The sequence below is a fragment of the Apium graveolens genome, chromosome 10, assembly GCF_009905375.1.
Source record: "Apium graveolens cultivar Ventura chromosome 10, ASM990537v1, whole genome shotgun sequence".
NCBI lineage: Eukaryota > Viridiplantae > Streptophyta > Magnoliopsida > Apiales > Apiaceae > Apium > Apium graveolens.
This window is the reverse complement of record NC_133656.1, coordinates 117,312,869-117,384,957: the sequence shown is the minus strand read 5'-3', so window position 1 is coordinate 117,384,957 and position 72,089 is coordinate 117,312,869. Positions and strand designations below refer to the sequence as shown.

General features: G+C 35.9%; 3 protein-coding genes and 1 pseudogene across 3 annotated transcripts; 2 read left to right on the top strand and 2 right to left on the bottom strand.

Annotated features, from left to right (window-relative positions):
* The first annotated feature begins 11,607 nt into the window (after positions 1-11,607).
* On the top strand, positions 11,608-13,038 carry LOC141690889 (uncharacterized). The gene is made up of 2 exons (XM_074495643.1): positions 11,608-11,704; positions 12,178-13,038. The coding sequence occupies exons 1-2, from the start codon at positions 11,621-11,623 to the stop codon at positions 13,036-13,038; spliced, it is 945 nt and encodes a 314-aa protein (XP_074351744.1). The 5' UTR covers positions 11,608-11,620.
* Positions 13,039-28,241: 15,203 nt separating this feature from the next.
* LOC141690887 (uncharacterized) lies at positions 28,242-32,550 on the top strand (annotated as a pseudogene).
* A 12,484-nt stretch (positions 32,551-45,034) lies between these two features.
* Positions 45,035-45,634, bottom strand: LOC141690886 (uncharacterized). Its single transcript, XM_074495642.1, has one exon. The coding sequence runs from the start codon at positions 45,632-45,634 to the stop codon at positions 45,035-45,037; it is 600 nt and encodes a 199-aa protein (XP_074351743.1).
* Positions 45,635-46,215: 581 nt separating this feature from the next.
* Positions 46,216-47,372, bottom strand: LOC141690885 (uncharacterized). Its single transcript, XM_074495641.1, has 2 exons — positions 47,268-47,372; positions 46,216-46,638 (listed from the first exon to the last, which is right to left on the bottom strand). Exons 1-2 carry the CDS (start codon positions 47,370-47,372, stop codon positions 46,216-46,218), a joined length of 528 nt encoding a protein of 175 aa, XP_074351742.1.
* Between the last annotated feature and the right edge of the window lie 24,717 nt (positions 47,373-72,089).

The window sequence follows — 72,089 nt, the reverse complement described above, 5'->3', positions numbered from 1 at the left end:
AGTCTTCAATAAACAAATGATTCCATGGAAGAAGTAATTATTTCAGTGGAAATCTTATGACACTAGCAAATTCTGATAACTGAGCTTAGTTAAGTTCACTTTGTATATCTTATTACTAAGTCATAAATTAGATTAATGCTACTCATCTGTTAAGTTCTGATACTAGTAAAACTGCTGAATGTACTAAGTGCTGATAGACCTCTCTTATCAAAAGAAAAAGCAAAAAGATCAAAGATTAAAATCAGGTACTCCTTTGAGATCTAGAGTAAAAATGTGGAAGGGACGACCCAAGTGCATTGCTGGTATTAAGTAAATATGCATCAGAAAAGCAAAATATTTTCTTGGTGACTTTTCACACTCTATGATTACTGGAGAAATACTCTGAAAATAGCATAAATTCTGATAAACAGTCGTGACTCACTTACACTGAGAAGCCACTGTAAAATAGAATTTCAAAAGATGCATAAAATTAGCACAAAACAGTTGAGGTGGACTCAAGCATAAACTCATTCTTCAGTAGGTTTCAGGACAATGACAGATCTTTAGCAAAATTTTAGTTATGCCTTATTTCTAAGATATACTAAAGTGAATCAGACTTTACTCTTTCTCTGTTTTTAGCTTAATGCACACACTAATCACTCCATCTGAATGATGAAAATTTCTGTGGTGGTCTATGTTATTTTAGATAAACAGTCATTGTGTCATTATTGCACAAATTCTGAGGACAAGTTCTAAGTTACACGTTCTGATGATTAAGTTCTGACGTCCATAACTCAGAACTTGTATGAGTATTTACTAAGATGGGCATTCCTTTTTCGAGTGAAGAAATTATGTTCTGATGACTGTTAAGTTCTGGTATAGGTCTAAGTTCTGATTTCTCAGTCTAATCCTTTACTTGGCTTATCTGTGAATAAAATTTGATAACAGTCTCAGTTTGAACTCGAATATGTTGAAGTGGAAGATTAATAGTCACTATGATTAAGATTAATGGTATTTGTACTTGAACAGTCCACTGTTTCTTGTGTCTTGTGCGGTATAGACCATGATTCCTCTTTCCAATGACCGTTATTCTTTTTCAAAGTCTAAGGAGACGAGGTAGAATTAATTCTACCTGTCAGCATTAAATATCTTTGCGTCTCTTGGCATTCTCTTGCCTATATAAGCAACCACTTCACATCAGTCTTTCCATCACATTCTTCTCACACACTTATCCCCCTTCTTCTATCAAAAACACAATGGTTCGATACAACATGTTTTTAAACAACCAAACCTTCACAATGGAGCTAAGTTGTGCCGACTGGCAGCAGGAGTGGCATGTAACAGCCATTCCTGAGGAGATCTGGGATTCTGTCCCACAGGAGGTGCTAACTCACCTCCTATTCTTCTATATGGATTACCATCGCCATCTGGAGCGATTGGAGGAGGAAAGGCGGGAAGCTATCCGTCAGCAAGAGCGAATCATACGACTCGCCATCTTGTTCGTCGAAGATAGGAAGAGGAAGATGACTTAATCTCGTCTTCTTCCTGTTCTTCTTCATCATCAGCTTTGTCAGTCTTCTTAGCTAGGACTAAAGCTGTTGACGTTAGGATTAGAAGCTTAGGGAAAATTGTATAAGTATTGATGTAATTTCCATTTCATAAACGTATTGACTTGATATATTAATGAAAATTGTTTTTACTTCAAGATTTTGTCTCTGAGTTATTTTATCTTCTGTTGATAAATCCTGATTGATATTCTGATGACCATTTAAATTTTATTTTTATTTAAGTTCTGATTCTCTGTCAGCACTTATTCATCGAAATTATCTCGGTCATTTTTAACATGATTTATATTCGGAATATTAATGTTGCAGTGAAAAATAATTCAATCAGTGCTAACGGTTTAAATTTTGAATTAAAACTGTTTCCCTTGATTAATGGAATGGTTTTTCCTTGAAACAAGGCAACTGGGTAAGTAATCATTCCTGTTTTCTCGAGCCCAGTAACTATCCGTTATTACTGCATGTCTGACAGGTGTCCAACGGTAATATTTTTTTGTATAAGTACAGCAGAGAGAAGATTTCTGTAATCTTTTTAATTTCTTCATCTTTTATCTCTCTTCTTACTTTTACTCTCCTTCACTTTACTTTTTCCGTTGTTTTCATACAGACATTATATCAAACACCTATCAGGCATACTTAATTCTCAATTTTTTTCACATGGCACCAAAGGATTTAATCATTGATGGAGCAAAGTTTGTTCCAAACAACTATGTTGCAATTCTTGATCATGCTGAAGCTCCATCTGAATTGCACTTTGTGCAAGATCTTCTTGCACATAGTGAGGTTGGGTACGCCTTAACTCAGCCTGAATTATTTTCAAGTCAACAAGTTATGAGGTTCTGGAGGACTGGCGTTTTTGATGATGGTGGTAACCGTGGAACTCCCAGTATTATCTTACAAGTGGGTGATTCATCTTTTGTAGTCACTCCTGGTACAGTACGCAGGGCTTTACATCTTCCAGAGGATTGTACTTTCTCAGTTCCAGAGGACTCAGCCCTTCGGGAGTTAATGGCTGAATTGGGATATGAAAAGAGTCTAACGAAACTTGGACAGTTGAAACGGGCTAATATCAGAAGAGAATGGAGTTTCTTCTTTGATTGCATCACCAAAGATTTTGGGAACAAATGTTCAAATTTTGATGTTATCCCAATTCTGAGTCAGCACATAGGGTATGCTATTATCCATCAAACTCATTTTGATTTTGCAACTGGAATAATTGGTTTTATTGGGGATAGGATGACAGAGGATCGAGATGTTGTTTATTTTGCTAGATTCTGTCAACTTATTTACACTTACTGTACTGATGAACCTCATTTAGTCAGCACTCAAACCCCACCTTTTAAGGTTGCAAAACGATACTTTAATGACATGGTAAATGCTGATACTAAGAAGCAAGTGGTTAGACCATTACAGATTCCTAAGTCTGTAAAACAGATCCTGGTAAATGCTGATCCTGATACTTATAGATCTGTTTACTCTGATGTCCAACCACCTCCCACCATCCAAAATCCATCAACCTCAGTACCTACCTCTCATTCTACTCAACCTACCCTCAGAACTTATCTCAAATCCTATCTCTCCACTTCACAGACTGCTCAACCTTCTTCTTCAGCACCTACTGTGAAGCCTACATCCTCTAAGCCAAAGAGAACAAAGACTGTTCCTCAAACACCTCAAAAGAGGATATCAGTACTTATATTATCAGGAGATAATCATCAGAAGATAGATATCAGAACTTAAGTGCTGAAGGACAATAAGATAAGGACAGTAGCTGATTAAAGGAAAGAAGATCAAGATAAACATAAGAAGAGATATGCATGAAGAAGGAATTCCGTGAAGAATGGAATACTTGGAAGAAAAGATATCTGGTTGATATATTTTAGGAAGCAGAATTATATTCCATATCAATTAGCGATTATCTTGTAACTGTGTAGTATATAAACACAGACATAGGGTTTACACTATAAGTGTTATCATTATTAGAAAAGATTATTCATTGTAACCCTAGCAGCTCTCGTGGTATTTATTCATCACTGAGAGGTAACAGTTCCATACTGTAACAGAGTTTATTGTTTCAATAAAGTTTGTTTTCTGTTACTTAAGATCTTAAAGTTCGATTTGAGTGTACTATACACTGTATTCACCCCCTCTACAGTGTGTGTGTGACCTAACAATTGGTATCAGAGCCTATCTGTTAACTTACATACAGTTAAAGATCCAAACACAATCATGTCGGACACAGAAACTCCAACTAAGCCTACCACAACTGAGGAACCACCAAAGACACAAATTCAGAGTCGGTATGAGACCATCAGAGTCCCCATACTGAGACCATCTGAATATCCCATATGGAAGGTAAGGATGACCATGTTCCTGGAAGCAACAGATCCAGAATACCTGGATAAAATCAAGGAAGGTCCTCACAAACCAACCAAACTCGCTGTTGCAGTTGCAGGTGAAGCAGCAATGACCGTACCAAAGGAGAAGAGTGATTATACTGCTGAGGACATAGCATCAATTGCTAAGGATGCTAAGGTACGACACTTACTGCATAGTGCCATTGATAATGTAATGTCAAACAGGGTAATCAACTGCAAGACTGTTAAGGAGATATGGGATGCTCTGGAAACAAGGTGTCAGGGAACTGATACAATTAAGAAGAACAGGAAGACAATACTCACTCAAGAGTATGAACACTTTGACTCAAAGACTAATGAGTCATTGAATGATTTATATGATAGATTTGTCAAACTTTTGAATGATTTGTCATTGGTTGATAAAGAGTATGATCTTGAAGATTCAAACCTTAAGTTCCTGTTAGCTCTTCCTGAATGCTGGGATTTGAAGGCAATGACAATAAGAGACAACTACAATCTTGATGAAACAACTCTTGACGAAATCTATGGAATGCTCAGGACTCATGAGCTGGAGATGGAACAAAGAAGCAAGAGGAAAGGAGGAAAGTCAAGGACAGTTTCTCTTAAGGCTGAAGAAGAATTCCCCAAAGCAGCTTCCTCAAAGAAAGACAAGGGTAAAGCTCTTTTCATAAAGTCTGATACTGAGTCATCAAGTTCTGAGAGTGATGATGACTCAGATTCTGAAAGCTTGCCTGAGACTGATGCTGATGAGGAGATGATGAAGCTGTGTGCTCTTATGGTGAAAGGAATCACCAAGATTGCATATAGGAAGTTCAGGAAGGGAAAGAAGTTTTCCAGAAAAAGCATAAGTTCTGATAAGAAGAATTTCAGAAGATCTGAAGGCAGAGGAGGAAAGTCTAACAAAGGAGATTACACCAATGTTAAATGCTATAACTGTGGTGAGAAAGGCCACATATCTCCTGACTGCAAGAAGGTAAAGGGTGACAGAGGCAAGGCTCTTGTCACAAAGCAGAAAAGCTGGACAGACACTTCAGACTTTGAAAGTGAGGAGAACTATGCATTGATGGCAAATGCTGATAAAGAAAGTGCTGATAGCAGTTCTGAAGCTGCTGAAACAAAGGTACCTCAGAGTACTTATGCTTTTCATACTGATGATATTAATGAGTTGAGAAGATATCTTAAAACCATGTTTGTTAGTTATAGAGATTAAACCTTAACATGTGAAAGATTAACTTCTGAAAATCTTGCATTTAAGAAAAGGAATGATTTCTTAGAAAAAGAGTTAGTCATGTTCCATCAAACTCAGAAGGATAGAGATGATGCTTTTTATGTTAGGGATGAAGTGCTAAAAATGAATGAATCTCTAAAAACTGAGTTAGAAAAGGAAAGAGAGATAATCAGGACTTGGACTAACTCTGGCAAAACAACTCAAAATTTGCTAAGTAGTGAAAATTGGAAAGAGGGCTTAGGTTATGGAGAGAATAAGAATGATAAAGGAACTGAAGAAATTAAGCCTGTTGTTAAGCAAAAGCCAAAGTTAAAACCTGTTAAGTTTGTAACTATAAAGTCTGATAATGAGAAATCAGAAGTTAAAGAGGAATTAACTTCTGACAAACTAAAACAGGAAAAGACAGCTGAAGTAAACATAGGCTTAATGACAAAGAAGCAGCTTAAGCATAAGCTGAAAGATGTCAAGAATGCAAACAAGGTAAAATCACCTAGGAAAAATAGGAATGGAAAGGAAGGTGTGAATAAAAGCAATGATTATAAACCTGTTCCTGATGCTCCTAGGAAAATATGTCATAACTGTGGAAGTTCTAACCATCTGGCTTCTTTTTGCAGGAAAAATAAGAATATTAACTCCTTACCTTCAAAATCAGGAGTTAAGAGTCAGTCTGTTAGATACAAACCACAAAATCCTTGTTTTCATTGTGGTAGTTTATGGCATTCCATTTATACTTGTAAGAAATATCATAGTTTGTACTATGATTATTATCAAATAAAACTTTCTTTGAAGAAAGTTTCCATTGTTCCTTCTAGTGTAAATTCTGATTCAAAGTCTGATGGTGTAAATTCTGATAAGAAAAATGTTAACATAAACTCTGATGCTAAATCCGCTGCAAATGTTAACAAACTTAATAAGGCCAAAGGATCCAAGCAAGTCTGGGTCCTTCAAACTAATAATTAGTGGTCTTTGTGATTGCAGGGCAACAGGAAAAATATTCTAGTTCTGGACAGTGGATGTTCAGGACATATGACTGGAAATAAGGCCCTGCTATCACACTTTGTGGAGAAAGCTGGCCCAAGTGTTTCTTATGGAGATGGCAACATTGGAAAAACATTGGGATATGGCAATATCAATCTTGGAAATGTCATAATTAAACAAGTAGCTCTGGTCTCAGGACTTAAACACAACCTACTGAGTATAAGTCAAATCTGTGACAGAGGTTATCATGTTGATTTCTTTGAAGAACACTGTGAAATTGTGAGTAAATGTAAAGGCAAAGTTGTTCTGAAAGGATACAGACGTGGTAACATTTATGAAGCTAAGCTTTCAACAAGTACTGATGGCTCTGTAATCTGTCTGTTAAGTAGAGCATCAATTGAAGAAAGCGGGAATTGGCATAAGAAACTCTCTCATTTAAATTTCAATAATATAAATGAACTGGTCAAGAAAGATCTTGTGAGAGGATTGCCAAACACAGTATTTGCTCCTGATGGTCTTTGTGATTCATGTCAGAAAGCCAAACAAAGAACATCTTCATTCAAGAGCAAGACTGATTCATCAATTCTTGAGCCTTATCATCTTATACATGTTGATCTATTTGGTCCAGTAAATGTCATGTCTATTGCAAAGAAGAAGTATGCGTTGGTCATAGTGGATGAGTTCACCAGATACACATGGGTGTATTTCTTGCACACAAAAAGTGAAACTGCATCTATCTTGATTGATCATGTCAAACAGCTGGATAAAATGGTCAAAGATTCTGTGAAAATTTTAAGGAGTGATAATGGCACTGAGTTCAAGAATTTGATAATGGAAGAGTTCTGCAAAAGCCATGGAATAAAGCAGGAATTGTCTGCTCCTGGAACTCCACAGCAAAATGGAGTTGTTGAAAGGAAGAATAGAACTCTCATTGAAGCTGCACGTACAATGCTTGAAGAAGCAAAGCTTCCAACCTATTTCTGGGCTGAAGTTGTGCAGACTGTTTGTTTTACTCAAAATGCAACACTCATTAACAAGCATGGAAAAACACCATATGAGATGGTGAAGAAAAAGAAGCCAAATCTGAAATATTTTCATGTATTTGGATGCAAGTGTTTTGTTCTTAAGACTCATCCTGAACAGCTATCAAAGTTTGATCTAAAAGCTGATGAAGGAATCTTTGTTGGATATCTACTTTCCACAAAAGCCTTCAGAGTCTATAATTTGAGAACAAAAGTGGTCATGGAATCTATCAATGTCTCTTTTGATGACAAGAAGATCACTGGTCTTAAAGATTTCATTGACCATGATCAGCTGAGATTTGAAAATGAAGACTCATATTCTGATACTGAAAATCCTGACAGTCTAAGTCCTGATACTGCAAACTCTGATGGATTAAACTCTGATGTTATTGAAACTGTGGTGACTACGTTAAAGGAAGATGCACCCATGCAGGGGGAGCATACTCAAGATCCTACCCATCTCAAGAAACATCCGAACATGCATCTGGCTCTTCAAGTTCTGATTCGTCAAGTTCTGATAAGCCAAGTTCTGATAGTGCTGAAAATCTAAATACTGAAGAATCCAACTCAGAGAGCATAGTTTCAGGGGGAGCATCAGAAAATGAAAATGAAGATAGCATGGATCATGGGGGAGCATCCAGTTCTAGAGAAAACCTTCCATCTGCAAGGAAGTGGACAAAATCACATACACCTGATTTGATAATTGGAAATCCTGATGCAGGTGTCAGAACTAGAACAGGTACTTCAAATGAGTGTCTTTACAATTCTTTTCTCTCTCAGACTGAGCCAAAGAAAGTGGAAGAAGCTCTTCAATATGCTGATTGGGTGCAAGCAATGCAGGAAGAGTTGAATGAATTTGAAAGAAACAAAGTCTGGACCCTAGTACCAAGACCAAATAATAGATCTGTTGTTGGTACAAAGTGGGTATTCAGAAACAAAACTGACAGTGATGGCATAATTACAAGGAATAAGGCAAGGCTGGTTGCAAAAGGATATTCTCAATAGAAGAGAATTGATTATGATGAAACATTTGCACCAGTTGCTAGGTTAGAAGCCATAAGGATATTTTTGGCTTATGCTGCTCACAAAAAGTTTACTGTCTTTCAAATGAATGTGAAAAGTGCTTTTCTCAATGGAGAATTGGAGGAAGAGGTATATGTTGTAAGAACCCTGATTTTTTGTAATATTTTAAAACTTCTGTGAATAGTAACTTGAGCTGATTAAGTAATACGTATGGGGATCATCATAAAATGAATAGTGGAATTTTGAGAATCCGAGATCATATTCTTGTTTATCGAGGAAAATAAGTGAATGTAAAAGCCGACGAAATTCGAAGATTTACGATTATACTACGTTTTTTTCGTATCCGTAAAGAATGGCGTAGAACCGGGAATACTACATGAAATAAATAATATATCAAGGTGTTTCTATGATCAAGAGAAGGAATGGAATTGGTTATAGTATTATAAGCGATAAAAGAAATCGCTACGAAACAAGTCGTTATACGTGGAATCTATCGGAATGGAACGACGATTGCGTTTACGATAAATAAAGGAATGAGAAATTAAATCCCATGCAAGTTGGCCATGCATAACCAAGTCCTAACTAGTAGTTAGGAGTGTAACTAGATGATTAGAAGTTAACTAGAATAGTTAGTGGAATAGTGTTGAATAGTGATGGGAGACAAACAAGTACACAAGCCATACTTCTCCCTTTTCTCACTTCATCACACAATCAAACCAACCTATACCTTTGCCAAATTATTGTCAAATCTGCTGCATACATCCCATATATTCATTATACACTCCCACACTTCATCCACAAAAGAAAACAACCCTCTTTTCCCTCACTTAAAGCTCTCCCATTTTACATTCCAGCAGTTCAGATTTTCTGAGCAAGGGAGAAAGAAAAATTCATAACTCAAAATGTACGCATTCAAATGTCATGAAATTTTTACCATAGCTTCTATATATCTTGGGTAAGATTCGTACCAAATTTCAGCCTCAAATTAGTTTTTTTCAATTTTATAAAAATGTTTGAATGAGGTGCTGAAAAGTAACTCCAAAATTCTAACTTGTTTCTTGGTTTTGTTTCTTAAGGATCTAGCCCTTCTAAGTGTTTTTCAAGCAAACCAAGCCCTAATCACCTTAGTACTAACCCTCCTAGTGCTCAATAAGGTATAACTTCCAACTCTTTAGAGTTTTAAGGGTGGGTTTAAGAGTTATTTATGATGTAGTGTCAAGATCCAAGAGTTTGTGTATGTGTAAGGTTGTTTTACTCATATTCTTGCTAAGTACTTGAGTTTTTGAGTTATGATTCTTGTATTTGATGATAGATAAAGTATATAAGGTGTATGTGGGTGGATCTTGAGAAGTAAGAAGTGTTGTGTTGGTCATAAGTAGTGATTGTGTCAAGAACAAGTAGTAGAAATGGAATATGGAGCCTATTGCACTTGGTCTGCCTTCTGCAGTGTATTCGGCCATGTAAATGTTTGAAATTTGTGAGTCACTGGCCATGACTGGGTAGATCTTGATTTGTAGTTTCTGTACATGTGTGGATCATCACGAGGGGATTTACGGTTTAAAAGTTATGATCGTTTTAGTGTAGAGCGTTCATACGAAAAGCCAACTGCGCATAGGCCACTTGCTTAATAATTTTGAAAGGCTAAAAATGATTTCGAAAATTTGGAAAAATCATGATAATTAAATAATGCAGCAAGGAAGACTGTCCAAAAAGAATTTTAAGAAAATATTAATTTTTCGATTTTATAAAAATGTTTTAGTAAAGCGAATCGATAATCGCGTACTAACTAAGATCGTTGGTTATTGATTTTAGATCGCCAACAAAAGCCCCGAGACCATACCACTCCTAGCACTCGAGGCAAGTTTACGAAACCCTAACACAAATTATCCATGCTATATATACTTTTGTGATATTGATGCCATGATTTATAATTCGAAAATATATGCTTGTCTGTGATATCAATACATTCCAATTATGTGATTATTTACGGAGACGAACTTCGTTTTATACGAGTATGAGAAATTGAAACGTAATTTTAATATAATACAAGATAGTGGGAGTCGGAGATAGTTTTAAATCAATTTAATCCCGGAACGAGCCGGACGCGGAAAATTTCGATTTCAATAAATAAAGTACTTTCGCGTAACATACATATCAAACGAGCGATTGAGATTTGATTTATAACTAAAAGAGGTAATCGAATACTCACTCAAGGGATATCCTACTTGACTATTTATTTATAAGTAATACCTAAAGAGTTACTAAAATATCCGGAAAATACTTAAAGTAATATTGAAAAGTTTTTAAATCAATTCACTCTATCTAAAATGTATGTAACCATTCGAAGGATAATTATAAGATGTCGAATCCCGTCTTAAGTATTTAATTAAGATTTTTATCAATTCATTGAACCTTATTAAGAAACATTTTGTACTTAAGGTTTTATCAATTCATTGGACCCTTCATAAAAATATTATGAGACCGTAAATATTTAATATTACGTACCTCAAAAAAAAAAAAATCATTTAAAAATAGACATAGTTCCCAAGGATACTTTCTAAATTATTCAAAATTTCTCGGAAGAGATCAATCATCTGAAACTTATCAAAACCTTAGGGAACTTAGTCTAGAAGCATGAAGGTTTTGCTTCCTCGCTCAATGAAAAACAAGTGAACAATATATGTAAAACTCTACTACGGTTAAGGGTAGAAAACGATTTTTAAATTCAAAACTCCGACAACTCCCAAGAATCAATTGTAATAAAAGTGACCGATAAATTACCTTGTTTAAAGGTCAACTGAGAACGATCTATTCCTTCGATAAAGGATTTTATCTAAATGATATAATTGTTTTGGGACTGGAATGTGGCTTACCCGGCACGGAGAGGTATCGGGTAGTGACCAAGCGCGGAGTGGCGCAGTATACAGTTATGTGGTCTCTGTGACCATTGACTTTCGGACTTGCACGGAAATGGGCAACCATCGTGTAATTTCTTGATAAGCCCAAAGGCGGCTAGGTTTGTATTCCTTCTACTAGTAGAGAAAATTTCGTATTCGGCTGATCACCGGTACGTGGTTTATTCCAGTATAGTCCCTTCCTCCACTTTGGATAAATTGTTGTGAAACCTACAACAGAAGGCCGATAAGGCTGAGTTTTAAATAAGGATGTTGATGTTCATATATCACATCCATATGAGAATCTTGGTTCAAGCATCATATTGAGATTTTGAGATAAAATGAGTACGAGTATAAGCCGATTAAACTGATACAGTTAAAGTTGAGTTTTTCATAAAATTGACAAGCATATAAACTTTTAGAAACCTTGGTTATACAATGCCTAATGGTTGTTTTTCCCTAAATGATTATATTGAGATAATGGATATCTATATCTTGCTGAGCATTAGTGCTCACTCTTGCTTTTATAAATATCATATCACAACAGATTACCAGCATGGCCCGAACCAGGATGACTGCCCGCAAACGGGTAGGGGACGCCCGTGAGTACCGTAGACTGTTCGTCCGCCAGCCACCTCAGGTAGACGAATAGAGATAGTTTCCTTTTGAGTACTTGAACCAAGACTATTTGTGACCCGAGTCAGTCTCATGTAGAGCTGTTCTCGGCATTCACTCTTTTGAGATAATTTCCTTTGGTCTGTAATAACTTAAATACTTTAACGTTAATTTAGTAATGTTTCTGAGCATATAACCTGTGTGTGAGTTTGGTTAAAAGGTCGAGTAATGATGTGAAAAGAGGATTAATTATTTATTAGTCAATATTAAGTGATCGTAACGACCCGAATTCCCGACCTTGAATTTGGGGGTGTTACAGAAATGGTATCAGAGCCCTAGGTTATAAGTCTCAGAAATGTTAGGTGAATCAACTGAATCAATGAACTAGAACTCACATAGAGTTCGTAGTCGGGCTACGAGGGTAGCACTAATATTAAGAACCCTTAGGGGTGATTTAAGTATCCAAGGATAGTAATACGTGTGTTAAATGACTTGTAGGTACCCGATGTGTTAGACCCTGAGGCTGTAGAGGCGTACGAGAGAGAGCATGATGAGGCCCTTTTAGCTGAGATCGAGGTAGCAGACCCTGCCCCCACTGTGGGCTTAGAGGTATTCGAGTACCCGGAGACTGACCCTGAGGAGGACTCAGAGGAGGACCCCACTGAGCCAGACACTGAGATAGCCCCTCCTGAGGATATTCCATACGGCAGCACGGAGGTTTCGTCTCCAGAGATGATGAGGGTGGATGTGCATCAGAGGTCGATAGAGCGTTTGTTAGATCGGATCTCAGCAGCCCAGGCTCGAGTCGCTGAGCTCGAGAGCGAGACGGGAGTAGCAGATTTGATGGATAGGATGATAGCTCTGCAGGCTAGAGTCACTGCACTGACTGAGGAGTTAGAGGCGGAGCTAGGGGCATCCACCCCAGTGAGGACACCCACCTCATCCCCTGTACCAGTTAGTCCCGCACGGACTGAGACCGACGACGGCATGGACCCTATTCTTGACGGTGTGGCAGCGACTCCTGCAAATTCCCCACTTCCACCACCCCTACCAGTCATATCCCTAGCAGTTCACGACTGGGTGGTAGGTCACTATGCTGCTGATCTGACAGCGGCTGAGGCCCGTATTACCGAGCTGAGGGACCAGCTTTCCATCGAGCGGCACATGAGGATAGAGGCCCGAGCCAGGCGAGGATACCCCAGCGCCCGACGCGTGCGCAGGACCATTCGCCGCATAGAGCAGAGGACCATCGGTAGGATTCACCGCTTATCCCCCCAGCGTGACTTGGTGAGTAGGCGCGAGGTTATTAGGGTTGTGGTTCGCGCTATGAGGCGGATTCGTGATGTTACTCATGGCTAGTGGACACTGTTAGTAGTTGGTTGTTGTTCCTCAGTGGTGGTACTTAGTTGTTTTGTGATAGTTGTTCTGGGTTGTTGTCTTTGATAGTGCCACCAGCTAAGGATTATTGTATTAAGGCAAATTGTACTTTTATTATTCAGTATGTTGTACCTAGACCCGGCGTATGGCCAAATTATGTATAATTATCATGTTGTTTAATTGCGATTTCTAGATTGTGGTTTAATCTTCTTTCATACCTGCATAATTACATACTGTCATAACAAATCAGGAAGCATGAGAATTGGCAAGTGGAAACAACCTAAATAAGTTTATGTAACAGGAAAATGCCGCCAAGGAGAATAGTAACAAGAACTCGCCCGGCTGCATCTGGCGGCCAGGGTAGTAATAATGAGCAAGGGCATCGAGCACAGACCCCACCATTTAGATTTAACAAAGAACGAAATGAGTATGATGATGAGGACTATGAGGAGTCAGAGGCTGAAGATACTCAGGGGATGGAAATGCCAGTGAACCCTATGGAGCAGTTTGTAGAACTTCTGAGGCAAAACCTGCAGCAGCAACGACCACCCCAGCAACCCCAGCAGGCCATGGCTAATGCATTTAAATCTTTCAAGTCGGTCAAGCCCCCAGAGTTTCACGGTGTTACTGACCCAGTTCAGGCCAGGGCTTGGCTAAAAGAGGTAGAAAAGACCTTTGAGCGAATCGGCACTGAAGAAGCCCACAAGACTAATTTTGCCACTTATCTCTTAAAGGGTGAGGCTAACTATTGGTGGGAAGCCAAGAAAAATATGGAGCCCCAAGGGATTGTTACTTGGGAAAGATTCACTGAGTTATTTTTAAAGAAGTATGTCCCGAAGTTTATGGAGGTTCAGATGCAGCGAAAGTTCCTAGAGCTGAAACAAGAAAATATGAGCGTAGCGGAATATGAAGCTAAGTTCACAGAATTGTCGAGGTTTGTGCCACAACTGGTGGGTACCGAAGAGCAAAAGGCTGAGAGATTTCAACAGGGATTGAAGCAGTGGATTCAGAATAAGCTGGCAATTCTGGAGATAACTGACTATGCCACCCTAGTGCAGAAGGCCACGATAGCTGAAGCAGGGAGTGAAATGAGCCAGAAAATGAAGCAAACTAAGAAGCGAAAGTTTGATGGTCAAAGCCGGAGTGTGGGAGGGGGAAGCTTCCCTAGTAAGTTTGTCAGGGGGACGACCTCCCAACCCAACCGCAGTACAGGATTCGGGGGATCAGGGGGCGTGAGTGTGGCCCGGAGCGGGAACCAGACGGGAATGTCTTATCATAGCCAACCACGACCCCCTCTGCCAGAATGCAAGAGCTGTGGTAAGAAGCATTCTGGGCAATGTATGCAGAAACCAGTGACATGCTTTAAATGTGGTAAGGTGGGGCACTATGCCACAGCTTGTAACCAGGAAGCGGCTAAGTGTTTCCAGTGCGGAAAGACAGGACACATGAGGAAGGACTGCCCTGCGGCGGCCCCAGCTAGCTCAAGGGGTAGTGTAGCTGCATCTAACAGAGTGCCGACTGCCAGAACCTTTAATATGACTGTGAAAGATGCCGTGAGGAACACCAATGTTATAGCAGGTACGCTCCTCCTAAACTCCAATTCCGCCAATGTGCTATTTGATTCTGGAGCTACTAAGTCTTTCGTGTCTAAGGAATTTGCTGAAAAATTGAACTTAAAAGTGGAACCTTTGAAAGAATCTTTGCAAGTGGAAATAGCTAATCAAGAGATTATCCCTGTAAATCAAGTTTATGCTAACTGCAACCTAGAATTAGGTGGAGTAAGATACCCAGTAGATTTAATTCCCTTTCGACTAGGGGAGTTTGATGTGATATTAGGAATGGATTGGCTATCTAGAAACCATGCCCAGATTGATTGTGAGGGGAAGAAAGTAAAATTGAAAACACCTAGTGGTAAGAGTGTAATAATTAAGGGGCAACGGCAAACCAAGAAGTTTCTAACTATGGTGCAGACCAAAAGACTTTTAAGGCAAGGATGTGAGGCCTACTTGGCTCACGTGGTGGATACCAAACGAGAAACCCCTGAGATCCACACCATACCCGTAGTTAACGAGTTTGAGGATGTATTTCCCAAGGATCTTCCCGGACTACCTCCGGATCGGGAGATAGAATTTGCCATTGATTTAGCTCCCGGCACGGCACCAGTATCAAAGGCCCCGTATCGTTTGGCCCCGTCGAGATGAAAGAGTTGGCTGATCAACTGCAAGATCTATTGGATAAAGGAATGATTAGACCAAGTGTGTCCCCGTGGGGTGCACCCGTATTATTTGTGAAGAAGAAGGACGGCAGCATGAGACTGTGCATCGATTATCGAGAGCTGAACAAGCTGACCATTAAGAACAAGTACCCATTGCCAAGAATAGATGACCTCTTTGACCAACTAAAGGATGCCACGTGTTTTTCCAAGATTGACCTTAGGACAGGTTATCATCAACTTAAGATCAAACCGGAAGATATACCTAAGACTGCATTTCGTACTAGGTACGGACATTATGAGTTCCTGGTTATGTCATTTGGTTTGACTAACGCGCCCGCGGCTTTCATGGATCTGATGAACAGAGTCTTTAAGAAGTATCTGGACGAATGCGTGATAGTCTTCATCGATGATATTCTAATTTACTCTAGGTCGGAGGAGGAACATGCGGAACACCTCAGGATAGTATTGGAAATCTTACGAAAAGAAAAATTGTATGCCAAATTCTCAAAGTGTGAATTTTGGTTGAAAGAAATTCAGTTTTTGGGTCATGTGATTAGTAAGGAAGGAATTCTCGTAGACCCCGCAAAGATAGAAGCTGTCGCTAATTGGGAACAACCAACCACGCCCACCGAGGTCAGAAGCTTTATTGGACTGGCCGGGTATTATCGAAGGTTTGTAAAGGATTTCGCCAAGATAGCAGGCCCGTTGACTAGACTTACTCGGAAAACAGAAAAGTTTGTTTGGACGGAGAAATGTGAGGAGAGCTTCCAAGAATTGAAGAAAAGGTTGGTATCGGCCCCAGTGCTGGCCCTACCAGACGATAAAGGGAACTTTGTGATTTATAGTGATGCGTCCCATAAGGGTTTGGGATGTGTGCTGATGCAGCACGGTAAGGTGATTGCCTATGCATCCAGGCAATTAAAGGAATATGAAGTGAGGTACCCCACCCATGACTTAGAATTAGCCGCCATAGTGTTTGCCCTTAAGATGTGGAGACATTACCTATACGGAGAAAAGTGTGAAATTTATACTGACCACAAGAGTCTTAAATATATCTTCACCCAGAAGGAGCTAAACATGAGGCAGAGAAGGTGGTTAGAATTGATTAAGGACTACGACTGCGAAATTCTTTATCACCCGGGGAAGGCCAATGTGGTGGCCGATGCCCTTAGTCGTAAGGAAAGATTGAAAAGGATCACCACGTCAGAGGATTTGATCAGAGAATTTGACAAGTTAGAGATTGAGGTCAAGGTTGCTGAGCCAGGGACCGAAGGTTTGTATGAGATGGTTATGCGACCGGAGCTACTGGAAAAGATTAGGCGATGCCAAGAAATAGTGTTGAGGGAGAACAAGGAACTGGTAAGCGGAGAGGAGGCCAAGTGTGACCCAGACGAGAAAGGAATCAGGAGGCATGCCTACAGGATATGGGTCCCTAACGTCCAAGAACTAAAGGATGAAATTTTACGGGAAGGACACAGCTCTAGATATACGGTCCACCCAGGAAGCACTAAAATGTACCAAGATTTAAAAGAGTACTACTGGTGGCCTAACATGAAGAAGGATGTAGCGGAGTGGGTCAGTAAGTGTATGACCTGTCAGAGAGTAAAGGCAGAACACCAGCGACCAAGCGGACTCTTGCAACCCTTAGAAATTCCGATGTGGAAATGGGAGCAGATAGCTATGGATTTTGTGGTAGGATTACCCCGAACTAAGACTAACCATGATGCAATATGGGTAATTGTAGACCGACTAACCAAGTCAGCGCACTTTCTCCCAATCAAGGAAACCTACACAGTGGATAGATTAGCGGAGCTATACATTAAAGAAATTGTGGTAAGGCATGGAGTGCCAGTAGCTATCGTATCTGACCGAGATCCTCGATTCAACTCCAGATTTTGGAGGAGCTTTCAGGAATGCCTAGGAACCAAACTAAACATGAGCACCGCTTACCATCCGCAAACAGATGGACAAAGTGAGCGAACCATCCAGACATTGGAGGACATGTTGAGAATGTGTGTAATTGATTTTAAGGGTTCTTGGGATGAACACCTGTCTTTGATAGAGTTTGCTTACAACAATAGTCATCATGCGAGTATCGGAATGCCCCCATATGAGGCGTTGTATGGCCGAAGGTGCCGTTCGCCCTTGTATTGGGATGAAGTAGGTGAGAGAAAGTTACTAGGTCCCGACTTGGTGCAAAGGACAAGGGACATAGTTCAATTAGTCAGAGGACGCATAGCAGCAGCCCAAGACCGACAGCGTAAATACGCCGATCTGGCACGAAAGGACAGAGAGTATGAAGTGGGTGACCAGGTGTTTCTGAAAGTGTCACCATGGAAAGGATTGATGAGATTTGGGAAGAAGGGGAAGCTGAGCCCCCGTTATATTGGACCTTTCGAGATTCTAAGACGGATAGGACCCGTGGCATACGAGTTAGCTTTACCTCCAAATCTTCAGCAGGTCCATAATGTTTTTCATGTATCAATGTTGAGGAAGTATAATGCGGATGCCAAACATATAGTGGAGCATGAGCAAGTAGACCTTCAACCAGATATGTCCTATGTTGAGCAGCCAGTCGAAATCATTGACCGAAAAGAGCAAGTACTCCGGAACAAGAGTGTCAATCTAGTCAGAGTCTTATGGAGGCATCACAACGTCGAGGAGTCGACTTGGGAATTAGAGAGTCACATGCAAGAAAAGTACCCCCATCTATTTGTGGATTGATTCCGGGACGGAATCCTTTTAAGGGGGGGAGACTGTAAGAACCCTGATTTTTTGTAATATTTTAAAACTTCTGTGAATAGTAACTTGAGCTGATTAAGTAATACGTATGGGGATCATCATAAAATGAATAGTGGAATTTTGAGAATCCGAGATCATATTCTTGTTTATCGAGGAAAATAAGTGAATGTAAAAGCCGACGAAATTCGAAGATTTACGATTATACTACGTTTTTTCGTATCCGTAAAGAATGGCGTAGAACCGGGAATACTACATGAAATAAATAATATATCAAGGTGTTTCTATGATCAAGAGAAGGAATGGAATTGGTTATAGTATTATAAGCGATAAAAGAAATCGCTACGAAACAAGTCGTTATACGTGGAATCTATCGGAATGGAACGACGATTGCGTTTACGATAAATAAAGGAATGAGAAATTAAATCCCATGCAAGTTGGCCATGCATAACCAAGTCCTAACTAGTAGTTAGGAGTGTAACTAGATGATTAGAAGTTAACTAGAATAGTTAGTGGAATAGTGTTGAATAGTGATGGGAGACAAACAAGTACACAAGCCATACTTCTCCCTTTTCTCACTTCATCACACAATCAAACCAACCTATACCTTTGCCAAATTATTGTCAAATCTGCTGCATACATCCCATATATTCATTATACACTCCCACACTTCATCCACAAAAGAAAACAACCCTCTTTTCCCTCACTTAAAGCTCTCCCATTTTACATTCCAGCAGTTCAGATTTTCTGAGCAAGGGAGAAAGAAAAATTCATAACTCAAAATGTACGCATTCAAATGTCATGAAATTTTTACCATAGCTTCTATATATCTTGGGTAAGATTCGTACCAAATTTCAGCCTCAAATTAGTTTTTTTCAATTTTATAAAAATGTTTGAATGAGGTGCTGAAAAGTAACTCCAAAATTCTAACTTGTTTCTTGGTTTTGTTTCTTAAGGATCTAGCCCTTCTAAGTGTTTTTCAAGCAAACCAAGCCCTAATCACCTTAGTACTAACCCTCCTAGTGCTCAATAAGGTATAACTTCCAACTCTTTAGAGTTTTAAGGGTGGGTTTAAGAGTTATTTATGATGTAGTGTCAAGATCCAAGAGTTTGTGTATGTGTAAGGTTGTTTTACTCATATTCTTGCTAAGTACTTGAGTTTTTGAGTTATGATTCTTGTATTTGATGATAGATAAAGTATATAAGGTGTATGTGGGTGGATCTTGAGAAGTAAGAAGTGTTGTGTTGGTCATAAGTAGTGATTGTGTCAAGAACAAGTAGTAGAAATGGAATATGGAGCCTATTGCACTTGGTCTGCCTTCTGCAGTGTATTCGGCCATGTAAATGTTTGAAATTTGTGAGTCACTGGCCATGACTGGGTAGATCTTGATTTGTAGTTTCTGTACATGTGTGGATCATCACGAGGGGATTTACGGTTTAAAAGTTATGATCGTTTTAGTGTAGAGCGTTCATACGAAAAGCCAACTGCGCATAGGCCACTTGCTTAATAATTTTGAAAGGCTAAAAATGATTTCGAAAATTTGGAAAAATCATGATAATTAAATAATGCAGCAAGGAAGACTGTCCAAAAAGAATTTTAAGAAAATATTAATTTTTCGATTTTATAAAAATGTTTTAGTAAAGCGAATCGATAATCGCGTACTAACTAAGATCGTTGGTTATTGATTTTAGATCGCCAACAAAAGCCCCGAGACCATACCACTCCTAGCACTCGAGGCAAGTTTACGAAACCCTAACACAAATTATCCATGCTATATATACTTTTGTGATATTGATGCCATGATTTATAATTCGAAAATATATGCTTGTCTGTGATATCAATACATTCCAATTATGTGATTATTTACGGAGACGAACTTCGTTTTATACGAGTATGAGAAATTGAAACGTAATTTTAATATAATACAAGATAGTGGGAGTCGGAGATAGTTTTAAATCAATTTAATCCCGGAACGAGCCGGACGCGGAAAATTTCGATTTCAATAAATAAAGTACTTTCGCGTAACATACATATCAAACGAGCGATTGAGATTTGATTTATAACTAAAAGAGGTAATCGAATACTCACTCAAGGGATATCCTACTTGACTATTTATTTATAAGTAATACCTAAAGAGTTACTAAAATATCCGGAAAATACTTAAAGTAATATTGAAAAGTTTTTAAATCAATTCACTCTATCTAAAATGTATGTAACCATTCGAAGGATAATTATAAGATGTCGAATCCCGTCTTAAGTATTTAATTAAGATTTTTATCAATTCATTGAACCTTATTAAGAAACATTTTGTACTTAAGGTTTTATCAATTCATTGGACCCTTCATAAAAATATTATGAGACCGTAAATATTTAATATTACGTACCTCAAAAAAAAAAAAATCATTTAAAAATAGACATAGTTCCCAAGGATACTTTCTAAATTATTCAAAATTTCTCGGAAGAGATCAATCATCTGAAACTTATCAAAACCTTAGGGAACTTAGTCTAGAAGCATGAAGGTTTTGCTTCCTCGCTCAATGAAAAACAAGTGAACAATATATGTAAAACTCTACTACGGTTAAGGGTAGAAAACGATTTTTAAATTCAAAACTCCGACAACTCCCAAGAATCAATTGTAATAAAAGTGACCGATAAATTACCTTGTTTAAAGGTCAACTGAGAACGATCTATTCCTTCGATAAAGGATTTTATCTAAATGATATAATTGTTTTGGGACTGGAATGTGGCTTACCCGGCACGGAGAGGTATCGGGTAGTGACCAAGCGCGGAGTGGCGCAGTATACAGTTATGTGGTCTCTGTGACCATTGACTTTCGGACTTGCACGGAAATGGGCAACCATCGTGTAATTTCTTGATAAGCCCAAAGGCGGCTAGGTTTGTATTCCTTCTACTAGTAGAGAAAATTTCGTATTCGGCTGATCACCGGTACGTGGTTTATTCCAGTATAGTCCCTTCCTCCACTTTGGATAAATTGTTGTGAAACCTACAACAGAAGGCCGATAAGGCTGAGTTTTAAATAAGGATGTTGATGTTCATATATCACATCCATATGAGAATCTTGGTTCAAGCATCATATTGAGATTTTGAGATAAAATGAGTACGAGTATAAGCCGATTAAACTGATACAGTTAAAGTTGAGTTTTTCATAAAATTGACAAGCATATAAACTTTTAGAAACCTTGGTTATACAATGCCTAATGGTTGTTTTTCCCTAAATGATTATATTGAGATAATGGATATCTATATCTTGCTGAGCATTAGTGCTCACTCTTGCTTTTATAAATATCATATCACAACAGATTACCAGCATGGCCCGAACCAGGATGACTGCCCGCAAACGGGTAGGGGACGCCCGTGAGTACCGTAGACTGTTCGTCCGCCAGCCACCTCAGGTAGACGAATAGAGATAGTTTCCTTTTGAGTACTTGAACCAAGACTATTTGTGACCCGAGTCAGTCTCATGTAGAGCTGTTCTCGGCATTCACTCTTTTGAGATAATTTCCTTTGGTCTGTAATAACTTAAATACTTTAACGTTAATTTAGTAATGTTTCTGAGCATATAACCTGTGTGTGTGAGTTTGGTTAAAAGGTCGAGTAATGATGTGAAAAGAGGATTAATTATTTATTAGTCAATATTAAGTGATCGTAACGACCCGAATTCCCGACCTTGAATTTGGGGGTGTTACATATGTTGAACAACCTCCAGGTTTTGTAGATACCAAACATCCAGACTATGTCTACAGACTTGACAAAGCACTTTATGGACTTAAGCAAGCTCCTAGAGCATGGTATGAGACTTTAGCTCAGTTTCTTCTGGAAAGTGGATTCAACAGAGGGACAATAGACAAAACACTGTTCTACCTCAACCATGGAAAGGACTTACTTCTGGTCCAGATTTATGTTGATGATATCATTTTTGGATCTACAAATGACAAACTTTGCAAGAAGTTTGCCAAACTAATGCAGTCAAGATATCAGATGAGTATGATGGGGGAACTTAGCTATTTTCTGGGCCTTCAAGTCAAGCAGAATGAGGAAGGCACTTTTATTAGTCAAACCAAGTACACCAGAAACTTGCTAAAGAAATTTGGAATGCAAGATTGTTCAAGTGCATCCACTCCAATGGCCACTGCAACAAAACTGGATAAGGATACCGGTAAATCAGTAGATATTACTGACTACAGAGGTATGATTGGCTCTCTACTCTATCTAAATGCTAGTACACCTGATATCATGTATGTTACCTGTCTTTGTGCAAGATTTCAAGCAGATCCAAGAGAACCTCACTTAACAGCTGTAAAAAGAATCTTTAAGTATCTTAAAGGGACAGCTGCTCTGGGATTATGGTATCCTAGAGAATCAGATTTTAAACTAATAGGTTACTCAGATGCAGATTTTGCAGGTTGCAAAATTGACAGGAAAAGCACAAGTGGAAGCTGCCAATTTCTTGGAGGCAGATTGGTTTCTTGGTACAGCAAGAAACAAAAGTCAATTTCCACATCAACTGCAGAAGCAGAGTATATTGCTGCAGGAAGCTGTTGTGCACAGATTCTTTGGATGAAGAATCAGTTACTGGATTATGGGTTAACATATTTCAAAATCCCTATTTACTATGATAATCAAAGTGCTATTGCTATGACAGGTAATCCAGTTCAACATTCAATGACAAAGCACATCAGCATCAGGTACCATTTCATTAGGGAACATGTGGATGAAGGTACAGTGGAATTGCATTTTGTTCCCACAGATCAACAGTTGGCAGATATCTTCACAAAACCATTATGTGAAGCTACTTTTACAAGATTGGTAAATGAACTTGGAATGGTTTCAGGTTCTTTCTCTAAATCTGCTTAGACTTGTTCTGTGTTATCAGACTTTATGTTCAGTATTTACAGAATTAATCTCATTGTGTATTCTGTGCTTAATTGATAAATGTCTTTAAGTACTGACTGTTGTCTGATATATGTTTCTAAACTATGATAAGTGATATGTTTGTTCTAGTACCTATTCAATCCTATGAGGATAACTGTGCTAGATACTGACCTAGTAGTCTTCAATAAACAAATGATTCCATGGAAGAAATAATTATTTCAGTGGAAATCTTATGACACTAGCAAATTCTAATAACTGAGCTTAGTAAAGTTCACTTTGTATATCTTATTACTAAGTCACAAATTAGATTAATGCCACTCATCTGTTAAGTTCTGATACTAGTAAAACTGCTGAATGTACTAAGTGCTGATAGACCTCTCTTATCAAAAGAAAAAGCAAAAAGATCAAAGATTAAAATCAGGTACTCCTTTGAGATCTAGAGTAAAAATGTGGAAGGGACGACCCAAGTGCATTGCTGGTATTAAGTAAATATGCATCAGAAAAGCAAAATATTTTCTTGGTGACTTTTCACACTCTATGATTACTGGAGAAATACTCTGAAAATAGCATAAATTCTGATAAACAGTCGTGACTCACTTACACTGAGAAGCCACTGTAAAATAGAATTTCAAAAGATGCATAAAATTAGCATAAAATAGTTGAGGTGGACTCAAGAATAAACTCATTCTTCAGTAGGTTTCAGGGCAATGACAGATCTTTAGCAAAATTTTAGTTATGCCTTATTTCTAAGTTGTACTGAAGTGAATCAGACTTTACTCTTTGTCTGTTTTTAGCTTAATGCACACACTAATCACTCCATCTGAATGATGAAAATTTCTGTGGTGGTCTATGTTATTTTAGATAAACAGTCATTGTGTCATTATTGCACAAATTCTGAGGACAAGTTCTAAGTTACACGTTCTGATGATTAAGTTCTGACGTCCATAACTCAGAACTTGTATGAGTATTTACTAAGATGGGCATTCCTTTTTCGAGTGAAGAAATTATGTTCTGATGACTGTTAAGTTCTGGTATAGGTCTAAGTTCTGATTTCTTAGTCTAATCCTTTACTTGGCTTATCTGTGAATAAAATTTGATAACAGTCTCAGTTCGAACTCGAATATGTTGAAGTGGAAGATTAATAGTCACTATGATTAGGATTAATGGTATTTGTACTTGAACATTCCACTGTTTCTTGTGTCTTGTGCGGTATAGACCATGATTCCTCTTTCCAATGACTGTTATTCTTTTTCAAAGTCTAGGGAGACGAGGTAGAATTAATTCTACCTGTCAGCATTAAATATCTTTGCGTCTCTTGGCATTCTCTTGCCTATATAATCAACCACTTCATATCAGTCTTTCCATCACATTCTTCTCACACACTTATCCTCCTTCTTCTATCAAAAACACAATGGTTCGATACAACATGTTTTTGAACAACCAAACCTTCACAATGGAGCTAAGTTGTGCCGACTGGCAGCAGGAGTGGCATGTAACAGCCATTCCTGAGGAGATCTGGGATTCTGTCCCACAGGAGGTGCTAACTCACCTCCTATTCTTCTATATGGATTACCATCGCCATCTGGAGCGATTGGAGGAGCAAAGGCGGGAAGCTATCCGTCAGCAAGAGCGAATCATACGACTCGCTATCTTGTTCGTCAAAGAGAGGAAGAGGAAGATGACTTAATCTCGTCTTCTTCCTGTTCTTCTTCATCATCAGCTTTGTCAGTCTTCTTAGCTAGGACTAAAGCTGTTGACGTTAGGATTAGGAGCTTAGGGAAAATCTTGTATAAGTATTGACGTAATTTCCATTTCATAAACGTATTGACTTGATATATTAATGAAAATTGTTGTTACTTCAAGATTTTGTCTCTGAGTTATTTTATCTTCTGTTGATAAATCCTGATTGATATTCTGATGACCATTTAAATTTTGTTTTTATTTAAGTTCTGATTCTCTATCAGCACTTATTCATCGAAATTATCTCGGTCATTTTTAACATGATTTATTTTCAGAATATTAATGTTGCAGTGAAAAATAATTCAATCAGTGCTAACGGTTTAAATTTTGAATTAAAACTGTTTCCCCTGATTAATGGAATGATTTTTCCTTGAAACAAGGCAACTGGGTAAGTAATCATTCCTGTTTTCTCGAGCCCAGTAAATATCCGTTATTACTGCATGTCTGACAGGTGTCCAACGGTAATATTTTTTTGTATAAGTACAGCAGAGAGAAGATTTCTGTAATCTTTTTAATTTCTTCATCTTTTATCTCTCTTCTTACTTTTACTCTCCTTCACTTTACTTTTTCCGTTGTTTTCATACAGACATTATATCAAACACCTATCAGGCATACTTAATTCTCAATTTTTTTCACATGGCACCAAAGGATTTAATCATTGATGGAGCAAAGTTTGTTCCAAACAACTATGCTGCAATTCTTGATCATGCTGAAGCTCCATCTGAATTGCACTTTGTGCAAGATCTTCTTGCACATAGTGAGGTTGGGTACGCCTTAACTCAGCCTGAATTATTTTCAAGTCAACAAGTTCTGAGGTTCTGGAGGACTGGCGTTTTTGATGATGGTGGTAACCGTGGAACTCCCAGTATTATCTTCCAAGTGGGTGATTCATCTTTTGTAGTCACTCCTGGTACAGTACGCAGGGCTTTACATCTTCTAGAGGATTGTACTTTCTCAGTTCCAGAGGACTCAGCCCTTCGGGAGTTAATAGCTGAATTGGGATATGAAAAGAGTCTAACGAAACTTGGACAGTTGAAATGGGCTAATATCAGAAGAGAATGGAGTTTCTTCTTTGATTGCATCACCAAAGCTTTTGGGAACAAATGTTCAAATTTTGATGCTATCCCAATTCTGAGTCAGCACATAGGGTATGCTATTATCCATCAAACTCATTTTGATTTTGCAACTGGAATAATTGGTTTTATTGGGGATAGGATGACAGAGGATTGAGATGTTGTTTATTTTGCTAGATTCTGTCAACTTATTTACACTTACTGTACTGATGAACCTCATTTAGTCAGCACTCAAACCCCACCTTTTAAGGTTGCAAAACGATACTTTAATGACCTGGTAAATGCTGATACTAAGAAGCAAGTGGTTAGACCATTACAGATTCCTAAGTCTGTAAAATAGATCCTGGTAAATGCTGATCCTGATACTTATAGGTCTGTTTACTCTGATGTCCAACCACCTCCCACCATCCAAAATCCATCAATCTCAGTACCTATCTCTCATTCTACTCAACCTACCCTCAGAACTTATCTCAAATCCTATCTCTCCACTTCACAGACTGCTCAACCTTCTTCTTCAGCACCTACTGTGAAGCCTACATCCTCTAAGCCAAAGAGAACAAAGAATGTTCCTCAAACACCTCAAAAGAGGAGGAGATTTACTTTGAGAGATGAATCAGATTCTGAGGAACAGATTCCTTCTTCAGAACCTGTGGTGGTTGAAGCTGAGAAAGCAACTTCTCAGAAGGATTCTGAAATTGGGGGTTCTAGGCTTCTCAAGAGGCTTAGACGTATGATAGTTCCTGAAACTCCCAAGGAATCCAAATCAACAAGGAAGTACAAGAAACAGAGGGCACAAAGGCCAGTTTCAGATGACGAGGAGGAAGCAGCTAAGGAAGGAGATCAGGAATCTCTGATCTCACAAGACAAGGAATTTGCTCCAGTCACTTCTTCTCCATCAACTCCATCTCAGGAAGCTGTATCTGACAAGGCTAACTCACCATCTGTGTCTCTTGTTGATCCAGGCACAAGTGCTGAAATTGATATTCAGAACCTGGTTGTGCCTGCAATACTTTTCTTAGAAGCTCCAACAACAAATAATCCTTCCACAACACCTGTTACTGATGCTGTTCAAACTCCAGAGTTATCAACAACACCTTCTCTGCATCAAGATGCTGATGATCAGATTTTAGGTGAGCATCAGGATATGGCTGTTGATCAGAACTTAGTATTAGATCAGCAATTAGAGGATGCTGAAACCTCCATTGCTACTCACACCGTTGTCTTATCAGAAGATACTGATTCTTTAAGTTCTGATGCTGCAAATGTTGGAGATACTGGTGAAGCTGCTAAAAACGGTAGATGCTGATGAAGCAGGTCCTTTAGGACATACTCCTCCACCGACTCTTCCTAAGTCTGAACTGGTAAAGGAGTTTGTTATCAGGGATGCACCAGTATCTTGGAGTGAAACTCCTGCAGGTCAGGAGTGGACTAAGGAATGGAACTCAGTTTCATGTGTTCCAAATGCTTTACATCTTGCTGAGCACTTGACTAAAGCTGATGAAATGTTAAATTCTGATGATTTTAAAACCCAGCTTAGAGTCACTGCATTGAGTACTAAACATCTACAAGGTCTTCATTCCAATACTCATGCAGAGCTACACAAGATTCAGGAGAACTTTATCAAACAGGAACAAGTTTGGAAAATTGATAAGAAAAAGTTCTTCCAACCTACCATTGACAGGATTGCTTATATTAATCTGTTGCTCACTACAATGGGGTTTGACAATGACAAGAGACAAATATGGGTCACAAAGCTTACTTGGACAACAAAGCATGATGAAGGAACGGATGAAGCTTTGCCACTCAGCTCAACAACCAGCATGGGCTGACCTATTTTGGCTTATATAATTAATAATTCGACTTTTGGCTTGCAAGTTTTTACCTTTCACTTGAAAGGGTTTTTCTTGCTTTAAGCACTTAGGATTTTATTTTCCTATTTGGATTCTGTTTTTATATGTTTTCTATTTGGATTTGGATTTTAAATTTGTTTCCTGAAAGGATTCAGATATTGGCTAATTCAAGCTGATATTGAATTTCTCTTGGAATTCTGTTGGGTTTAGGTTATTGGTTAAGCCTATAAATACCCCTCTCATGTAATCTTTTAAGATATATGTGATGATTATGTTTTGAGATAAACTATGATTAGTTTTCTTTCTTCTAAACTTCAATTACTGGATTGTTTTGAAGGTTAGATTCAAATTACTTAGTTTCTGGATTGATCTAAGGAATTTGAGATTCAAAGTTCACGTTTCTGGATTGATCGTGTTCATTGAAATATCCTTTTCTTCTTGTTTTTGTTTCTTTGTGGTGCGATCCACATCAATTTGGTATCAAGAGCCAAGGTTTTTTTTCCCTCAATTTCCTAATAGTTGGGAGATCTAGGTTCTGAAAAAAAAATTTACTATTCACGGGTACTGTTCATGGGGTTACTGTTCCCAGGTTACTGTTCACGGGGTTACTGTTCACGGGTTACTGTTCACGTGCACTGTTCATCAGAAGTTTTTTTCCCCTTCGTATTTTTCATATGGCTACCGATGAATTACTCATGAAATTAATTAAAAAATTGGAGGATATAGATGTACGAACGGAAAAGCTTGCTGATTCAACAGAGTCTAGATTGGAAGCGGTTGGTAAACTTTTACTTAAGGTGCAAAACGATAAGACACATGATGAACTTGTTGATTCGGGTGATTCTGTTTCACCTAAAGAGAAAAGCTTTAAAATTGATGACCGTGGGATTAAACTTGATGATTTTACAGGATTAGGCAGCCCAGACGATTTTCTTGAATGGGTTCGACAAGTTGAGAAGATTTCTGATTATAAGCGGTTTGATGATAAGACACGATTTCAAATTGCTACGATCAGACTTACAAAGAATGCAGGATTATGGTTTGAGAACCTAAAGGCAAGAAGATTTAGATCTGGAAAAGAAAAGATCATGACTTGGACAACTTTAAAGAAAAAACTTCGTGCAAGGTATCTTCCGGATGATTACGAACAGGTACAATACTTGAAGCTCACCTCCCTTTCTCAAGATACAATGAGTGTTTCAGAGTATGTTGCTGAATTTGATAGATTATGCTTAATTTGTGACTTGGCGGAAAAAGAAACAATGAAAATTGCAAGGTTTATTCGTGGATTAAAATGACCTATTGCTAAAAAGGTAGAATTACATTCATATAGCTCGTTTAATGATGTTTGCAAGCTAGCTATGAAAATAGAATCTCATCAAGAAGAGGAGAAACTGAAATCTACTTTTAAAGGGTTTGGGTCTGGTACTTCCAAAGGGACTGGACAGTTTAAATCTAATTTTTACGATGACTCTACACAAGCTTCGCTGAAAAGTCAATCACCTGGCTTTACTACACAACCAGAGACTTCTTCATCGGCCGAGAAGAAGGCTGAAAGGCAGAAAGTTTATGTGTCTAAAGAAGAGTTCGATAGTCGACGGAAGTGTTTTAAGTGTCAAGGTAAAGGACATATTGCAAGTGAGTGTCCTTCTAGAAGAACTCTTACTATGAAGCAATACATGGAGTGGGATGCAGAGGAACAGTTCTTACAATTTCTCCCAGAAGTGACTTAAGAGAAATTAGTCAATAATGACGGAGATGAACTTGCTTATGCAGAGAATGATGCTAATTTGCTTGTTGTTCGTAGGATTTTACACACAGAGACTACACCAAATACTGATCAACGAGAAAACTTATTTCACACAAGGTGTAAAGTTGGGGATCGGACTTGCAATATGATTATTGATAGTGGATCATGCACGAACGTTGCATCCATTGACATGGTCAATAAGCTAAATCTTCCAACTCGTGTTCATTAGAAACCATATAAGTTGAATTGGCTTGATGACTCGAAGGGTTTAGACGTGAAAAAGCAAGCCTTGGTGAGTTTTTCGATTGGTAGTTATAAGGATGAGTTATGGTGCGATGTAATTCCTATGAGTGCATGTCATCTTTTACTTGGAAGACCATGGCAGTTTGATAGAAAGGTAATGCATGAAGGTGATACTAATGTTTATTCGGTACAAGTTGGGAGTAAACGTATTAAACTTCAACCTTTATCTCCTAATGAGTATTATGAACATATGCGTGATTCAAAGAAGAAAACTAGCTTATTTTTGTCAGGAAAAGAATTTGAAAAGGAGGCGGCTACAAATGGGGGTATAGTATATGCTTTGTTTATAAAGAAAATAACTCCTAATCAAGGCGATTCAGATCCACTTCTTCATGATTTGCTCGCTGAATTTGGTGATGTTTTTCCAGATGAGTTACCTACTGGTTTACCTCCAGTATGAGGAATCGAGCATGCAATTGATCTTATTCCTGGTGCTCCTTTACCTAATAAACCTGCTTATAGATGTGATCCAGAGGCCTCTAAAGAGCTTCAAAGACAAATTGAAGATTTGATTGAAAAAGGTCTTGTACGCGAGAGTATGAGTCCTTGTGCGGTTCCCGCTTTGCTAGTTCCAAAGAAGGATGGAACATGGAGAATGTGTGTTGATTCTAGAGCGGTGAACAACATTACCATCAAATATCGTTTCCCTATGCCTCGATTAGAAGACATGCTTGATGAGTTGCATGGTGCGACAATTTTCTCTAAGATTGATCTTCGAAGTGGATATCATCAAATGCGGATTCGTGAAGGTGATGAATGGAAAACAACTTTTAAAACTAAACAAGGATTAAATGAGTGGATGGTGATGCCTTTTGGTCTTTGCAATGCCCCTAGCTCCTTTATGCGGCTCATGAATGAGGTTATAGCTATTTCTTCCTGGGTTGTTCCTCAAACCGTGCATGAGGTGCGGAGTTTTCATGGATTGGCTTCTTTTTATAGAAGATTTATCAAAAACTTTTCTTCTATTACGGCTCCTATTACCGAGCTACTCAAAAAGGGTGAGTTTGAATGGTCTAATCAAGCTCAAAAGGCATTCGATGAGATTAAGGAAAAGCTTTGTAATGCTCCAGTTTTAGCCTTACCAGATTTTAATACACTATTCGAGGTTGAGTGTGATGCAAGTGGAGTTGGTATAGGTGCTGTTTTGATTCAAGCAAAAAGACCTATTTCATTTTTTAGTGAAAAGCTGACTGGCGCAAAACACAACTATTCTAATTATGATCGTGAGTTTTATGCTATTGTCCGAGCATTGGATCATTGGTCGCATTATTTGCGTCCCAAACCTTTTGTGCTATATTCTGATCATGAAGCGCTAAAGTTCATTAATGGACAACAAAAGTTGAACTATCGTCATGCTAAATGGGTGGAATTTCTTCAATCTTTCACATTTTCCTCAAAATACAAAGAAGGAAAGTCTAATGTCGTGGCAGATGCTCTTTCAAGGAGGGCATATTTGTTAGCTATGGTTGATGCTCAAATTCTTGGTTTTGAGCTTCTTAAAGGCTTGTATGCATCTGATGTTGATTTTGCACAAGAATTCAGTTCTCCAACTCGGAATTACACCATTCAAGATGGGTTTCTTTTTTAGGGGAATAAGCTTTGTATTCCTCATTGTGGTGTGCGTGAGTTACTTGTTCGTGAAGTACATAGTGGTGTTATTGCCGGCCATTTTGGGGTGCATAAAACTTTGGATTTGTTAAATGAGAGTTTTTTCTGGCCTCGAATGATTCGAGATGTTCAATCAGTGGTTTCTAGATGTGCTACTTGTCAAAAGGCCAAAAGTACATTTTTTAAGGATTTGTATACTCCACTTCCTGTTGCTGAAGTTCCGTGGGATAGTGTAAGTATGGATTTTATCATTGGTTTGCCAAGAACGCAAAAAGGGAAGGATTCTATAATGGTTGTCGTTGATCATTTTTCAAAGATGGCTCACTTTATTCCAATGACTAAGACGGATGATGCACAACATGTTGCTGATCTCTATTTTAAGGAGATTGTTCGTTTGCATGGTATTCCACGAAGCATTGTTTCTGATCGAGATTTAAAGTTTTTGAGTCACTTTTGGAAGTGTTTATGGAGATGGCTTGGAACTAAATTGCTATTTAGCACATCTCATCATCCTCAGACGGATGGCCAAACTGAGGTGACTAACAGGACTTTAGGTACCTTACTTCGTGGATTAGTAGGCAAGACTCAAAAGGATTGGGATATCAAGTTATGTCATGCCGAGTTTGCTTATAATCGATCTCATTCTTCTACTACCTCCCGTTCTCCTTTTGAAGTGGTTTATGGTATTAACCCATTTCTTCCAATTGATTTGCTTCCTTTACACAAAGATGATATTCACACTGATGCCAAGAATCGTTTGGATGTCTTTAAGAAGACCTGCGAGCAAGTAAAAGAGAGGATTGAGGAGATGAATGCACTTTACAAGGCTCGAGCCGACAAGAGATGTAAGCAACCTGTATTCAAACCTGGAGATCTTGTTTGGGTTCATTTACGAAAAGAAAGGTTTCCAAGCAAAAGAAAGAACAAGCTTATGCCAAGGGTAGATGGTCCATTTGAGGTACTTGAAGCTTATGCCAAGGGTAGATGGTCCATTTGAGGTACTTGAAGCTTATGGAGATAGCGCTTACAAGATAGATCTACCAAGTAACTTTGGCGGTGTTAGTGCAACTTTTAATGTGGGTGACCTTTCTCCTTACTTGGATGATGTGAATTTGAGGGCAAATTTTTTTGATGAGGGGGAGAATGATGTGAATATGAAAGGAAATTTGGTTGAGGATCAGCCTATTAATCTGTTGCTCACTACAATGGGGTTTGACAATGACAAGAGACAAATATGGGTCACAAAGCTTACTTGGACAACAAAGCATGATGAAGGAACGGATGAAGCTTTGCCACTCAGCTCAATAACCAGCATGGGCTGACCTATTTTGGCTTATATAATTAATAATTCGACTTTTGGCTTGCAAGTTTTTACCTTTCACTTGAAAGGGTTTTTCTTGCTTTAAGCACTTAAGATTTTATTTTCCTATTTGGATTCTGATTTTATATGTTTTCTATTTGGATTTGGATTTTAAATTTGTTTCCTGAAAGGATTCAGATATTGGCTAATTCAAGCTGATATTGAATTTCTCTTGGAATTCTGTTGGGTTTAGGTTATTGGTTAAGCCTATAAATACCCCTCTCATGTAATCTTTTAAGATATATGTGATGATTATGTTTTAAGATAAACTATGATTAGTTTTCTTTCTTCTAAACTTCAATTACTGGATTGTTTTGAAGGTTAGATTCAAATTACTTAGTTTCTGGATTGATCTAAGGAATTTGAGATTCAAAGTTCACGTTTCCGGATTGATCATGTTCATTGAAATATCCTTTTCTTCTTGTTTTTGTTTCTTTGTGGTGCGATCCACATCAATTTAGTATCAAGAGCCAAGGTTTTTTTTTCTCCAATTTCCTAATAGTTGGGAGATCTAGGTTCTGAAAAAAAAAAATTACTATTCACGGGTACTGTTCACGGGGTTACTGTTCCCAGGTTACTGTTCACGGGGTTACTGTTTATCTAAGATGTACTGAAGTGAATCAGACTTTACTCTTTGTCTGTTTTTAGCTTAATACACACACTAATCACTCCATCTGAATGACGAAAATTTCTGTGGTGGTCTATGTTATTTTAGATAAACAGTCATTGTGTCATTATTGCACAAATTCTGAGGACAAGTTCTAAGTTACACGTTCTGATGATTAAGTTCTGACGTCCATAACTCAGAACTTGTATGAGTATTTACTAAGATGGGCATTCCTTTTTCGAGTGAAGAAATTATGTTCTGATGACTGTTAAGTTCTGGTATAGGTCTAAGTTCTGATTTCTCAGTCTAATCCTTTACTTGGCTTATCTGTGAATAAAATTTGATAACAGTCTCAGTTCGAACTCGAATATGTTGAAGTGGAAGATTAATAGTCACTATGATTAGGATTAATGGTATTTGTACTTGAACAGTCCACTGTTTCTTGTGTCTTGTGCGGTATAGACCATGATTCCTCTTTCCAATGACTGTTATTCTTTTTCAAAGTCTAGGCAGATAAGGTATAATTAATTCTACCTGTCAGCATTAAATATCTTTGCGTCTCTTGGCATTCTCTTGCCTATATAAGCAACCACTTCACATCAGTCTTTCCATCACATTCTTCTCACACACTTATCCTCCTTCTTCTATCAAAAATACAATGGTTCGATACAACATGTTTTTGAACAACCAAACCTTCACAATGGAGCTAAGTTGTGCCGACTGGCAGCAGGAGTGGCATGTAACAGCCATTCCTGAGGAGATCTGGGATTCTGTCCCACAGGAGGTGCTAACTCACCTCCTATTCTTCTATATGGATTACCATCGCCATCTGGAGCGATTGGAGGAGGAAAGGCGGGAAGCTATCCGTCAGCAAGAGCGAATCATACGACTCGCCATCTTGTTCATCGAAGATAGGAAGAGGAAGATGACTTAATCTCGTCTTCTTCCTGTTCTTCTTCATCATCAGCTTTGTCAGGCTTCTTAGCTAGGACTAAAGCTGTTGACGTTAGGATTAGGAGTTTAGGGAAAATCTTGTATACGTATTGATGTAATTTCCATTTCATAAACGTATTGACTTGATATATTAATGAAAATTGTTTTTACTTCAAGATTTTGTCTCTGAGTTATTTTATCTTCTGTTGATAAATCCTGATTGATATTCTGATGACCATTTAAATTTTGTTTTTATTTAAGTTCTGATTCTCTGTCAGCACTTATTCATCGAAATTATCTCGGTCATTTTTAACATGATTTATTTTCAGAATATTAATGTTGCAGTGAAAAATATTTTTAATCAGTGCTAACGGTTTAAATTTTGAATTAAAACTGTTTCCCTTGATTAATGGAACGGTTTTTCCTTGAAACAAGGCAACTGGGTAAGTAATCATTCATGTTTTCTCGAGCCCAGTAACTATCCGTTATTACTGCATGTCTGACAGGTGTCCAACGGTAATATTTTTTTGTATAAGTACACCAGAGAGAAGATTTCTATAATCTTTTTAATTTCTTCATCTTTTATCTCTCTTCTTACTTTTACTCTCCTTCACTTTACTTTTTCCGTTGTTTTCATACAGACATTCTATCAAACACCTATCAGGCATACTTAATTCTCAATTTTTTTCAAATGGCACCAAAGGATTTAATCATTGATGGAGCAAAGTTTGTTCCAAACAACTATGCTGCAATTCTTGATCATACTGAAGCTCCATCTGAATTGCACTTTGTGCAAGATCTTCTTGCACATAGTGAGGTTGGGTACGCCTTAACTCAGCCTGAATTATTTTCAAGTCAACAAGTTCTGAGGTTCTGGAGGACTGGCGTTTTTGATGATGGTGGTAACCGTGGAACTCCCAGTATTATCTTCCAAGTGGGTGATTCATCTTTTGTAGTCACTCCTGGTACAGTACGCAGGGCTTTACATCTTCCAGAGGATTGTACTTTCTCAGTTCCAGAGGACTCAGCCCTTCGGGAGTTAATGGCTGAATTGGGATATGAAAAGAGTCTGACGAAACTTGGACAGTTGAAACGGGCTAATATCAGAAGAGAATGGAGTTTCTTCTTTGATTGCATCACCAAAGCTTTTGGGAACAAATGTTCAAATTTTGATGTTATCCCAATTCTGAGTCAGCACATAGGGTATGCTATTATCCATCAAACTCATTTTGATTTTGCAACTGGAATAATTGGTTTTATAGGGGATAGGATGACAGAGGATCGAGATGTTGTTTATTTTGCTAGATTCTTTCAACTTATTTACACTTACTGTACTGATAAACCTCATTTAGTCAGCACTCAAACCCCACCTTTTAAGGTTGCAAAACGATACTTTAATGACCTGGTAAATGCTGATACTAAGAAGCAAGTGGTTAGACCATTACAGATTCTTAAGTCTGTAAAACAGATCCTGGTAAATTCTGATCCTGATACTTATAGATCTGTTTACTCTGATGTCCAACCACCTCCCACCATCCAAAATCCATCAACCTCAGTTCTTACCTCTCATTCTACTCAACCTACCCTCAGAACTTATCTCAAATCCTATCTCTCCACTTCACAGACTGCTCAACCTTCTTCTTCAGCACCTACTGTGAAGCCTACATCCTCTAAGCCAAAGAGAACAAAGACTGTTCCTCAAACACCTCAAAAGAGGAGGAGATTTACTTTGAGAGATGAATCAGATTCTGAGGAACAGATTCCTTCTTCAGAACCTGTGGTGGTTGAAGCTGAGAAAGCAACTTCTCAGAAGGATTTTCAAATTGGGGGTTCTAGGCTTCTCAAGAGGCTTAGACGTATGATAGTTCCTGAAACTCCCAAGGAATCCAAATCAACAAGGAAGTACAAGAAACAGAGGGCACAAAGGCCGGTTTCAGATGATGAGGAGGAAGCAGCTAAGGAAGGAGATCAGGAATCTCTAATCTCACAAGACAAGGAATTTGCTCCAGTCACTTCTTCTCCATCAACTCCATCTCAGGAAGCTGTATCTTACAAGGCTAACTCACCATCTGTGTCTCTTGTTGATCCAGGCACAAGTGCTGAAATTGATATTCAGAACCTGGTTGTGCCTGCAATACTTTTCTTAGAAGCTCCAACAGCAAATAATCCTTCCACAACACCTGTTACTGATGCTGTTCAAACTCCAGAGTTATCAACAACACCTTCTCTGCATCAAGATGCTGATGATCAGATTTTAGGTGAGCATCAGGATATGGCTGTTGATCAGAACTTAGTATCAGATCAGCAATTAGAGGATGCTGAAGCCTCCATTGCTACTCACACTATTGTCTTATCAGAAGATACCGATTCTTTAAGTTCTGATGCTGCAAATGTTGGAGATACTGGTGAAGCTGCTACAACTGTAGATGCTGATGAAGCAGGTCCTTCAGGACATACTCCTCCACCGACTCTTCCTAAGTCTGAACTGGTAAAGGAGTTTGTTATCAGGGATGCACCAGTGTCTTGGAGTGAAACTCCTGCAGGTCAGGAGTGGACTAAGGAATGGAACTCAGTTTCATGTGTTCCAAATGCTTTACATCTTGCTGAGCACTTGACTAAAGCTGATGAAATGTTAAATTCTGATGATTTTAAAACCCAGCTTAGAGTCACTGCATTGAGTACTAAACATCTACAAGGTCTTCATTCCAATACTCATGCAGAGCTACACAAGATTCAGGAGAACTTTATCAAACAGGAACAAGTTTGGAAAATTGATAAGAAAAAGTTCTTCCAACCTACCATTGACAGGATTGCTTATATTGAGAAAACTCAAGAGAAACAACAAGCTCAGATTGATCAAATTCTGACAAATCAAGCTTCTCAGCAATCGCAACTTACTGAAATCCAGACCTCAGTGGAACTACTTATCTCTCTTTTATTACCTGCTGATGCCAAAAAGGGGGAGAAGGTAATTAAGTCCAAATGCACAACCAACAAGACACTGCAAGGAAAGGATGATGGAAAAGATGACCAAGGAACCTCTGGAATGGGTAGTGGTCATAGTCAAGGTAGAAGGTTTACATCAAGAAAAGCTAGTCACAGAACAAGTTCTGATACTGGGAAAAGAATAAGTTCTGTTGCTGGTAAAAGGATAAGTTCTGATGAACTTCTAGATCTTGATGAGGAAATGTCAAGACAGTTATTTCTTCAAGAAAATCCAGGGATGGACTTGGAAAGTTTAAAGGAAGAAGAAGCCAGACTTAAATCAGAGAAAGTCACATCTAAATCTGAAGCTTCTGGTAAAAAGTTACTTCCAAAACCTAAAGGCATTGTGATCAAAGAAAGGACACATACTGAAGCAACTTTGGCTAGATCACAACCACAGATAGATCCGAGATCCAAGGGTAAAGAAAAGGTTGGTGAACCTATCAAGCCTTATGTACCTCCTGAGGAAGAAGAAATTACTGATGGAAAAGATGATCTTGCTCTGACTACAAGAAAAGTTCTTAAAACAACCTCTGACATGGCTCAAGTTGTTCAGAGTCAAGGAATTGTAAGTTCTGATATTCAGAAGAAGCAAGTAACCTCTGACAGTGCTCAAGTTAACTTGATATCAGAAAATAGATCAAAGACACTCCTACCAGGATTCACTAAAGCAAAATAGACTCAATCTTTGAAGACTACTGCAAGTGGTTTTGAAGCAAGAGTAGTTACTGGAAAGGAAGCTAGAGATAAAACTGGATTGGGAAGTGCTGATGAAAGAAGAGTACACAACACTACCAATGATCCAACTTCCTTGAGTGAACCGGGTATTGGAGCAACTCCTGAGAGATTGAATCAACTGGAATCTGTACAGATGGTTTACCATACCTACTTGAAAGAATACATCATGTTGTATTTCATGACAGATGGTAGGGTTTATCATATAAGACAAAATGCCATTCCTTTGAAGTATTTTAAAGAATTGGAGCATGTACTTTTCTTACTTCAAGTGGATGACAGAATAACAGAAACTGCTGCAAACTACTTAAAAGAACAGATTCAGAGACAGAAAAGGCTTTATTCTGTTAAGTCTGACAGCAGATATGTTCCAAAGTACAGAGATCACAATGGTGATATTGTTGATATGAAGCCTAATATTGCACAGATTAGAACGTATCTTGGTATTAAGGGACTTGAATTCAATCTTGAATCTGACAAAGCTTATGTCATAAGACTAGATCAGGAGTTGAGAAAAGCAAAGATTAATGATCTCAGAGCTGTAATCTTTCAAACTGGTGAAGATACTGCAGAGCTGAAAGGTGTTAAAAGGAGAATGATTGATGAACTAAGATATGCTGAGAAATGTTTGTTGAAGAACTATCTCAGAACAACTCCTGATATCAGAGAGATCAGAAAATGAAGAAGCCAAGTCGAAGATCTACAACTGCTTAAATTCTGATATTTATACAGATTGAAGTTGTTATCAGAAGTTGAAATTGGTAAAAACTTTAAGGACTGTAAGTTGTAGTTATCTAGTCTATTTCTCATGCATTTGTACTTAATGTTTTTGACATCATCAAATATCTGTTAAACTTGTATATTTTGTTAATTTACAAGTTGGGGGAGATTGTTAGATATATTTGATAATGTCATGGCTAATATGTTTTATGTTTAGCTTTCAGATCTTACGTGAACAGGATAAATCAGTACTTAACTGTTGATCAGTACTTATACTGGAAGTCAGGACTTAAGGATATCAGTACTTATATTATCAGGAGATAATCATCAGAAGATAGATATCAGAACTTAAGTGCTGAAGGACAATCAGATAAGGACAGTAGCTGATTAAAGGAAAGAAGATCAAGATAAACATAAGAAGAGATATGCATGAAGAAGGAATTCCGTGAAGAATGGAATACTTGGAAGAAAAGATATCTGATTGATATATTTTAGGAAGCAGAATTATATTCCATATCAATTAGCGATTATCTTGTAACTGTGTAGTATATAAACACAGACATAGGGTTTACACTATAAGTGTTATCATTATTAGAAAAGATTATTCATTGTAACCCTAGCAGCTCTCGTGATATTTGTTCATCACTGAGAGGTAACAATTCCATACTGTAACAGAGTTTATTGTTTCAATAAAGTTTGTTTTCTGTTACTTAAGATCTTAAAGTTCGATTTGAGTGTACTATACACTGTATTCACCCCCTCTACAGTGTGTGTGTGACCTAACATAATATACTCGGGAACATCGACTCCCAGTTTAGAAAATGTTCACCTTTGGGTCCCCTATACTAAGGGTATACGCAACTACTGCTTATCTCTAGCATAGGTATTATGCAACTTATAAGCTTTTGAATCAACAATTAGATATCAAGATTACAAAACAGGTATGCATATAAATATCATATCACATGTTCCAATATATCGCAAGACTTTGCTAATAATAATTATGCACTTATCACAAGATAATGCATATACATATATACATCACAACAACAGTATAACAGGTAGAAAACTTGCCTGAGTGTTCCCGGTTAGACTTAAGCTTAGAGTGGGTCCAATAACCTATGAACAACAACATAAGTCGTAATTAAACCACGGTCGCTTAAGAAACTAGACTTTAACCAATTGAACCCTAACGTTTGCTTATGGTCACTTCTACGCTTAACGAATCACATAAGTCGTTCGAGTACCCTTCGCTCCACCATTTTTAATAAATTAACCATTAAGAATTTTAAGGAGATTCTTTCGCAAGTACCCTACCAACTGCCTAATCCACTTTACATAATTGTTTCATACTCTAATTAGTCATTTAAGGGCTTTAACCAAGGTCTCAAAGTAAAGTGAGGGGTAAAGGTTCGTTCGTGAAACGCCGTTACTTAAAACGGTCGTTTCTCCTAAACCGTAAATCGGATCTAAGCGAACCACATACCAAAACGAAGCTTACGACATGATTTAGCTAAACATTGCAAATTTAAAGATTGTTCAGTGAGTTATCTGGTCCGAGATTCATGTACAACAGTCTAAGGAAAATGGGCATTACGACAGCTATATTTACGAGTTTTCCAAGTTTCTCACTACACCAAAACCTCACCAAACAACCCATAATTATTAACACATCAAAACCTCAACTACATAATACTATACCAGTCCTTATTCTCTAGATTCTTCATCTCAACCAACCACAATCAAGTTCTATTAACTATAACAAGATTCATTCACCAAATCACTCCAATTTCAAATCAAACTACTAATAATCAAAGATCATGCTTCTCATTTTGTAAACCAACCATCAAACTCACTAATAGTAAAAGTAAAGGCTATGGTTTGAAGTTTATACCTTCCTTGGTAGGTGTTAAGTTGCTAGGAAGCCTTAGAGAGCCTCCTACAAGCTTGATCTTTCCAAAGAAATCAAGAACACAAAGTTAGGCTTTGAAATTTCTAAAAGTACGATTGAAAGAACTGTAAAGATGAGGGTCTTAACATGCTTATTTGGACGATACTTGTGAACAAGAGTTGTAGGCCATCTCAATACCTTTCCAACGAGCTATAGAACACAACATTTGAGTGAGTATTGAAGGAGATATGACAATTTCAAGTTGCTGGATTTGTTTTGGCCGAGAGCTTCTCTTCATGGGAGCAAAGTCAAATTTTTAATTTTTGTGTTATGATATTTTGCTTGGTTGATTTCCTTTTTGGCTTGGAAAATTTTGATCTTCTACCATGATAACTTTTCCATGGCCAAGAATCAACCAACAACACACTTCTTTTTGTCATGCTTATGTCACCATGCTTGTGTCACCTTTTTAACACATGTCCTTTCCTTGTGGTTTGATGATGTCACAATCATTGGCTTCTTGTACAAGCTTGTCTCTTGGTCGCTTATTTATTTTATGGTTCGCTTAACTTTCGTTCTCGTTCGTCGTTTGAGGGATCATATCTGGGATCTTATTACTTGGGTTCCCCTAAACCTTTCTCAATATTTTATATTCCTTTTATGATCCTCTCTTATAATTCTTGAATTTAAATCCTTTTAATCATGTTATCTTATACCCATTTATTTCGGTATCTGGTGGATTTTCGGGAAAAATCAAAGTGTCCGGATTCGAATTCTAACGACCTTTACATACACTCATTTACTTTATGGAATACTAATATGATCTTCGAATTTCCATAAAAGTATTTCTATATAGCGTGGTCTGATAATTTTCCTTAATCAGCATCATCAGCAAAAGTTACTATTTATCCGTGTTTCAAAATTCCAAAAATTGGGGTTATTACACTCTGCAATTATAAAACATCAAATAATATAGTTATATTTGTGTATTAGTCTTTATATAAAAAGAATTCATTCTTATCAGACAATTATAATTTACCTTTCATCTGTAAGCATAAATCTAACAACATCTCCTGGTCCATATTTGGTAGATATTCGATTAACTTTCTCATATTCATCAATTACTCCGATTAGATCTACAATTGTATGATTCAGAATGTTAAGAATTGTAAATGTTTCTCTATATGTATTGTTAACATAGAATATATAAAATTCGCACAATGCTTGAAATTACAAAAAGTAGATAAAAATATCATACCAGCGGCAAACTCAGGATTCTCATTCTCTCCCAAATGCTTCGTTTCTTCCTCTAGGTCACCCAAATCCATGAATTCAAACTTATAACATGGAATCATACCATCATCCTCAACACGTTGAATAATAGTGGAGCCCAATAGCCTTATACATAAATTAGTTGACACAGGCTTGAGCTTGCCAACAGTATCCCTTACAGTAAAGTTTTCAAATCACCCTCAACCACATCTTTTCCAATCGCCTTCCAATTGTCAGGAAACATGTAGGCGTGAACATGAGAATTCTGTTTTGTTACAATGAGAAATAAGGTTAATACGTATAATATAAAATATACTGCATATATAGTTTATGTGCGATAAGTACATGGAAATTTAGTTTCAAAGAAAGATTAATAAGAATTATATACATCATCATCCAGAAGAATGAGATTTTAGCCTCTAATGGAACCGATTTCAGGTGATATAGTCTCCCAAATTCGTGTCACTCTAACTTTCAGTCGCCATGTAGTTCTGTTCTTTTGGAGTTTTCGGATATGATCAAACAAAAGACTCTCCCTGACTCGTGGTGAGTAAGAAAATGACTTGTGAAGATGAGTGTTATTTTGACAGATTGATTATAGTATATATTTAAGGTAGAAGAATTCTGTTATGTGATTGAAATTAATTTTGCATAGCTGACTTGATTATGGAGAGTGATTGAAGCAGTCTAAAAAACAGTACATTAAAATTTCAGTGAAAGACTTATCTATTAAAAAATATTTATCCTGATTGATATAATGTTTAAAATAAAAAATACATCAACTAATAGCTAAATAAAATCAAGGCTAACAAAATTAGGCATTTCAATATAATATCATATCATAATAATGTGAAAAAATATTCTCTTCAGATCTTTCGTCATAGGTAATAAGTAATATATCATGGTCGCTTCTATTCTTCAAAAATGATTCAATTTTATATTGATGATATGAAATTTAATAATTGTTACTAATAAAGATAAAAATTGTTTAAGATCGTAACAAATAAATCACTTTGCCATAATTTTAGGTAATATAGTTGAAGACTCAAAGTTGTTTTGATGAGTAAATATTATACATTCGATTAACTTGTAGTTATCATAAAGCAACATGGATTCTGTATAGTGTTTACAAATAAGTTATTGGCATGTCCAACGAAGGAAAACTACGAATCAAACGAACTGGTAATGTTTTCTGCATTTGTCGCTATGTAGTTTCTAGAGCTTGACATCTTTGAATCTATTTGGTAGGTTATTTGCTGCTGAACGAAAATGGAGAAGGAGTATATTCAAGTGTAAAAATATTCTTAACAAATGGATCCACTTTTGTGTTGGGATTTGACAAAGAAAGAAACGTGTTGTGTGGATTTAAAAGCTTGTTAACAGCTGAGGAATTACAAATTGGAAATTGGATGTTATTTGAACGTTTTTCAGAAGATTGTTTCTATCTCTACGTAGTAAACCTTGGAAAATGTTTAGTTTTCAATTCGACGGCTATTGAACTTGTTGATTCAATGTTGAAAGATCAAGGTACGTTCCACTGTATTTTAATAGTTTATTTTGGGTACCATTTTACTACGTAAATTCCACTGGATTCCAAAAGGTTGGGCATTCCTAATGTAGGATGGTGTTCAATCAAGGGTGTTGCAAAACTTGTGTGTGATGTTGATTGTTCAAGAAAGTTGATAGATATTGTAAGTTTCTTTATATATTTTATTATTGCACGACTTCGATAAAAATATCATGACAATATTGTTTGTAATTTGTAGCGTCCACCGCATTACTTCATGGAGAAATATGCTCATAGGATTCCTTATAAGATATTTATAGTATTGAACAATGGTCAGGCCTTCGAGGGACATTTTTGTGAGAAGGATGGCAATTGCATGGACTTTGTGGTGTTATACACTTTATAAGCCTTGGCAAAGAAACTCGATTGGTTTTCACATATGATGGAGATTTTATGTTCTATGTATCGGCATTTGGTATAAACGGAACCGAAAAGTCACTGCTTAATACCGGAATTGAAAATCCGGGTAGAGGCTACTTAAATAATATAAAATATGTGATATACATAGCCTCCTATGATACTTAATCTGGCTAATGGTGATTATTTTTATTTTCACATTCAGGATACAAAACATCCATTGAATTGGATTTTGAGATTGATATCAAAGAGTGTCACACAATCAAAAAGTTATATGGAGTTGTATGTATATCTTACTCTAATAACTCTCCGACTATGACATGTATTATTTGTTGTGCCGTGTGCGGTTTAAAATATGTATATCATATGCAATATGTTAAATCAAATCATCGGCACCTGACTGATCACTGGAGAAATGCATCACAATTAGTTCTTTATCACGAAGAATCAACGTGGCAAATGAAAGTGAAGAAAAGGAGAAAAAGAATCACTCTTACGGATGGGTGGCCAGAATTCTGCATGGAAATGAAACTTGTGACCGGTGATTCTTGTTTTTTCTTAATGCGAGAATGTTACTTGGAATTTGATGTTGAAATCCTCAGAAAAGTTGAGGTCAATACATGAATTTGTAACTTGAGCATAATGAATTTCTTTTCTGAAATAACAAAGTTCTAAATCTGCTTTAATGGAATTGTTCATTACAAATGCATTTTATGGATACCAAAGTTTAACACTGCAGAGTTGACAATAAAATTGAAATATCTCTAAATCCAATCTGATTCAAAAATACTTGAATTGTAAAGAAGCATTATGTTGGGAAATAAAAATATATTTTTAACAACTCTAAAGACAGTGGCAAAATGTTGATATGAAAATGATGCAGCTTTCTAATAAAACAACATAATAGTGAAACATGACAAACTGTCATGTACAACTAATTCAACATTTTTAGAACCAACAATAATATTTAATGACAATTAAAACAGAATAATAGTAAGATAAAACTGCAGCTACATCATATCGAGCTCACACATGTTACATAATATGAAAATTTGATAAGAAAATACAATTTACTTATTTTTTTGCCAGAGAAATAGATACTTCGTTAATTCAGATCATTCTCAAGTACATGAATAATTTCTGGAGAGACATCATTTGCCTTCCATATGCAGTCAGCTACAGAATAACTACAGCTTACAAATGCATGAGCTAAGCTATTCGCGGATCGCTTTACAAACTTAAGGACTACGCCTTTGTCTTTGACTTTCATCAAAAGGTTCCTGCACTCCTGAACTATGACTCCAAAGTATGATGACATTGTTGCACTACCTCTGATATCTTGGATTAGCTACAAGGCAGTCTGTTTCCACCACTACCCTCTACATCTGCCTTTCTTTGATCCAACTCAAAGCCTCCCTTATGCCCATGGCTTCAGCACGTTCTGGAGTGGTTCTTCCTTCTTTACAACTGGACCGAGCTTCCAACAACTCTCCCTTATAGTTTCTTGCAGCAAACGCATAGGTGTATTGATTAGAAGAGTCATAAACCGCAGCATCAGTATTTATCTTAGTCGTATTTTCAGTTGGAGGAGTCCATAGCTCATCACCGTCGTCTGAGTTTAGCAATTCCCAAGATCGATCGAGAAATTTGTCTTGAGCTTCTTTCCATTGACTAAGAGCCACTCTAGTTGAATGTACGGCTTCTGCTACTTCCATGCACTTTTGATTCCACATTAAATCATTTCTACACTTCCAAATCGTCCAGCATAGCATAACACCCATTTGACGTTCATCACTACTCCACACATTGTAATCATTTAAAGCCCAATCTGAGAAAGATACCTGAGTAGTATTGTCATTTCGAGTACCAACCATTCCCCAGCAAGATTTTGCGAATGAGCATTCTAGCAACAAGTAGTTCACAGTTTCCACCTCACTGTTGCAGAGAGCACATACCACATTAACATTAACATGTTTCATTCTAAGCATGTCCCTCGTTGGAAGACACCCCGTACTAGCACGCCACATAAAATTTTTGATTTTTGGAGGGACTAGTAAATTCCAAAACCTTTTCCAGAACCTAGTATTACCAATTTGGTTGGGCAGGTGCTTTGATTCTTGAAACAAAATATATGCTGTTTTAACTGAGTAGTTCCCACACTTCTATTTTCTCCAATACCAGCTGTCTATATTCCCATTTGATAGCGGAGTAGCAAGAATAAGATTTGTATCTCATTCTGTAAAAATATGTTTAATCAAGTATGCATCCCACTATCTTTCATTAGGGACCATCAAAGCTGATACTGTTTGGCCTTTAATAGACTCACTTTCAGTCATTACAAACGGATTTTCAGTGCTCGGTAACCACGATTCGTTCTTAATTTGCACTGATCTGCCATCACCCACTCTTCGTCCCAGACCCTGTCTTAAAAGATGCTGAGCTGCTAAAAGGCTATGCCAAACGAAACTTGGATTTGCACCTAATTTAGCACCCAGAAAACTCTCATTTGGGAAGTATTTTGCTTTGAATATTCGAGCCACTAGTGAGTTTGGACTTGTGACTAAACGCCAATCTTGCTTCCCCAGTAAAACTCATGGATGTTTCGATACCCAAGACCTCCAAACAATTTTGAAATACACATACGCTCCCAACTCATCCAATGAATGCTTTTTTCTTTCTTCCCTGATTTCCACCAATACTTGCACATCATCTGCTCCATGTCTTTAAACATCTGAAGCGGGAGTAAGAAGACCGACATTGCATAAGTAGGAATTGACTGTGCTACTGTCTTGAGTAAAACTTCTTTACCACCCCTGTTTAGAAGACTACCATCCCAGTTCTGAATTATGTTGCTAACTCGGTCTTTCAAATATCCTAGGAATGCCGTTTTATTTCTATTCATACAATTTGGAAGTCCGAGGTATTTAGTATTGGAGTCAGCTTCGCGAAAACCAAAAATTTCAATCACTACATCCTTGATCTCCTGCTTTACATTTCGACTAAAAAAACACTAGATTTTCTTGTGTTTATTTTCTGTCCAGATGCTTGTTCGAAAATAGCTAGAATCTCCATTACTTGTGTAGCTTCTTCTTTAGTGGCATGATAGTATATATAACTATCGTCCACGAAAAACATGTGGGACACTGAAGGAGCACCCCTGGCTACTCTGATTCCTTTGATCAGACCTCATCATTCATAAGACTTGATAAGAGCTGATAAGCCCTCCATACAGAGTAGAAACAGATAAGAGGAGAGAGGGTCACCTTGACGCAGACCCCTCTGAGGAATTATGTTTCCAAATTCTTTACCCGAGTGAGCTATCTTATACCGAGATGTAGTCACACATTGCATGAAAAGATCAGTAATTGAGTCAGCAAAACCCAATTTAAGAAGCATAGCTCTAATATAACTCTACTCCACCCTATCATAGGCTTTGCTCATATTGAGCTTCAAAGCCATCCATCATTTCTTGCCTCTTGTTTTACGCTTCTTATAGTGAATAATTTCAAAAGAAATCAGAATATTATCTGAGATTAAACGGCCTGGAATGAAGGCACTCTGCTCTTCAGAAATAATTAAATTAATTACTTCTTTTAAATGATTAGCAAGTACCTTTGATAAAATCTTGTACCTGACATTGCAGAGAGATATTGGCCTAAGATCTACCATGTACTGAGGATTTTTCTTCTTCGGGACTAGGACAATATTGGTATCCATATACTACTCTCCTAGATTACCTGTATCAAAGAAAGCCCTGACCATTCGAATCACATCACCTCCAACTATTTGCCAATATTTGTGGTAGAAACCCGGACTCATTCTATCAGGTCCCAGGGATTTATCAGAGTGCATATGGAAGATTGCTTGTCTTACCTCTTGGTCCTCAATATATTTCAGCATAGCTTCATTCTACTCGACTGTGATTTTCCTATCAATACAGCTGATAACTGGATTCCAGTTCGACTCCGATTAAGCAAACAAACTATTAAAATATTTTATCATTAACTCCTGCAAACCTCCTTCCCAATCCACCTGATCTCCTTCTTCATTCAACATGAACTTTAGTTGATTATTCTTTCTTCGGGCTCGAGCAATGGCGTGAAAATTTTTGATATTCTTGTCTCCTTCCCTTAGCCACAACTGCTTCGAACTCTGTTTCCAGAAAATCTCTTATTGAGTAAGAATTTCTGATAATTCCTTGGTTGCACATTAATGTCTTTGGATGGCTTCCTTATCTCTTCGTCCCTTAGTATTTTTTATGACTTTCTTACACTTCACGATCCTCTTACGAAAGTTACCAGTAAAGTCTTAACCCCAAGCAGCCACTTCTTCAATGCATCTGGCTATTTTTACTGGCAAACTTTGGTTCTGATTCTTATTCCACGAGTCCTCTACAATTAGACGCTACAGCTCTGTCAAGATGTATTTCAACCCATTTGTCCATGCCGTGTCCTCTTTCCCACGTAAAAGGGTAACCTTGGAGCTATAAATCATGAAGGTCACACTCTTCTAACGCCTCATTAAAACCGTTAATTAACCATGAAGGATACAAAGGGCCACCTCTTTTATCAGCTTGACCTAGAACGTTGTTCATATCGCCAATTATCACCCAAGGAAGCTGATTATGAGTATGCAGATTTCGAATAAGATCCCAGGTTTCACTACGTTTCAACCTGTTAGGCTCGCCATACAACCCAGTTAGTCTAAACTGATGCCACCCTTGGATTCCAACAATCGCGTCTATATGGTTGGTACTATAAGACTGAATTATGATTTCTTCCTTATTCCTCCAGAACATTGCCAACCCCCCTCCCTGCCCCTGACAATCAACAGCAAAGGCACCTTCAAAACCTATTTTTTTTCTTACATTTTCAACCTTTTCACTGAGAAAAATTATATTGGGGTTCTTTTGGATCATTTGATCCTTTAGGAATTGAACAGCCCATGGGGTGCCAAGCCCGTGGCAATTCCAGCTAAAGGTTGTCATAATCCTAGGCGGGCCCGACTTTCAGAACCCGCCCCAAATCCATTTTTTGGCCCACTAATTAAAGCATCTTGGTCCATATTCTAATTTTCCGACTCATGTCCAATTTCCGTATTAAAACCCATAGATTCCTCTCAATCACAATCTGTCCTCCTTTTTTTATTTTCCACAATAATACTTTTGACACCTATATTGGATTTCCCTCCATCAGATATATCCCATTTATTTGAAATTTCTGATTTACCGCTCATCATATCTTTTTGTTGTGTAACACCTCATATAATTTTTCCATCCTTATCTATCACCGAAAAATCAGGAACTGAAACTGCATGTTGAACAACTTTGTCCGGCACCGGATTTCGTTTATCTCCTGCAATACCTGATGATTCCAGTGTGACCTCTCCACCATTTCTCAGCCACTTCGAACCTATTAGATTATTATGTCATCGAGGTTGAGCTCTCATCCACACTCCATATGGCTTGACTATCTCATTCTCTGGTGTATCGAATAATTTAGTGCAAAACTTATCTGCGTGACCGATGATTCCACATATGAAGCAAAACGTTGGAACGTTTTCATACTTAAACGTAATCCAACTCCATTCATTCCCAGTTTTACGAACTTTCATTCTCCTTTTTAATGGCTTTGTGATGTCAATGGTGACTCTTATTCGCATGTACTCCCTCCAAACACCCTTATAGTTGCTTATACATGATGAGATGTATTTCCCTACCTGGTTGCCAATTACTTGCATTACTTTCTATGTCATGAACACCGACTGCATATCATGAAACTGTACCCACAGATCAATCGTATTCAGTGGAACACACCGAGGATTCATGCTTCCATTCATACGCCCTATTAATAGCACCTTCCTGTTGAAAGACCATGGACTGCCGTCAATCACCCTGTTTAAGTCTATTTCATGGTAAAACTAGAACACAAATAAATTGGCATCCACCGCCTTGATATAGACTCCTTTACCCGGTTTCCATATTGCTTCCAGAGTGTGTTGCATCGTCGGAAAATCCAGAACCCCTTTAGTTAAAAATTTGCCCACCAAACATAGTTTGGATCTCCTATGGTTTGTTGCACATTGACTGCATCGTTTCCAATCTCCCCTAGTGCTATACCTCCTTCATCCTCTTATTCCAGACTTATCTCAAACATTGCTTCTTTAATATTCTCCATGGAATTCATTATGATGGATTTCGAAATCAAACTAGAGACAAATAGGAATATTAAAGATTAAAACTGCTAAAGACTTTCTTAAAACTCAAAACATGGCATATGCCAAGACAGAGGGACTAAATACAGTTTACTTAATTACTTTTCAAAATGTTCAGATCGTTTTTCATGGCCTTCGCATCCTTCTTCATGCGCTTCACATTATTGTTCAAATCAGAATGATCTGTCCAACTTTCCAGAGGAGCAGTTCAACAATTTTTGTCAAATTTTTAACATTACGAGAAATGCTTTTTATTTTGGATTCAAGTTTTGATAGAGTCTTCCCCATCCTCTTCTTCCAGCGTTTGTTCCTTGTTCCCTTGTAGCCCGAACTACTAAAACTCCTGCTTGTTTCAACACTTTCACATACTGGTTTCTTAGTTCTGCAAAAGCGACAAACAAACTTATATACAGCTGCATGATAGCATACGCTAGAGAAGTCCTCTTCTCAGTCAGTAGAAATTTATTATTTTGTGTTATTGCAACCTCTTCAACTTCTAATTTCTTAATTCTGCAAAAAAATAAAGCTAAGTTATAAGACATATTAATCAAATGTTATCTATACATGCTATAATGGTATATTAGCATACGCCAAAGCATGCCTCTTTTCCATGGGTGGAAACTTATTCATTGCTGCTCAGATTGTTGAGTAGAGAAGTATGATGATAGAAGCACTAGTACAAAAATGACCTTATACGTCGTTTAAATAGGTCATATAAGTCGGCTAAATGGCGACGTATAGAGGGGCGACATATAAAGTATGAGGAGTTTTATGTCGGGTAAAATGGCGACATAAAAAGGCAAATATACGTTGGATATAAACTGACGTAAAAAATCAAAAAACTGATGTATAAAGCTCTGAGAAGCCGACGTATAAATAACGAAAATCCGACGTATAAATCATGGATTTTGTAAAAAAAAGATTCGGTCAGATGAATACTGAATTATTAGTTATTTAGATGTACTTACATAGATATAATAAGTTTTAAGTTTAAGGGTTTAGGTATATTCAAATTAGAATATATATTAAATTGTACTTTATAATTACACCATAATGTAGATAATATTTCAAAATTAAAAATAAAATTTATATGTATATGTATTTTTTAAATAGAAATAATTAATATTACGATCCCACGCTAAAAATGGTAATATCTTTTTCCAGTAAGTATACAAAATTGAGTAATAAACGTTCATCGGAAACAACGAAATATGTTGTTGCTAGAATTGGAAATATATAATATTAATAACTAAAAACTTTGTACGCAATTGTGTGCTCATACTATTCAAGATGTACTTCATAAAATCCATTCTGAAAGTATGCATTTCAGTACAGTTGGTTAACACGTACATGGCGTCAAGATGAGAATATACTAAAAAAATCCGTAAATTCTTAAATAAAATAAACATTATATAATTTCGAAATAAAAAAGAGACGCGATTTGGTTTAATGTTTATATAGTTATACTAAAGCGCAATACAATAACGTTAACAAAATATTATAGACATAACTATGCTTTATGTGTTTAACGACAATGTAAACTCATTATTTGGAAGCAACGTACTACATTCTTCACGGTTAACTATTTTTACAAAGGGATCTAAACATATGGACTGTACACATTTTAATCCTTAAGATTTTAAATCGGCAACAATATTAAGTTTGGCCTAATGTGGGTAATTTGATTGAATAAAAATATAATGTTTTACAACTCTAAACATGTTATTTGGTAAGCATGCTTTATTGCAACTTGTCAACGTGATGAGATAATCGGCACCTTCGAGTAACATGACTGTTAAAATCAGATAAACTAAGAGAAATTAATAACTACCAATCAGTTATTCTAAATTTAGGTAATTGTTTAATAACTATCAATAAGTTATTAGAAACTAAAGAAAACTGCCCCAAACATGCTGGACATACTCATACATATATATATTCTTGGGTGTTTATTTACATTTTGATGTATTCTAAAAATTATAAAATGACTTCACGAAGAGAAAAGAGGAAGAGATGGTCAGGCATAAAGAATGTAGCGGAGCAAGACTTGCATAATATGGCTATAAAGTGCGTAGAACTCAATAATGGTATGGAAGAAGCAAAAGTTTTCTACTCAGAGATGTATGCTACAATGGAAAACAGGTAGTCTGAATCGTTTGCTCGTTCTGTTGGCCTTGAGGAACAATTCAAGTAAGATGTAAATATGTATCTGATTTAATGATTTACATTGCTTTATTATACAAATCCTATACCATTAGTTTCAATATTTTATAGCGAATTAGAAGATAATCTGAAGAATGGATCAAGGAAAAAATATGGAGAGTCTTCACAAAGTAGTACTGAAATTCCACATTCTTATACGGGGAATTCACTCAGATTCCTGGGTGATACGTCTACGTCTCTACTTGGTCATGAGAAGAACTTCAAACAGAACACGGAAGAAATGATAAGTGCATTTCAAAAGTTTGGAGATGGGTGGAAAGAACATCTTAATAATTTGAATGATCGTGTTGATATGTTGATTGAAGAAAGTGCAAAGCTTCGCATACTATTAAATGATTATGCTCGAAATATATAAATTATGTTGCAGTCGATTTCCTGTGATGGTATATTATAATAGTTATAGTTGGAGAAGTGTAATAAACGCTTTTATGCAAAATATTTAAACATGAATGATTGTTTATGTTGGATTACTATCATGTTATGTTTACTGTAGATGCTTTAAATGATATATATACATTACACAACCATTTCTGCAGTTTATTCTATTTACACATATGTTTTCCTTACATGAACTGTATACATCAAATTACATGGATTGAAAGATTTCTATACTTGCAAAACCTGGACCATCGTTTGCTGGTTATGGATCATTGATTTTAATATCTTGAAATCTTGCTTGCTCTGGCCCAATACCTAAATCCATGTTTGGGAAATTCTGTATATCTGCAACAGGCCTATCAAATGTGCGAAGGTTATGCGAATCCTCTCTGCCAAGGGTTTTCAACCGAAGCGCAATTGCATTCCTATGAGGGTGAACCAAATTAAGTTCATAACATATACTATTATCATTAAGCCTCGAAAGAATAAGCCTGAAAGTCTGTCTAGTATGTGGTGTAATTCCTTCTTTTTTGTAATATTTGCATTTACAATATGCTTGTATATTGTCAGTTTCAATGATAACACGTTAGTAAGAACCCTGGAATGCACGACGCATGCCTAGTAGAATAGCCCATAATACACTATTCAGATTTGTAAGGCCTGGAATTGTGCCATAAGTCAATCTGAGAAGATGACCTCCTGCGTCTCTTAGTACAACACCAATACCATTTCTATTGTCCCCTTGAGGAACATTCTGAATAAACTCACTATGCACATTGATCTTCACCCAACAATTAGGAGGATATTGCCATACACGCTTAACATGTTCTATTCTCCTTAAATGTGTAAAACAACAGATAATGGTTTGTGGTGGTAAATTGATTAAATCAGATATTATAAACTGATTCTTGCAAGTAGTATATAAAGAAAATAGTTCAAAAGATGTTTCTGGTGCAAATAGCTGTAGAGTTTTGAAGAACTAAGACATAAAATTAGAGAGTTGAGGAGATGTGTCTATTACAAATATTTTAGGAGCTTTAAATAACTAAAACTGTTGGAACAATTTAGATTACAATGATGTTTACTAAGGTGTCCAAAATTCGTTGTATAGTCTATAGAACCAATTTACCAGAAATCAAAAATATTGTTAAAAGGGAATATAAGTATTACACTATCCATTGAATGGCTTTTAGAAACGTAGATAATAAATATTCTAAATTATGTGAGAATTACGGATCAATTTGTTCTGGTAGATCTCACATATCACATGTTTCAATAACTATTTTTAACAAAAGAGGATCATATAGACGAATCTTTCATGTTAAAAAAAGTTGATGTTATAATGTTTCAACATAAAAATACAGTATTTCATCAGGAGAAATATCGTCAAACAAACATATTACATTCAAATAACAGAAACATTGAATGAAACAACATCATCTTCTTGGATCATTTCAAATCTTAGTTTATCATGCACTGAGAGTTTGCTTTCGTTCACAAACTTATCCCATCCACCAGAAAATCGAGGCTTGGAATGTATACACACCACTCTGACCTTCCAACTGCGTCTATTCATTATCAGACGAACCTTGTTCACATTCACCCATTCTTGATCCTCCAGAATTATCCATGGTGGAATATACTATTTAACATGGAAAATAACATATCAATTGAACTCCCCTAGTTTGAACAAACAGTATGTGAAAAAATGTAAAGTAATTTTGTACCACTCCATGAGAATCGTATGAGCACAACATCGAATACCCGATTGTTGTAATTCTGATGAATTGTTTAAATGACAAGGTCTGCACAATATATTAATACAATGTAAATATTAAATTGGAATGCTTGATATGAAAAAACAATTTAGAAAAGAGGTGGAGAAACAAACCATCAGTGCCTATTGATATAGGGAAGGTCCTTTCAACTCTTTTTCTAGAGAAAATGGAAACATCAAACTCATTATTGGAAGTCAGTTGGAAGAGAAGAGTATCACCAGCTTTCAAATATTTCTTATTGATGACTGCTCTGAGATTTATAAATTTTTTACTCGATGCTGAGAAAATAAACTCATACTTATTTCCGTTACGAAGTGTGAGAAAATTCTTCCTTTTCAACATATGTCAAAACTGTTGAATAAACTCTGAAGGAACTTCCTGTTGCACATAAAAAAATGGAATATAATTGTCAAGTGGAACTTTAGATTATAATCTGTCAGATTATTGAATTTAATTAACCAAAGCTTAAGTCTTACAATCTCAGCAGCAAGTAAAACTCTCTCATCAGTATGAATCATAAACTTCTTCCCAATTTCATCATTATTGTCTGTTTTTGTAATGGGAGATGTTAGACCATATATTTATTATCTTAACATTATAAGATAGTGTAATAGGTACATTGCATATAGCCTACAAACATACCTTCTAAATAAACAGGGGCCAGAAGCAACTTTTTTTTTGGATGGATAATCAATCTCCATACCATTATGGTCAAGTATCAAAATGGTGAATATCCCGGAACCCCTATAGTACACCAGTGCATAAACTCCTTCATTGGTTTTGAAATCTTGGAAAAACAAACCAATATTTTCAAACTTCTTTCCTTCTTTATTGAAACGACAGTAGTACTAGTATTTATTGGGCAGTTGTACGGTAATATATTCGGGCACATGATCTCCACAACGTTTCACAAAATGCGAGGGTAATTTCTACGCAACAAATCTTGTTAAGTTTAAATTAAGCACCAACAAAAATATCTTACTAAAATTAAAAAAGTAAAATAGTTGTATAATTACAGAATTTTGATAAATGTTAAAAGCAACCAACCATATCTGTTTTTGCAAAATCATTGCCACATAAACGAAAGAAGAATGAAGAATGTGCTTGTGCCTGATATTCAAAGTTTACAACTGAACATGTTAAGAAAGGACAACAACAAACAGAGCTTATCTATATATGAGTTTAGCAGGAGTAGCTACCAAACAGAGTACGACAATTGATATGTAATTTGTCAAATTAACAAAGTATATGTTAACAATGACAAAGTGTACTTAATCAAAGGTACCAATCTTTGGAGATTTAAGCCAATATTTGGTAATCAATCAAGTACATTGTATTTTAATACAACCCTTTTGTTAGATTCAACGGGTTTCGGCAAAAACTTATACTCAATCCAGCAAGACCGTGTACAAAAAAATAAAAATTGGAAAAGCTTATAATGACCCTTTATGCATTACTCCACTAACTTATATCAGATAAAATCTTCCGAAATAACATAAACTAAATTCTAGGTAATGTCAAATATGTAACATGATCTATAGCTACATCTTTATACAAATACCAAAAACAACAAAACACTCTTCATTACACTGTACTTGATGATACTATGGTACACATTGATTTATTTTAAACTACATTATATGTATTTAATTATAACAACTGATGTTCAAATTGATTATTGATATATTGATTTCTTTTACATTGTAAATACTGCTTTATAACAACTGATGTTATATCTCAATAGATTAAGAAACAACTATAACAATCAAAATTCGATTAATAGTTGGATGTCATCTAAGAACATCAATATAATACTGAATCGAACAAAACAACGGAAATATGTCCATATAAGTATGGAAATGACAGAGATTAGTAATGCATGTACATGACTTACCTCCATTGCCTTGGAATCCGGGTTTGAACAGTGACAGGCTCTAGGTATCTGGCTTGCAGTGTGAAAGAAAGGATTTGGGGATAAAACGGGGTTACAACCAAACGGGGCAATATAACAGGGTTATGTAACTTTATTATTTTATTGTTAGGACAAACATACTGTATAGTTATTCTCAAAAAAAATATACAGTATATTTCAATAATATTATATTTTAATTGAATATATATTACTATAGTATAAAGCAGTACTCTCAAAATAAATTTCAATGTTAGATCAATTATTTATTTATGATTAAATATAAATGTGTAGTTGTAATTAATATTTGAAAGTAAATTCTTTTTTTTTTCAGTTTATTTATTCACATACTTTATTTTGTATCATTATTAGAAAATTACGGTCACACGTATATTTGTTGAAAATATAAAGTATCTTAGTGAAAAAAAAATCACATTGACATATACATTGATATGTGATAACCAAGTATAACAACCAAATTCGTTAAAATTTTCTCAAAAACGTATATAAAAATAACAAAATCTACAAATTCAAGGGTATGTGATCATATAATTAACGAAAAAATGTAATTTTATCATTAACAAAGTGGAACTTTACACTTAGAAAGCATATATCTCTTAAATTTTTAATATTTTATACAAAAAATAACAAAAGGGACAAATATTAATTAAAATTCCGAAAAACGTTAGCATTCATATACAAACATTTTTAAAATTCTGAACTATAATAACAATTGATAATTATATCAATAAATAGGCATCACCGGATTAGTCATGTTATACGTAGTTAAATTATTTTTCACTTGAATATATGGAAAAGTATTGAAGACCATATACTAAATTTAAATTATATGTCGTATCATTACAAATAATGAGATATTACAATTAGTAACTAAAACAATTGTTATAAAGTAGGTATTGAATAAAATAATATAAAGGCAAGTACAATTATATAAATACAGATATTGTAATTATATAAGGTAATACAATATTATATAGATAATATATTGACATTAGAGATACTCAATAATTCAAATATGGTTTTCCAATATTTTTTTAATTTTTTAATTAGAAAGTTAAATGAAAATTAAAATATCTATTGTATCATTACAGATAATCAGTTCGGTTTCAGATCGGATCAAGTTTGGATCGGGTCTATATTCGGATTATGATATATTTGAAGAAATTTCAGATCAGATTGGATGTGATTCGGAAAGGGTCTAGTTCGGATTAAAATCGGGAAAAATTGGATTAAGATCGGAAAAAATTCTGTTGGGATTAAATTCGGTTCAGATATTTTCAGATGCTAACTTATTTATTTTTTCAATTTTTGAGATTTTAAAAATATATATATTTTTTAATTTAGTATTTTTAATATAATTTAATGTACTTTTACAAAAAATATGATTAAATAAGTATGTTATCATACCCATAAAATTGTTTAAAGTATAGCTTTTGCTTATTTCAGGTGATATTCGGTTCAGGTATTTTTCGGATCAGTTTAAATTGGTTTTTGGATAATTATCAGATTATATGATTCAAATCTCGGATCGGATTTCGGTTTCATGAATTTCGGCTTGGTTGTTCAGATCCAGAACAATTTTGCCAGGTCTATTTACATATAGTAATACAATTCGGTCCTTCTCAAAATAACCATAACACGGTTTCTAAATTATATTTTCAATATAATTATATCAAGCTAGTAAAACTATAATATGCTAGATGGTGTCATATTTAAAAAATTATCGTTGAAAAAAATAGATCCTTGCGAATTTTATTCTTGAATTGCATATATTATGTAGTTAAATAGTTATGTTTTAAATATATTTTTTAAATAACATCTGTTATCAATTATCATACAAAACTAATTCGTGACTTGAATATAAAATAATTTTATTATTTAATAACGAATCCTGAATTATATAATCACCTAAAATCAAAATAAGTAAAACCCAATTATTAATTACAAAAAAATATATAGTGGATACTTGGCTAAAAAGGGGAAAAACACAAATTGTTAGAGAGCAGAAACAATAGAGTGAATTGCTGAGGAGATGTGAGATTTTGAATCAAGAAGAATAATCAAAAACCAACATCAGACATAAACAGGTATGCAATTTCGTTTCTTCTGATCTATATACATTGATTTACAGACTATATTGAATGAAACATGTAGTAGAAGTTGTGTTTTGACTGACATGAACTCTTCATCGTATTATTCTTCATTGAAGTATTAGATCCAATATGAACTTATAATTAGTAGCCTAATCGATTGTTCACTATCATAAACTACAGATAACAAACAATGTCGAGTTCAATTCCAATGTACTCAAATATAGGTGCACAGATCTCCATAAATTATCACGATATTCTATTTACATGTAATGTTTTTCATTACATATGTCATATATTTGTTTCAGTACTTCAATTAAATGATTATCATTGATAAGTGAACAATCAGACAGCAGATTTCAGTTTACTTATCAATGTAAAAGAGGTATCTTGATAACCGGTGCTCCTATAAGTAAATCACAATTTGGTTAAGGGTTTACATCTTAGAGTGAATTATAAATTGATATAGACAGCTTGTTAATTTTATAGGCAATTCCTTCTTCACTTGCACAAAGGTTTGGCACTAATATCCCAAGAACAGTAACCTTTAGTTTGAAAAATGGCGAGATTTACACAGGAACTTACACCAGAAGTGATGAGAGACTTGTTGGACTAATGCCTTTAATAAGGAAAAACTATATACAACCTTATGATAAGGTCACTTTATATCATACAGGAGCAGGACATTTTACACTTGAAATTGTTGATAGCGACGATATTGAGAGATTTATGACTAATGGCAAGAACCGCCTAAAACCATGTCTTATTTGTTATATTTTTTATAAACATGTTTATAATATGTTTTGATGGTTATATGATGAAATTATAAATTCCATGATCAAATAAGAAATTGCTTAGTGGATATGGAAGCTGAAATTGAAGAAGGTGCTTCTGTTCAATTTATATCAATTATGAAGCCATCAAATGTGGATAATAGCTCACACGGAGTGGTACAATCTCAAATTACTTACAAAACTAATAATTTGTGAAATGCTAATAAACACTCTTTCCGCATTAATTTGGAAACTTCGCATAAGTTTAATCCAATATTACATTTGTTTCATCTGTACAACATTCCTAAAGAAATCCATCCATTCCATCATGCGTTCAAAGCTGGTGATGAGGTAACATTGGTCAGAAATACAAAAAGTTGGAAAGTTGGCATTGTCCTTTCTAATGGGGTGCCGAGATTTTCAGCAGGATGGAACATATTCAGCAGCGATAACAAACTAAAAGTTGCGGACATATTGATTTTTAATTTCTCAGACAATGTTGATGGTGTTGTATTCAATGTTGAAGTTTAGAACTACAGACATTACAATCATGTCATTAAACCACCTGGAATTTTTGTTTGAAGGAATATTCATGGCTTGATGCCTTAAACTTTGATATTATTTTGTGAATTAATATGCTATATTTGATTTAATGCTAATGATTTGTAGACTCAAAGGTACTGATGAACATGAACCTAATGACTGGTTGGGTTTAAGTGCGACGATAAGGCCTGAATATGCAGACTACATGTATCATGAGGCTACCGTCATATTTAAATAGTTCTTTTATTAGTCTTCTTAAACTGTTATATATCTGTGAAACTGTAAGCATGCTACTTGTTTACGATAATAAAAATTACATTAAAATTCGACATAATAAACTTAGAATAACAAATACAATTTCAATAGATTCCATGATTACAATTGTTAGGTCACACACACTGTAGAAGGGGGTTGAATACATTGTTTACTACAATCAAATCGAATATAAGAACTCAAGTAACAGAAAACATATTTTATTCAACATAATAAACTCTGTTACAATATGGAACTGTCCTCTCTCAGTGATGAACAAATTATCACGAGAGCTGCTAGGGTTACAATGAATAATAACTTTGATAATGATAACACTTATAGTGTAAACCCTATGCCTGTGTTTATATACTACACAGTTACAAGATAATGTTCTAATTGATATGGAATATAATTCTGCTTCCTAAAATATATCAAGTAGTTATCTTTTCTTCCAAGTATTCTATTCTTCATAGAATCCCTTCTTCATGTATATTTCTTTCTGTCTTAGTCTCAATCTTCTTTCCTTTCAATAAGCCGCATGCCTTATCTGAAAGTCATTTTAAGTCCTGATATTATCTCCTGATAAATATCTTCTGATAACTTAAGTTCTGATAACTTAAGTTCTGATATCTTAAGTTCTGTCTTCAGTATAAGTGCTGATTTCTAGTTAAGTACTGATTTGTCCTGTTAGTTAAGATCTGAAAACTAAACATAAATCATATTACACATGACATTATCAAATATATCTAACAATCTCCCCCAACTTGTAAATTAGCATAATATACAGGTTTAACAGATATTTGATGATGTCAAAAACATTAAGTACAAATGTATGAGAATTTGACTAGATAACTACAACTTACAGTCCTTTCAGCTTTACCATATTTAACTTCTGATAACAGCTTCAGTCTGTATACACTTCAGAATTTAAGCAGTTGTAGATCTTTGACTTGGCTTCAACTTCTGATCTCTTTGATATCAGAAGTTGTTTAGAGATAGTTCTTCAACAAACATCTCTTATCATATTCAAGTTCATTGACCATCCTCCTTTTAGCATTTATCAATTCAGCTGTATATTCACCAGTTTGAAAAATAACTGCTCTGAGATCATTTATCTTAGCTTTTCTTATCTCCTGATCTAGTCTGATCAGATATGCCTTGTCAGACTCTAAATTGAATTCCACAGCCTTATAACCCAGAAAAGTAGTTATGATCTTAGCAGAGTTAGGCTTCATTTCGACAATATCACCTTTTTGATATCTATACTTGGGACAATATGTGCTGTCAGACTTTACAGAATAAATCTTCTTCTGTCTTTGAATTTGAGACTTTAAATAACCTGCAGCACTATCTGTTAATCTGTCTTTCACTTGAAGTAGGAATAGAACATGTTCCAGTTCCTCAAAATACTTCAGTGGTATAGCATTCTGCCTAATATGGTATACCCTTCCATCTGTCATAAAATATAAGAAGATATGTTCTTTTAAAAAGGTATGGTAAACCATTTGTACAGATTCAAGTCGATTCAATCTTTCAGGAGTTGCTTCAACACCTGGTTCACTTAAGGAAGTTGGATCATTGGTAGTGTTATGTACTCTTCTTTCATCAGAACTACCTAATCCAGATTTATCTCTTGCTTCCTTTCCTGTAACAACTCTTGCTTCAAAACCACTTGTTGCAGTCTTCAAAGGTTGAGCCTGTTTAGCTTTGGTGAATCATGGTAGGAGTATCTTTGAAGGTTTAACATAAGCAATGTCAGAGGTTTCCTTTTCTTTATCTTCTGGTACAAAGCCAACTTGAGCTATGTCAGAGGTTGCTTGCTTCACTTTCATATCAGAACTTACTACATCTTGACTCTGAACAACATGAGCCATGTCAGAGGTTGTTTGAAAAATCTTCTTATGCATCAGAGTAAGATTAGCATCTTCTTCATCATCAGTTATTTCTTCATCCATGACTGGCATATAAACCTTTACAGGTTCATCAACTTTTTCTTTGCCCTTGGACCTTGGATCAATTTCCACTTGTGATTTGGCTTTGATCGCCTCATAATTTGTTCTTTCCTTTATCATAATACCCTTAGGTTTAGGAAATTTCTTTTCAACAACAGAAGCTTTAGATTTTGTCTTGACACCTTCTGCTTTGAGTCTAGCTTCTTCTTCCTTTAGACTCTCAAAGTGCATTCCTGGATTTTCTTTAAGAAATAACTCCTTTAAAATTTCTTCATCAAGTTCCAAATATTCACCAGAACTTATCCTTTTACCAGTATTAGAACTTATTCTTCTCCCAGTATCAGAACTTGTTCCTTGACTTATAATTCTAGCTTTACTTGATGAAAATCCTTTGCCTTGACCTTGACCTCTACCCTTGTTGGAGTTTCCCTGGTCATCATTTCTATCATCCTTTCCCTTCAGTGTCTGAATAGATTTGCATTTGGACTTAATCACTTTCTCCCCCTTTTTGGCATCAGCAGGTAAAAGGAGAGAGACAAGCAATTCCACTGAGGATTGGATCTCATTGAGTTGATTTTGGTGAGAAGCTTGATTCTTTAAAATTTCATCAATCTGAGTTTGTTGCATCTCCTGAGTTTTCTCAATGTAGGCAATTCTGTCAAATGCTGGCTTGAAAAATCTGTTCTTTTCAAGTTTCACATTCATATCTTGATGGATCAAAGTTTCTTGAATTTATTCACCTTGGCATGAGTTGTCGAGTGTTGACCTTGAAGGTGCCTAGTACTCAATGCAGTAACTCTCAGTTGTGCCTTGAAATCATCATTTATCAGCATTTCATCAGCTTTTGCCAGATGCTCAGCAAGAATCTTTTCAGAAGGAACAAAACTAATTGTGTTCCATTCCTTAGTCCACTCCTTTCCTCTAGGAGTTTCACTCCAAGGTACTGGTGCTTCCTTAACAAACTTCTTGATTAGATCAGCTTTATTAACTGTTTGTTGAGGTGCATGTCCTGATGGACCAGCTGCATCAATATCGAAATTAGCAACAGCTTCACCAGTAGTTTCTTTATTGGAAGTATCAGAACTTGTAGATCCTGCAGGATCAGCATCCTCTGATAAAATAGCATTATGTGAGGCTATAGAGGCTTCAACATCATCCTCTAAATTCTGATCTGCAGCCAGGTTCTGATCAACATCCAAAATTGATGTTGTTGGTGGAGTGAGTTGAATTGGTGGAGCTTCCAAGTACAAAACCTCAGGCACAATCAAGTTATGAATATCAATTTCAGCACTTGTACCTGGTTCTTTAGTATGTACTGGATCAACTATAGGTGACATAGGAGGTGTAGGTATTCTGTCTTGAGCAGTTTCTTGTTGTGCAGAAGGAAGTGATTTAATAACAATTGGTTCTGTTGAGATCAGAGATTCCTGACCCCCTTCCTTAGCTGCTTCCACTACATCCTCTGAATCTGACTCAACTATGTCCCTGTGAGCTCTCTGTTTCTTTAATTTCTTCAACGATGGAGACACTGTAGGAGCTTTATCATCATAATTTAACTTTCTAAGCCTTTTGAGGGGACTAGAACTCCCAGTTACAGTATCTTTCTAAGAAGAAACCTTCTCAGCTTCTACATCAACAAGTTCTGATATTGGAACCTGTTCCTCAGTATCTGATTCATCTCTCAGAATCATTCTCCTCCTCTTCTGTTAAGACTGAGGCACAACCTTTTTCCTCTTTGGTTTGGAAGATGAAGGCTTCACAGTATGTGCTGAAGGTTGAGGTTGAGAAGTTTGAGGTGTTTGTGTAGAGGATGGTTGAGGTTTGGATGGTTGGACATCAGGATATAGTTCAGTGTATTTAACTGAATCATAGGTTATTAAGCCATGTTTGACAGATAAAGGAACTATGAGGGGTCTTAACACAGCCTTCTTATTATCAGGATATCAGGATATATCACTTGTTAGGTCACACACACTGTAGAAGGGGGTTGAATACAGTGTTTACTACAATCAAATCGAATATAAGAACTCAAGTAACAGAAAACATATTTTATTCAACACAATAAACTCTATTACAATATGGAACTGTCCTCTCTCAGTGATGAACACATTATCATGAGAGTTGCTAGGGTTACAATGAATAATAACTTCGATAATGATAACACTTATAGTGTAAACCCTATGCCTGTGTTTATATACTACACAGTTACAAGATAATGTTCCAATTGATATGGAATATAATTCTGCTTCCTAAAATATATCAACTAGTTATCTTTTATTCCAAGTATTCTATTCTTCATAGAATTCCTTCTTCATGCATATTTCTTTATGTCATAGTCTCGATCTTCTTTCCTTTCAATCAGCCACCGGCCTTAGCTGAAAGTCATCTTAAGTCCTGATATTATCTCCTGATAAATATCTTCTGATAACTTAAGTTCTGATATTTTAAGTTATGTCTTCAGTATAAGTGTTGATTTGTAGTTAAGTACTGATTTGTCCTGTTAGTTAAGATCTAAAAACTAAACACAAATCATATTACACATGACATTATCAAATATATCTAACAACAATAATAAATTATTTATTATTGTAAATAAATACCTACATATATTATAGTCACTCATCATTCTGTTGATCTTTAACAAAAGGTTGAAATCATCTATTCAACATTGCAAATACCTACATATAACAAAATATAATAATAAGGAAAATTAAATAATTAAATAAACAAAAGATAAATTAGTATAAATAAATATAGTAGTATGTATACCGATTCCTCACTATTTCCCCCTCTGGAATGTCAGGATTTACATAAATTGCATAAAAAGGCAGGTTTGTGATGAAAGCACGTCCTGTATAAATAAAGTATGTATTAATTATAATCATTTTCTTATAACCTGAATGACAATAAATAAGTGTATATACCAATAGAAGCATCAAAATAAATACCAGAAATTATTTCTTGTCTAAAGAGTGATAGTATAACAACTATCGGTTGTTGAATATCATGGTAAAACAATTCATTCGCCTCTTTGGCTAAATCTCCCAAAATTTTAACTTCAAATTTGGACATGCCATCACTAACATAGAAATTCAGGCATTTGGATTCGCCATAAATCGTCTGTACAGTCGTAGAGTGGATCTCTTGGTACACAACTCCGATTATATCTAAAATACAAAAATGTATACCAAGTTTTTTACTAATAACAAATGTATTTCGTTGTCCGTAAAAAAATATGTGTAAGAAAATATCAATTTACTTTAATTAAATGATATTTTGAAAATAACATTGGTGACATACCTGATGTGGCAAGAGGAGAGTCATCAAGACCATCATGAGAATAATTATTTCCTACATTATTAGTAAAGTTTTGCAAGCTCACAAAATGATACTTCTGTAATGGAACACTCCAATCATCACCGATGACATGTTTTACTATAGCTGACTGTGAAAAGTATATTTTAGTCAGTGGGGAATTTTCACTTGTTGTTTTCAGACCTCGTACGCATCGAAAGTGTACTATTTCATGTATATTCCCTTCGACAAAGGTTTTTGAAAATACACTTAGTAACTCCAAAGGGATAAAAGCATGCAATCATACATTCTGAAATAGTAAGATTGTCACAACTAAGACTAAAATCTGTAAATAATTGGCTTTTCAATAAATATATTTTCATAAATTAGATCTTACATTTCTGTCAAGAAGAATCAAATTTAATCCTTCTGTACTATTTTCCATGTTACCAAAGGTATGCCAAACTCTAATCACACGTAATTTAACCTGCCAGTCACTTATTGTATGATCAAGAGATGATAGACAACTGAAAGTAACTCCTATAAAACAAACACATCAGAGATGATATGTTAGCCATCTTTGTATGTCTTATCAATTGTGACATGTAATTGGTACTACTCAAACACATAGCATTAACATTGATGTGATAGTGGGATATCGAAGGATTAAGTGTTCAAACATGATTTTCATACTCACCCTCGGACATGGTTTGTGATAGTGGGATATCAAAGGATTAAGTGTTCAATACATTATGGTTTTATATATGTTGATTATGAGTAATTGAGGTAATATGAACGTGCATCAACACAAAGATTTTAAAGTGTAATAAGAGAAATGATTGATTTTTGTTACAATTATAATGATTGCCAACTACTATAAATTAAATAGGTATTATATCTCTTAAAATTTACAAAAAAATTGAATAATTATGTTATATGAATACACAAATGATACTGTTGATCACGATGAACAATGAAATTTCATTCAAAATGGAAAAACGGATATATACAAATCTTCTTGATGAAACAGGAGACGACTGTATAATACATATCTGATTGACATTATTCCATATATGGATAAGTTCAAAATGTCAACATCAAGATGTAAGTTATTACATCTGCTTAGGTAACTTCATACAAAAAAAAGTTGTTATTAGTAACATATATGGACATGGATTATATCAGGTAAAATCAAACTTTAAATTTGTGTACAAATAATCTGTATAGAGGAGGAAAAGCCAAAATTGAATTTAAATAAGATCAAATATTGTCAAGCTTTGGTAAATTATAGATTACTTCCTCATATACAACATTAGACGTAACGTTTGAATAACATCCAGTATCATCTAATATCAGAATATGAAGTCCTTCTGGAGAAGTTACTCTTGAAACAGCTACATACAGTTGACCATGAAAGAACACTGATCTCGGTAAATATAATCCAACAGTATCGAGGGACTGTCCTTGGCTTTTGTTAATGGTCATGGCAAAATAGAGTTTCAAGGGAAATTGAGTTCTTTTGAATTCAAATGGCCATTTGGTGTCGGTTGGAACCATGTCAATTCTTGGTATAAGGTGTTTTGATCCAACATTGGAACCGCAAATAATCTCACATTCTACAGATTTTTTTTTGCATGCAGTGACTATCATTCGTGTACCATTACATAAACCAATAATCTGATTCAAATTCCGTATTAACATCATGGTACAACCAACCTTGATCTGTAACTCAAGCTTTGGCAAGCACAGTATGTTAATTGAATTCAGCTATTCTACTGGAAAGGCAGTATTAAAATCATTATCCTCCCCTCCATTGTCATCTATGGAATCTGACTGAAATAGGTATGAGTTTTACCTGGAATTTTCTTAATCACAAAATCATTTATATCATCCACCAGACTGTTTGTAGGAGTAAGGATTGCTCTGGATCTAAGATAATCGTAAGAAGCCATGTTCGATAGAAAATCTGGATAGGTTATGTCAAATAAAGACTGAATTGAATTATATGTTCCGCAAACAATAAACTGTTCTAGAATTTCAAAATCTACCAAACCATCATCTCCAGGATTCTCAGTAATGTTATGGACCTTTCCATCTCCAATGGCAAGCTGCCATTTAGCAAATTCAGAAATTATCTTGTTGCGCTTATCTGAAAGTCCCGAATGAAGTCTCATGTTCTGAAGTAAGGTGAAGACTTTACAAAAATCCCACAGCTTTGATTGATTCAGTGTTGATCCAACGGTCTGTCATCTATTTAACATTCTCAATACCATACCGATGCTGCATGGGTGCTTCGTCCTAAATGATTAAACTTGTGTTCTGTAATAATTCAACAAGATCTGTACCGTGCTTTATTCCAGCTACAGAGCATTGGTCTACAATGATAGGTATATGAACGCGTGAGTGAGCCGTTCTACCACCATCTAGCAAAATAGTTTCAATTCCTAATGAGGCTACTGGCAAAACAATTTTACGCTCAGAACGAAGGCGACATATAAGTGTCTTCCAAACAAATGTTTTCCCACATCCGCCACTTCCATAGACACAGAACTGTTCGCCTTTGTTAGAATTTACAATTTCGACAACAGCCTCATATACTTCCTTGTGCTCTCTATTCAACTTTATATAATTCTCATCATGTTGCCTTTTTATTTGCTCTGTATTGTAACCTGTTTCTTCAACAATTAAACCAATGCCACTGTTGTAAAGAAAGACTTCTGGAGGATAAGGCATTGTCGGGAAATCTTTTAAGCTCTTTCCAATATTATTCAGAAGTTTTTCAATTTCTACAAGAACAATTATAAAATAGTTTAACATTTTTAGTCAAATTATGTATTCAAAATCTGTGATTATAGAAAATACAGATTGTTTTATACTCCGTTCATCGCAAACAAAAAACTAGAAAAGAGTAGAAAAAGATATAAGTATTGAGAATGAATTCCAAATTTAAAGATAGTCATACCCGCAAGAGCAAATTTTTGAATGTCACAATCCGGGAGTTGTAAATTCCCATTACGACATTCTTTACGTTTTAGGAGGATGATATCGTCATACATACATTTCCACTGAGCATTCCATAAAAACAGCGGATCAGAGATTGAGCAGTATGCCAAAATGTTAACAAACATTTTACGGAGCTGTTTCGCAAGAGATGAGTGCAAATTCTCAACCATTGCTTCATGCCATTGACTGTCATTCTGAAGAAGCCCCATAGTAGCACATGCTTCCTTGAAACTTTCAAAAACATGACCTTCAACCGTCCTTAGCTCGTCAAATGAAGTACAACCTTTTCTCTGCATAAGTAACATGCGGAGATAAAACAAATCACCGACAGTAGCATGTACTTCTGTTAATCTGCCAACTACATCACCTCTTTGGCGAGGTCTCCATTTAAACTCTCGGGGTAGCCACGTAAAATATGTATGAAATTCAGCATAGATAAAATCTCGAGCGGCTGGAAATTCTTTGTTAGCTTCAAACCAAGCCTCAAGTTTTATCCTTTTACTATCAGCTTGCTGAACAACTTCGGATAGTGTTGTACCTGTTCTAAAACTGACTTACTTGTTTCCAGGTGAATGAATAGGTAATCTATCAACATATGGCCACCGAGAATGTACATCAAAACCAAATATTCTCCATGCTGCTTCAGAGGCATAAACATAACGACCATCAAGATATTGCTTTACTTCATTTAAATAGGATTGCTTCTTCGATACACTACTAACAGGCGTTGATTTGTTTTTTTAGGACCATAATAGCAGTATCAGGACCTTTAAGACAATACTTGAATACATACTTAAGGGACCGAGCACTGTTACATACCTCGAGATTTATATGGCATTGAAAAAGAACCAATAAGTCTATATTAAATGGAACAACAAACCTATTGTCCAAAAAAAACACCTTTCTTTTTTTATACTTCTGCTAGTGTTGCATCTGCGATAAATGGGATAACCACAATAATCAATATACGTGTTACCATTGAACCTGCAATGAATGTACCAATATTTCCTGTTAAAAAATAATCCAATTTTGTAGGAATTACATGGAAACGATCCTAAATATATTAATATGATGTTGGTTTAAATTGATTAATTTAAACCATGTAAATATAAAAAATCTCTGTTTATAATATTGTATGATACCTCTTAGGAAAGTGTCTCATACATCTTCCTTTAACCATGCAAGGTGAATAAGTGTTGTCAACTCCACAGGGCCCATCAATCATGTAATTGCTGAAAGCGGCATAACCAACGGGATCTGTATCTTTGTCAGGTATTTCAGCACTGACCAGAGCATCTATTTGAGCGACTGTTTTGGGCCTAGAATCCGGGTGTAGCCATATCAACATATGCATGTGTAGAAGACCCCGTTTCTAAAATTCTATTACATGCATAACTGTATAATGCGTTAGAATTAAATGCTCAGAGTAAAGAGTTTCTAAACTGTCATAAGAGGAAATGTTAATAAAAAATACCTCATATGCATTTTCCAAAGTAGTTTTTCTTCTTTATCAAATGCATTAGCTGGTCCAACTTGAGTTAAAAACTCTGGACACTATGTGTAATAACCCCAAAATTTTGGACTTTTTGTAACCCTTATGAATAGTGATTTTGTTGATTATGCTGAATAAGAAAACTTTTCATGCCACACCTTGTAGAGGTTCTTTTATTGTTATTCTGAGATCTTATTAGTACTCTATATGGTATATAAGTGTATGTAAAGATCGTCAGAATCCAAATTCGGACACTTTGATTTTTCCCGAAAATCCACCAGATACCGAAAGAATTGAGTATAAGGTAACAGGATAAAAAAGATTTAAATTCAAGGATTATAAGAGAGGATCATAAAAGGAATATAATGTATTAAGAAAGGTTAAGGAAACCCAAGTAATAAGATCACGGGTATGATCCCTCAAACGATAAACGAGAACGAAAGTTAAGCGAACCGTATAACAGATCAGCGGTCATTAGCCAAGTAATTAGGAGTTAATCAAAGTGGTTAGTGATGATGATGTCATCACACCAACAAGAGAAGGACAAGTGTAACAAGATGACATAGAAGGATGACATAAGCATGACCAAAAAGGGAAGGAAGTGTTGGTTGATTATAAACCACACAAATTTTACCATGGTTAAAAGGTAATCAAACAAAACAAAGGAAACAACCATGCAAAACAAATCAAAACATAAAACACAAAGTTGACCGTCATTATCCAACAAGAAAGCTCTCGGCCTTCCTTCATTTTCAAGGAGAAAAAAATCAAAATCCAAGATCCCCGCATTGTTAAATCATGAGGTAATTATCCAAGGTTCCTTGTACATAGATATAGATATCCTATGAATCTAAGCTTCAAATTCCTTCAAAATCTCTTCCTATAATTCATGGAAGAAGAGAGTGAATAGTGTTTTTCAAGAACTTGAAATTTTGATCTTGTGTTTTTGTTTAGATAAAGCTTTAGTAAGGATTTTCCAAGGTTGTTTCAAGCTCATTAGTTACTCCTACTCACAAGGAAGGTATAATCTCTTAACCTAGCATTATTATTGAATGTTAAGAGCTTATTATGAGTAGTACAGTTCATGAGAGGCATGATTATTGAATATTTAGAGATTGGTTGGTTTTGTAATGTTTTTGGAGTGGTAAATCTTGATGATTAGTTAATGAACTCAAGTAAGCTCTTAGGTAATGATTGAGAAGTAGTATAAATTGGAAATATTAGGTTGTTGGGGCTGTTGTAGTAAAGAATGGATGAAGTTTGGTTGTAGTGGTGATTGTGGGTTGAATTGTGAATTGATTGGAATGGTTTAAATTTGGTAATCGCGTAAACATAGCCGTCGTAATGCCCAATTTACTTTAGACTATTTTTGTTCTTAACATCAGGACCCGAGAACTCACTGTTAGGTTTTGACCATTGCCATGATTAGATACTTCATGTTACGATCTTCATTTTGATATGTGGTTCGCTTGAATCCGATGTACGGTTTAGGAGAAATGACCGTTTTAAGTAACGGCGTTTCACGACCGAACTATTACCCCTCGCCTTACTTTAAAACCTTGGTTAAGGACCTTAAATTACTAATTGGAGTATGAAACAATTATGTAAAGTGGATTAGGCAGTTGTTAGGGTATTCGCAAAAGAATCGCCTTAAAATTCTTAATGGTTAATTTATTAAAAATGGTGGAGCCGAGGGTACTCGAACGACTTATGTGATTCGTTAAGCATAAAAGTGACCATAAGCGAACATTAAGGTTCAATTGGTTAAAGTATAGTTTCTTAAGCGACCGAGGTTTAATTCCGACTTATGTTGTTGTTCATAGGTTATCGGACCCACTCTAAGCTTAAGTCTATCCGGGAGCACTCAGGCAAGTTTTCTACCCGTTATACTGTTGTTGTGATGTAAATATATGTATATGCATTATCTTATGATAAGTGCATGATTGTTATTAGCAAATCTTGCGATTTATTGGAGCATGTGATATGGTATATATGCATGTCTATTTTTTAATCTTGATATCTAATTGTTGATTCAATTGCTTATAAGTTGCATAATACCTATGCTAGAGATAAGCAGTAGTTGCGTATACCCTTAGTATAGGGGACCCAAAGGTGAACATTTTTCTAAACCGGGAGTCGATGTTCCCGAGTATAATATATATATATTTATATATATATATATTGATATAGTTTTCAAAACTATTAATCGAATAAGGTTTATTCGATAACTTTATTTTATTTAATGAATATTATTTTGAATATTCATTCGAGGACTTATGACTCCGCTTACTTTATTTAATGAATATTATTTTGAATATTCATTCGAGGACTTATGACTCCGCTTACTTTATTTAATGAATATTATTTTTGAATATTCATTCAAGGACTTATGACTCCGCTTATTTTATTAAATAATATTCTTTATTTTATTAAAGAATAGTGTTTCGATAATCAAACTTATTTTCGATTAGTCAAATAAAGATCTTACTTTCGTATAAGTATATCTTTGGTTA

Excerpts from the sequence above, each read along its gene's own strand:
- LOC141690889 (XM_074495643.1), top strand. The coding sequence starts at position 11,621 with ATGGCCCGAACCAGGATGACTGCCCGCAAACGGGTAGGGGACGCCCGT. Across the intron at positions 11,705-12,177 it reads TCGTCCGCCAGCCACCTCAG|GTACCCGATGTGTTAGACCC; the intron begins GTAGACGAATAG and ends AATGACTTGTAG.
- LOC141690886 (XM_074495642.1), bottom strand. The coding sequence starts at position 45,634 with ATGAAACATGTTAATGTTAATGTGGTATGTGCTCTCTGCAACAGTGAG.
- LOC141690885 (XM_074495641.1), bottom strand. The coding sequence starts at position 47,372 with ATGGATACCAATATTGTCCTAGTCCCGAAGAAGAAAAATCCTCAGTAC. Across the intron at positions 46,639-47,267 it reads GGTACAAGATTTTATCAAAG|GAGATCAAGGATGTAGTGAT; the intron begins GTACTTGCTAAT and ends AATGTAAAGCAG.